The 72,089-nt window shown below is 34.5% G+C and overlaps 1 protein-coding gene across 1 annotated transcript; it reads left to right on the forward strand.

Moving 5' to 3' along the window:
- The first annotated feature begins 8,941 nt into the window (after window positions 1-8,941).
- Window positions 8,942-13,849, forward strand: LOC123562451 (uncharacterized protein KIAA1958-like). Its single transcript, XM_053520933.1, has 4 exons — window positions 8,942-9,298; window positions 9,367-9,674; window positions 11,365-11,613; window positions 13,597-13,849. Exons 1-4 carry the CDS (start codon window positions 8,942-8,944, stop codon window positions 13,847-13,849), a joined length of 1,167 nt encoding a protein of 388 aa, XP_053376908.1.
- Window positions 13,850-72,089: the final 58,240 nt, after the last annotated feature.

Genomic DNA, 72,089 nt, shown 5'->3' on the forward strand with positions numbered 1-72,089 from the left:
GCTGATTTACCACCTTTTTTCTACTGAGCCTGGCAGCCTGCTGAAATTCTCTCAAAAATATTAATTCAAATCCTCCTTTAATATTTAAAACAAGCATTGTCACAAATAAATACAAATTAGGTTAGAAAAAAGTTTGTTTCCGGTATCTTGACCTATCCTATATTTCTTGCCGGACCCTAATTCTTTTTCATTGCCTCGGAAGTATTTTTTTTTTCAAATGTTTTAACAAAAAGTTGAAAAACTGCACTTTTTATGCTTTAAACATGGTCAGTGATGTTAGAAATCAACTGACTCAGGTATAAATTAGCAGGAGCTAAGGGTGTAACGATATATCAAAATTAATTGTATCATGATACATCAGTTTGGCGATATGCGTATCGTATCATAAGCCTGTTTCACAATGCAGAAACGATATCTAAAGTGAAAACTAGAAATACTGAATGATATCTTTCATACAATCAGTGTTGAAGATAGTAACTAAAGAAATGTATCACTTATTACTGTAACAGTTTCTTAAATTTTAAAGCAAAATTTCAAGTACTTTCCAAGAGTAGAGACATTGATTATTTTTCATTTTGTCACATGAATGCTTACTTACGGTACTCAATTCGTATCCCGATATGTACCGTATCGTTGCATCTGTATCACGATACATATTGTATCTTGAGACTGGCATATTGTTACACCCGTAGCAGGGGCCTAGTAGCCCATGGTTCCTAGATTTTGGGCTGGGTCCCTAAATTGTTGGAGAAAATGCCCATATACATTGTACCTAATGTTAATTATTTATTTTTGACAGTCTGGGCCCCTAAATACAAATAGCTAGTTTATATCCCTGTTACTGATGCTCTAAAGGAATAACCCCCTTAATCGTACTTTTTGTAAACAAAAATAGTTTCTGAAAGGTCCCATTTAATAATAAAATAAAAAAAAATATTACCAACCTACCTACCTATTTTTCTTTAGCATGTTACTGGAAACAATTTTTTTTAGGCCTTACAGTACATGTATACCTAAATTGTAGTCATACAGGGTATCTTAAATACTATATGATTTTTAAGACGGGAAAGTGTGCAGATTGGAAATTATACACTATTTTTGAAAGTGAAAGTACCATGTATTTGAATGGGACTAAAATTACATTTTCATTTTTTTATTATATGGGTGCGTAATCTCTCTATAAATCTATATCTACATCTACGGAAATACTCCCAACATTCAACAATCAATTTCTGATCATAACTGGGAGGTCCGGGCAGTTGTTAAAAACTAGGGAAATCTTCGAATAAATCAAATAAATATTGCACAAAATATGCAATAAGCTGCTGTCACTCTTCCAGAAAAAACCTGAAAAATGTGTTAGTGTCATAATCTAGGACATTGAATTTAATACCCTATAAATCTCTATCACTTAAATTTTATGTCAAAAGCACAATTCATTTGTCATTCATACACATACGTGTGTCCAAAACACAATTTTCGTCTTTTAATCAAAACTAACAGAAAAGTAGTGGTTGTTATTTATCATCAGGAAGTATGTACCAGAAGACAGCGAGTCAAAATTTATCAAGAGGTCTCAAATCGCCCATTATCTGGACTATCATTGGACCGATGAAATGCCCCCTTGTGCAGGACATTGGAATATGTTTAAACATAGTTCGCTTTAATAATTGGAAAAACCTTGAACAGCGCCACCTGCCGAGTGTAACATATGTACATGTGTAGTAAATTCGCGCCATAAGTCACATGGTCTATTTTTTAAACTTTTCCGTCTTCAAAAACTTCAAATTTATACTCATAAAAATTAAAAAACATACATCAAAATGTTACTCTGACTGCAACTCACCTCTATAAACCTATACAAAATCCATGCTATTTATTTTTCCAATATTAAACTAGGTCATCACTTTGGGTGACTTGCTAGGACTTTGGTTTATTCTACAATTTAGATCCACGCAAGTGAATATTCAACTGGCACTAAAAATGCATTACATATCTAACAAATTATCGCTAAGATGTCCAAGGAATTTGCCCAATCTGTTTTAACACAGTATTCCAGAAAACTTAAAGCGTGTATGTTTTGTCATTGGACTAGCCTTAAGTTAAGCTGGCTACCAGAATGACTTGTTTTATGAAATCAAAAACCACAGGTTAAAAGATATCTTCCAGTTATAACATGCATAGAAAAAACAAATAGGACAATTTCAAACAGATCGCTCACTAATTTTTTCATATTTTCGTAAAATTCTGAGTGATCCATATTGGCAGAAAAATGCAAAATATCTTTCATTTATCCATGCAAAATTAAGGAAAATAGGTTTAAACATGTGGTTTTGATTTAAATTGCAATTAAAACAGATTTCAGATACCCAGTCTGTAAATTTATAGACTGTAAAATCATTTACATTTATTAAATGTCTGTATATTAACTGAATGTCTGCGAAACAGGTCTAGGATTTCTTCGTTTTAAAATATATACAGTACATATATGGACAATCCATGGATTCAAAGATTATTCAATCTATAATTTAATTTTACAGAACATACGAAATCCTAGACCTGTTAATTTATCTATCTTTTTAGACAAGCTTACTGTCGCTGAGTTGCTGCTTTTTAATTTCTGACATTTGCAGCCAGTTTGTGACCGTCACAAATTATATAAAACAAACTGTGTATGTCGGATTATTTCGACTATCTATCTCTTTACAGTATACTGCCTCGCGCCTCTTGTTATCAGGAAGTATGTACAAGAGAAAATTCTCTCCAAGACACCGAGTCAAAAGTTCTGACGCGGTCTCAAATTGATAAATTAAAATGCCTAATGTTTCAGTAACTGCAGGACATTTGGATATGTTTATAAATAGTTTCATTTAATAATTGGAAAAACCTTTCACAGCACCACCTACCAAAAGTAGCATATGTACATGTATGTGTAGTAAATTCGCGCCAAAAGTCACGTGGTATATTGTTTACACTATTCCGTCTTCAAAAACTTCACATTTATACGCATTAAAAATGTTACTTTGACTGCAACTCACTTCTATAATTCTATTAAAATGCGTTACTAAGCAAAAAGTCTTCTAAAGCATGCTATTTATTATGTTTCCTATTGATAGTGTAAGTAGGTCATCACTTAGGTGACACGCTATGAGTCTGGTTTATTCTAAAATTTAGAACAACGCATGTGAATTGGCACTCAAAATGCATTGTTATCAAAAACAAAATTGTTGGTAACAACTTCCCTTGTTCTTGACAAAATCCACTTCAAAATATTTTAATAAAAAAAGACGTTACACTGACTACACTTAAATGTACAGCAAGAATGACATAATTTTCACTGCGCATGCGCGAATGGCCCTGTGCGAATAACTTGAAAGGCTGAAAATGATCAAATCCGATTCAATATAATGCAAATTCTGCAAATATTGCAAAATATAAACCAGAAGGAACAGAATCAAATAATATCAAGTCCATTATTGTTGCGATTACACATTAGAATATTCACTTTCTGAGTGTCAAACGAAAATTTAACAGAATATATGACTCAAAGGGAAAAAATTGTCAACACCGAATCCATGGCACATTCTTAAACCACCTCTATATGCTCGGCCCTGATGGGCCGTGCAATAAAAAGAAAATTATGAGTCATGTATGTTCTAATAGAGACTTTTCCTGCTACATTTGCTTACTGTAAAATCAAATGCTGTAACACGGTAGTAATAAAACTAAAATTGAATTTTACTTCACAAAATTCAATGTTCCCTCGCATTTATTTTACCAAAATATCAAGTATGCATCTTCGATGAATTTAAACAAAAACTAGCTGTAACCTTGACCTCAGTGGCCGCCCAAAGTGAAAACTTGTGTTCAATGACCTGTCCGCCATTACGCGACTAAGCATTGGCTCCTTTAGTACTGTTTAGGCCTAATAGGATAGTGAACAATGTAAACATTTTCCAGGAGCATAAAGATCACGGTCCCACATGAGGCAATCAAATAAAGTGTGATGTTAAAACGACAGGACCTTGATGCCAGTGCCTCGGAATACCATTTTCATGCTCTACTGACTGTGCAACCGCGTCGCTGTTCCGTACTGTGACTTTGCAAAAAAAAAAAAAAAGATTCGCGGTTCAAAGTAATGCAAATCAATTTGCAAAACGGGTACTTGACTGATTTTCGTTATCCAACTCATGCCCAGTAACTATGTTTTTCATAAGGGAAACAAATTTCTATCTTAGCAATGAACAAAAACAGAGACCTACAAAAGCAGTAACAACATAGCTATCGGTAACACCAATGGACGCTCGTTTTTCAGTCACGGAGGTTATGTTAAGAAGAAATCTGGTCAGCAAGAGTTATGGTTCTTTAACACTCTCATTGTTTGTTTGTTTGGGGTTTAACGCCGTTTTTCAACAGCATTGAGTGAGTGAGTGAGTTCGGTTTTACGGCGAATCGACACAAAATGGTCATATAGACCTTTTCACACAGAGCTATTTGCTTAGCAACGGTAAACAATTTTCGCGCATGCGCACTCTACGTAGGGCAAAAAGACATGACTGTACAATATAAATTACGTTAGAGATATATTGTATTTTGATCTATTTGATCAATAATGAGTTTGTTTTATAGTAAATATCCACCGAAAGACAAAGGAAAATATATGTAGATATTTGTAAACCCACAGCTTTAACTAATTTGCATTATTATTGATGATTTTGGATTAATGGACTATTCATTCGGCAATTTTGATCTCGACAAATTTAGGTTAAGAAAAATGAAAAAAATAAGAAAAAATAGATATGTCCACGAATTTATAAAGTAATAACAAAGATTTTGTTTTATTTCCTAACGTGATCTCCCATAACTTAACACGTGATGCAATTAGCGTATATGATATTTGAAATATAATTAAAAGTCGAAGTTGAAAATAAAATGTTCAATTAATAAAGTTCAGCCTTTGGTTTTGTATCCAATTATACTCTAACGGGGATCTATTCATTCAGTATTTAAAAAAAAAATCATCATCTTAAAATTGTTGTTTTATATCAGGTAATTTCCTTCATTGTGTAGTTACAGTCCTTGATTTGATTAATATCTTACGAATTTAGATTTTTGTAACTACACTTTCATCGTTTTAAAAGGAAATGTCCATTAAAGTTCCAAAGTATATTCTTATAGATTTTGAAATACTAGATATCACGTGAAATGTTTATTTTTTGATTCACAAAACAGCTCCGCCACGTGATATAATTAATATGAGTGCGTTTTTAATGGCATTGATGACCGAAGGCATTAATATATATCACACCAAAGCCATCTTATTTGCTTCAGTTACTTTTATGGTCCGCTCTAATTAGGGGGCACTCTCGAATAAATTTACGGTCTTGATTACCCAGGTGACCTAAGTTTTAACATGTCAATTGCATAATAGTTACGCAATGATTTCCGGTATATCACTTAAAACAGCAACTTCAGTGGCATGGAGCCGCGACCCCAAAGTATGTAGATGTCATTTAAGGCGGAGAAATATATATATAACAACTATTAGAAGCTGTGGGAAAAATAGATATAATAAAAAATATGAATTTTTTAAATGTAAGGAACAAGTTTTATATTTGTATGATGTGTGGAAGACTGGAAATGCTTGTTCTTTTCTGACGGAAATAAGAATAAAGCAGGGTTTTCAGGTAAGATATGATTAATTAACATACATGTCTTTAATCAAAGTATACTGTATAATAAATTACTTTTCTGAAATTGTATTTATAATGGCAAAACAATTCGTAATATAATGATAATTTTATGTAGGTTTTCTTATCGTTGAGAGTTCTTTTGCCACACGTAAAGAGCGCATGCGCGTTAAAATCAAGTTAGCGTAGCAACCAATAACTTCTGTAAAACATCTGTACCGCCGAGAAGAAGTCATATTGCAAACGCCAACTGTAAAGCATAAACATTGATGTAAAAATGCAAAAGCATACCTAAAAACATCCATGTAAAAATGTAAAGAACACTATGAATAATGTAAAACATATCTAAAACATCCATGTAAAAATGTATCAGTTATTTAAAAATGTATATACATGTGTGATAAAATATCAGCTGCAAACATAATAATTTTGCAAGATGTGAATAAAAATATGAAATGTTAGATTTTGATATATTCCTATCTGCTTTAAAAAACGATAAAATATTTCCGACTGAAATGATTTCAAATAACTCATTCAAAGATTGAACGTCATAATACGTACTGCTTTGTGTAGTAAAGTCCACACAGTCGATTAAAATATGTTTAATAGTTAGCGGTGTTTGACATGGTACACATTCGGGTTGATCTTCTCTATTCAAAAGATAAGAATGAGTCAAACGGGTATGACCTATTCGACAGCGAGAAACATCTCGAGCTTTTATTATATTTGACCGGCTTATCATAGTAGGTTGTCCCCCTTGAATATTATCCGATAATCAATATTGGTTTCCCTGTTGATATTACTTTGAGCAATAGATTATATAGGAAATTTATTTTCAGTGATTAATTTCAAATATTTGTTTTGGCTTGTGAATATTTTACCAGATATGACAGTAAACTTCAATTTCTTCTCTTCAATTAAATGTGAAAATATTTATTCTTACTGAACATTTCTTGCTTCCAATTTTGTTTTAAAAGTATCACCATCGCTTATATTGAATATATATGGAGAAAAACACTAAACTTTTCAATTTCTTTTACTTTAGAGGCAAATAAATCATATTTTCCAAAGCATGACAATTTATTATCACATATGTAGGTATTCTTGACTTGATAAACAATACAATAATATAATTATAAGTGTAATAGGGTAAAGTCTTCTTGCTTCCATTTAACTTCAAAGTGTATCAAGAAATAAAAAACTTGTGGATTTCTTAATGTTCTGATGTAACTTAAACCGTGTTAATTTACGAAACTGCATATACCAACAACTGACGTACGATTCAATATAGTCTTTTGAAATAATAACATTCATAATTGTCTAATTAGTCAAAAAAAAAAAAAAATGAAAAGAACAGTATAGAACAGAGCTTTCATTTTTCACCAACCTGTTTATGAAGGTAATACGAATCGACATAAATTATATAATTTCCGACTGAAAGCTAAATATCTTTTGAATATTGAAACATTCGACGACAGGAGAAAAACTACTTCAAAGAATAAGTTTCTTATGAAATAGTGTAATTTGCAAGTTAGGCGCTCATTGAAAGCTGGTGAGAGGGGGAGAGAATGTGTACATTTATTTAAACAAAAGACACAGCATGGTTTCCACGATGTGCAAAAAAGGGTGAAATTGACAGACGCGCAATATTATCTCTATTTTAGAAATGTAATCCAAGCTTGAGAAAAAAAATCGGCATGCTTTCCATGAGTTTGCACGGTAGGATTATCTCTTTAGTACGACCTACATTTTTTGTCACGCTTTTGTTCGTGGAAAGCATGCAAAATAGCCACCTTTACAGCTAAAGACTTTAGTTTTCACGATACATTTGATTTCATGATTGAATTGTATAGCATATCTGAATGGCATATTTGATTTATGTATCACTGATTATACAAGTAACTTAGACACTATAAATAAGTAGACAGTGTGAATCAGAGCTAATTATTTAAAAAATGAGTTCGGATCTGTATGATACACATACACCAATGCTGATCAGAAAAATCAGAAACTTGATTCATAATTAAATAGAATCTTTCTTTCTTTGATTTCTATGGAATACCCTGGATCAAGGCCAGTTAATAAAACATGTGTGTGCGTGTTTTAGTAACATGTATGTTTTTTTAAGTTTGTTAGATTGCTCGGGTTTTTCTTTGCCATTGCCTGTCAAATACAGTATTGCTTAGTTTATTACTTTATTTCATCATGTTTTAAAATGTAAACATCTGGGCATGGAAGTTGAACAAAAGTACCGTTATATGGACAAGAACAATCAGACAAAATGGGAATACATGTATCTTCGTACAAGTTTCGTTTTTCTCGAGGAAAACTATTATACATGTGTTTGTGGGAAAGCTCGTTTATGAAATAACTCATTCTCGCATACCAGAGGTCTACCGTGGTTCCCTCGGGATTTTGACGAACATCTGATGGATGAGAATGGAAATAACTCGGATATAAATGTTTAGCGGGTTTCAAAGTTTCAAAAGAAAAGAAATTTATTTAAATGTTTTCATTTTCTGTAACATGACAACACGAATTTCGCAATATCATAAGCTAACGTAATGGTTCTTACAGAAATGTTTTATATCTTTACAAGAGTAATATTTCTATATGAATCTATTAAACAACATGATTTTTGTCAAAAACTGGCTACATGTTTTGTTGCTTTCTATGGAGTAACATGCGAGCTTAATTTCCGTGTACTACCTAAAGCAAAATTTTAGATCGATGCAAAATCCATGACCAAAAATTTTTGACTTGGGTCATGAATGACACGACTTTAGCTAAGGAAAGGGAGGCAATCCAATTTAAAGGGAATTGCTTTAACACAGTCAATAATTAAGGGAAAGAATTCTTGTAAATTCTCGTTAAAAGCTGACCATGGAACAACTTCCTCCCTGCAGATCTGTTCCCTTGGTGCCATTCCCCTAGAGTAGGTTTGATATGAAGTTTATTGAATGAAGCATTGTTCCATGACGATTTCCATTTAGATAAAATTTATTTCATGCTTTTCAGTGGTTTACTGAAATATAATGGTAGATTATATCCTGGTAAACCCACAGTGAAATTTATCAAAATATAATTTTCACTGTGCCGGACTACTTTCTTCCCCCAATTGGACACCTCTCTATGTACATGTATATACATGAGGTGACAGGTTGGTTGTAGTAGCTTCCCTTTGTTTACATGTTTGTAACAACAACAACAACACCTGTCAAATCTGACGTCTGCTTTAGTATACAATCAAGATGTCTGTAGAAGAACTGGATCCAGAGGTCTTGAATGACATTTTCACAAATTTCTTTGACCAGGAGGAATATGGAGACTTTCAGGTTGCAGACAGGAACTTTAGACAAGTAGATGCTGACCAGTTTCTTAAAGAAAATGAAAATAAAAATACCCAAAAGAAGACAGAGAGTGACATGAAGTTATTCTTCTCTTTTCTGATGTCAAAAAATGAAATGAGAAAACCAGAATACATTCCCCCATATCAGCTTAATTCATTACTGTGTGAATTTATCTTGGGTGTTACCAAGAAAGATGGCAGGGAATATGAGCCTACAACTTTGCGGGGCTTTATAAGCTCTGTTGACAGATATCTAAAAGCAAGTGACAGCAATGTTGCCATATTCAAGGACAGAGAATTTTCCAAAACACGAGCTGTCCTTTCAAGAAAACAGCAACAGCTGAAAGGCCAGGACTTGGCAATAAGCCGAGAGCTGCAGAAACCATGACAGAGTCTATCATTGACCAGATGCATGAAGCCAGGACACTAGGTGACTACACTCCAAGGTCTTTGTTACACTCCATGTGGTTTGTATGCACAAACCATTTTGGAATGCGGACAGGCAAAGAATGCCGTGATCTCTGCTGGGGAGATATTCATCTTAGAATGGACGAAACTTCTGGTGGGGAGTATCTTATATATGACCAAGAGAGACAAACCAAAACCAGATCTGGTTCAAATCCTCGGGACATTAGGTACGTTTCAATTGCATTTTTATTTAATGGCTTTATTACACTCCCGCAACGTCGAACATGTGATAAATAGCGGATATTACATGAGTGTCTTTTCATATTGAATTTATTAAACTCGTTGAATAAAATGATAAAATGCGAGGCTCTGCCGAGCATTTTATCAATTTTATTCAACGAGTTTAATAAATTAAATGTCGAAAGACACAAATGTAATATTCTTTTCATCACATGTTAGCTATTCATGTCGAAACATCAAAAATTCAACTTTCTTTTACTATACAAATAAGTCAATTTGTCCAGCGTCTCCTATACTGTAAACGACGTCGACGTCAAAGCGTTATTACACTAGTGTATTATCATTTTTATTTAATGGCTTTATTACACTCCCGCAAAGTCGAACATGTGATAAAGTAATTTAATTCATATACAGTAGATCTACCATAATTTTTGTGTTGTTTTTTTTCAGTGTCACTGAATGAGCACTAAAATTAGTAATTTCAAAATTTGTGTCACAAATTGAAATATCTCATTCTTCCACTGATATTTCTTTTCGGTTTATTTCATGCACAAAATGCTTTAAATATTTTGTATTTTTGATACCATCTTAAAATATCTTTAAATTGCACAAGCTTTCCTTGTGAAAATGTGAAATCTGTGAAATAAAAAAAAAATATATGTGAAATCTGATATTACAGGAGTGTCTTTTCATATTGAATTTATTAAACAAGTTGAATAAAATAATAAAATGCGAGGCTCTGCAGAGCATTTTATCAATTTTACTCATCGAGTTTAAAGGCACTGACCTCCAGATTTGGATAAATAATATTTTTTCTTTCAAATTGAACTTTGGTCATATTACGAACATTAGAATATGAGTTTTTGTTTCTAAAATAATTTAAAAATCCTATTCAAGAAAAAAGATGACCGTCTCGGCAATCGAACCCCGGACAACCACGGCAATAAAGACATTTTCCCGTCTTCGTAACCAATAAAGCTATTGGGGAATTAGTGAGTTATGATTTCAAAATACAGATTTTTATAATTGAGACAGTTTACCTGGAGTAATGCGTTACAAACGCATTTCGATTTTCATCGTAAAAAGTAGAAAAAACAGCAAATTCTAATGTGTTTCCGTAACATGATATAGTTTGTCAGTAATTAAGTTTTAACCCTTCTTAAGAAATATAGCATTTATTTCCAGATATCTAAAAAATCTTTTAGTAGACTAGTAGAATGATCTGGAGGCCAGTCCCTTTAATAAACTCAATGTGGAAAGTCACAAATGTCATATTCTTTTTTCCCCACATGATAACCTTCCCTGGCGAAACATCAAAAATTCTACTTTCTTTTACTAGATTATATGAATAAGTCAATTTGACTAACGTCTCCTATACTATAAACAACGTCCACGCGTTTACTGAAATATAATGGTAGATTATTTGTAATGATAACGATAAACAACAAAACAGCTATCCAAACTGGGATTCGAACCCAGGCCTACTGCTACTTAGTAACAGCCGTCCTTCCGCTGGACTATTTGGATGCACAACTGTTGTATGTTGCTACAATCACCATTACGATTTAGAGTTTTAGACTTGCATTTTTTCTGTAAAATGTCTGTCAAAAGGTTAGAGACTGTAATAAAGATAAATGTTTTTAATGATGTATAACAGTGTAAATTTCATTACTTCAGAGGTACAAAACCCAAAGCCTATGCCACTGCTGACGCCCAGAGAGATCCTGTACATCTGTACAAGCTGTACAGCCAGAAACGACCGGACGAAATGTGCAAACCTGACAGCCCATTCTTCCTTACACCAAATGATAAACCACAGAGATGCTGGTTCAAAAAAACCCCACTTGGAATAAATAAACTTTACAACATTATGAGAGACATGAAGGCTGAAGCAGGAATTGAAAATCCCAGAATAACGCCTTACAGGTGTGCATATTATACATCTATATTCTTATTTTATGCTTTTCCATGGTTTATCTAGATATAATAAATGAACAGCTGAAAATATCCTGATATAGCAACGTTTTATAAGCCTGATTTTATAGCCGATATTGTTCTGAGTTCCAAACTGAAAATTTTTCCCCCCATTTTTCTGCAAACATTTTCAATTCAGAGCTTTAAAACGACAGTTTTACTGGAATGTCAAGTACGTAAATTATAAGCCGTCATATGGATACTAAAACTTTTTCCGACAATCAAAAAAATTCAAATCTGACATCTATTGATCTTTTCTTTCCTTTTCAAATTCATTTCTGAAAAAAAGAAACACCCTAAAACTGTAAAATATCTACTTTTGAAATACCCTTACCAAAGTCATACCTGCATAAATTCAGTATATTTAAAGTAGTTTGATAACAAGAATCTTCAAGTACTTATCAGACTGTAAGCCCAGGCCTCCAATAATTTTTCATGCAATTAGTGTTTCAATTCTTTGTTTTTTCACAACCAAATTCAATCAGTATTAGTTTTGCATCGCAAACATTTAATCTTCTTAGTTAGTTTTTTTTTTTTTTTTTTGCTGGAGGGAGTGCATCTATCATTTTTTGTCCGTTTCAATGACTTTAGTAATTTTTCTGTTACGTTTTAGTATTTCGCTATTCATCATGGGCTATTTCCAACCAGAATCAATGACATTTGTTATGATGTCCGGTACAATTCCACCTGCGATTTCTTCATTAAGATTTTTTCCGTTCTTGTCATAAAATTAACCATAGAAGGACATGCACTGTCAGTTTGATGCTTTGCTCATCCTCGCTTTCTTACTGCCGACGTCATATTCGCAATTTCTTAGAAGGTGATATCATTCTAGCAAGCTAATAAATGGCACGATTAAGATTTTATCGCTGACTTGAATTAGCCGTGAAATTAAGAAAATTTTAGTAATAAGTTCCCAAACATGGTTTATCGTAGAATAACCCGTGTTTTCTGTGTTCTTATGCGTACATGTAAGAATGTATCAAGAAGGCCGTATTATTTTAAATACTGTTTCGCATAAGAACGAAAAACTCGTGTTATTCTACGATAAATCACACTTGGGAACTTGTTATTTCGATTCTAACACTACATACTAGTATCAACAGTGTAAGAAAAAACTACTTTTTACAACCGTGCTATGCACCTGGATCGGTAACGTCACTGCACGCGAGTGGTTTATTTAAGAAATAATATATCTCATCGGTGATTTGTCGCTGAATAAATCACTGTTTGGAGTTCAGATGCGAAGGAATTATATCACGAGGGCGGAGCCCGAGTTGTATAATACTACGCAGCTGAACGACAAACACTGATTTATTCAAGAGCAAATCACTAAATGAGATGTATTATTTTGATTCTAACACGTTACCAAGGACGGGACACCTGCACTTTACCAGTACGCACATTAAATAAACACTCCCCATTTATTCTTATGGGGCTACTGCCCCCACACCCCCGTTTTTCTGTTTTCTTTAATGAATAGATTATTGTTACAATTTATTTAAATGATTGTAACGAGCACATCCTACCTTTTACAATCCTAGCAAAAAGTGCGTACCAGTAAAGCGCATTCTAGCCCCAAGGACTTTAAAGTACATCTTTGCCGGCATTCATTAATTATTTGCCCGTTTTCAATCGGTTTCTTTCTAGCGCGCTGCTACGCCGTTTGACGCAATAATTGTGACGTCAGAACAGTGAATTGTTGTTTGATAATTCACTGATTCCAGCCTTCTTTGTTTAATAGTAAAATGAATCGGATCGTGTTAGAATGCAGAATGAGAATAACCCGAGAGCCCTCCCATGTCAGCCAACTTAGAAAAACGAACTTATGCTGCATACTTATTCTAAAGAAAATGCACTTGTACAAAATAATTTATGCCTTCAAATAATTTCATAGGTCAATGATATGAAAATTCCATTCATTTTTTTTTTCAGCTCCAGAAAACATCTGGTTCAAACTCTAAACGATGCTGGGGTCCCTGCCAACCAAATCATGCAAATTTCTGGTCACAAGAATGTGAATTCTATAAACAACTACAGTAAAATCAACAACGACCAGTCGAGAAATATTTCTAAAATACTGTCGAATCAGAGAAATGAAACCAACCTTCAAACTCAAGGAAGTGGTGCTGCCAGTGCTCCGGAGCGAATTCCAGACAGTTCCCCCCCAAGACTATTCCCTCTCTGACAATTCCCCCCCTGACGATTCCCCCCAAACTGGGGGGGGAATTGTCACTTTATTTAATTTATATTATTTTTTCTTTATACTGATGTAAAAATATCTTTTTTTTACTAATTTTGTTCTAAGGTGACCTTTTTATTATTCTACATGAAAAAATTATTATTCTTTGACCTGGTAACTAACAGTTCATTGGATAATTATATTTATATCCTTTATTCTATTATCTATATTTTGTAGTTAGACATTGTGAAAATATTCTTAGGACGGGCGTCGGAAGGTGTTTGATATTGGGGCCGCAAAAGGTGGGGTAGGTACTGGAGGGAGATACCTCCTCCCATAATGGGGGTACGGGGAGGCTCCCTGAAAAATTTTTGTTCTGGTACATTTTAGGGGTATTGACTCCAGTATTTTCTTACCATTTACATAATGTTACAAAATTAAGAAATGATTTAAAAAGTTTTTCATGATGAAAACATGTGAAATCAGAGAATACGTACCTCATCATAGTGAAGCCAAGCACTGAACATTGAATGAGCACTGTTCAGGATTTTTTATTCCAAAAGTGCGTTTTGGAAATTTGAAATTTAGTGGTTGGTTAGGAGTATCCATTATGAGTATTATAAAAGATATGACGTAAGTTAAACTTCACTTCTTATTTTGTTTGAAATATCAATTTTTGAGTAAAAATAATTTATGCAATTAATTCCTTACATATTAGCGGTGTGATAAATCTTAATACTTAATTACCTCTTCCATAAAAAAAACATGACAATTAATTTTCTACATTAATTCCTTTAGATCTTAGCGGCAGGGTATATTATGTGGCATCATTTTTAAGTGTATTGACTCTATATTGTGTTGCTTCTTTAATAAACTTAGCTATCTTAAGAAGCAGCTTAGCATTTTTCGAAGACATTGAATTATTATTATTTTTCTGAATAGTGGGCCATTGTGTATTACCAAGGTTCTTCTTTCTAATATCTGTATATTGAGTGTAGGACAAAATCCCCTGCAGATTTTTTTGCACTTATTTAAGAACAAAATTCAGCCAAAAGACTCAAAAAGAGATTTATGTTAACTGTGCCATTGGTTAACTGTATCCATTATTTTAACTAATGTAGATATTTTCAGGACACAAATATCGCATAAAATATGACAAGGCCGTCGTGGACGGTCCAGCCGGTCCGGCCATGGCCGGACCACTTTTTTGGCCGAGCATGACTTCGGCTGTAATCATCCAGACCAGTTTTTCGCATTAAATTTCATCTTTTGATTAAAAGTGTCGAAATATTTCCTTGTTTATGCAATTACCCACCAAGAGCGGTATCCGTCATGATTGCCCTCAGGTGTGAAAACAACTTCGGCATTTTTCATCTCAAACTTATCAACCCTGCTTGACTGGATTAATCATAACTAAACAATTATCTGATGGATCTTTAATCCGATATGATTTAAAAGAAGATTTCTTTTATAATCTACAATAAAACATTGAAATCAGCATGAACAGTAACACCACGTGAAATATGTAATGTTTATAACAAAACTTACAAAAAGCTTATTTCTTCAGATTATTTGGTTATTACCTTCAGTAACAATTATTTATCTTAAATAATGCAAGCATACATATCAAATATAATAAATACATCAACATTTATAGCAATCTGCTAATGTTGGATAGTTGTCCTTGAAAAATATCATGAAATGGACTGAAAATCTTAACAGAAAGTGCTTCCAAGATGCAAGAAAAACGCAACTTCTGGTATCCCAAATCTTAAAATATTCTCGGGGATGAACCCCCGAATCCCTCATACAAAAAAGACAGGGTAGGGGTGGGGATCCACCTCTCGTGCTCTTCCCCGCTCTCCTGCCTTCGGCACTCACGGGACACCATTTGGTTATTGTTTTAAGATACGATTTTCTATCTTAGATAATTGTTTTTGATCCAAAAAATACCGAAATACATCTCAGCTATAAAACAATACATCAACATTTATAGAATTAGCTAAATTTAGTCTAATGTTGGATAGTCATCCTTGAAAAATATCATGAAATTGACTGAAATCTTAACAGAAACTGCTTTCGAGATGCAAGAAAAACGCACTTACTGGCATCCCAAATCTTAAATTTTTTTTTAGGGGGAGAACCCCCGAACCCCCCTAAGAGAGAGGTGGGGAGGTGGGGGGGATAGGGTAGAAGGGGAAATCTTTCTCTCGTGGTCTTCCCCCCTCTCCTGCCTTCAGCACTCACGGGACACCGAAGCCGAAGGCCGGACCACTTATCCGAAGCCGGCGACGGCCCTGTATGAGAACGCCAGAAAATATTGCCAAAGATTAATGAGTGCCAGGTCAGTACTTACGGACAATTATAACTCACAGGACCACTGCATCTGCTTTATTTGATTTTATTTATATGTAGAATATGATCAATACTTCCATCTTATAGAAGGATTATTTACACATGAAACAGGAAATAGTACTTGTATAAAATAAATCTCAAACCTTTTTGGAATATTTTATTCCAGAAAAAAACCTTAAAATGTATAATAATTAAGGGATACATACAAACAAATCATTGTTCCTTTGACTTCTCAATTCGATTGAAAGGTGCTGATTACCAGAATCGCGTAATAACATTATTGCAATAAACAAATTTAATCAAAATGGTAACCAGTCAATCTTTCACACCTCTTGATTGAATTACCAGCTGTAAAACAGTAAACAAAGCTGACATTGATCAATCAATTATGATATTGTTGTTGTTACATTTTAATTGTGTTCTATGTGTTAGGATTATGATATTTATAAACAATATAACAATTTGTCCATGTATAATGACAATTATCAGTATTACTAACTTTGTGTGATACTTTTGATGAAGCACTTGATGGAAATTGTGATAAACCAAAATTAGATAATGCCAATCAACTTCTTCTTGTAAGAAATTTATCAAAACCTGTATTGTAAGGATATAGTACTTTTTATCCAGAGAAAATACTATTACTCCATGCTTTCTGGAATGAAAGCAAACCAACACATGTAACATCCTTAATAAATTTCATGGTGAATTCCAAGGACGTTTCAACTTGTAAAATTGTATTGATATTTCATCATTTTTTTAATTCATGTTTGCAGCTTCGTTTTTTATCAAGTTTTTCATATTAATGTTTAAAGTGGTATTATTGGCTTTTATTAACATAACTGTAATCTTTTTAGTTTTCCCCAATTAATATGATTAAGATAGTTTTATTGTCCAACATCGGGAAACTCGGAAAACATGAAAGAACATTATGGTTAGATTATCTCTCATGTAATTAGATATTTGATTCAATTTTTATTCTAGTATAGTAATATATAAACTACTTACATAAAAATAGAAAGAATGTAAAATAATTATGTATATAAAACACTAATGAAAATGCTATAAACTAGCTAGCTATTATCCAAAGTACATGTAGTACAACTTCAAATAGAAATAAGCATTATTTTGACGATCAGACAACCTTATCAAATGTAAATATTTCTTACTTCTTTTTATATATGTCGTAGCATAAAGGTTAATTCTCTATAGATAAATACAAAAATTAACTTAATTGCTTTAAGTGTATTTAAGTTCTAAGCACTTTTATGATTTCCACGTTCCCAAAAATGCCACATTTTCACATAGAAAAATATGCTATTTTGACGATCAGATTACCTTACTAAATGTAAATATTTTCTTTTTTTTTTACATACATCTTTGCATAGAGGTTCCATTATAGGTACCGTTAACAAATAAATAAATTGCTTTAAAAATAATTAAGTTCTCAGCCATGGCTACTTATCCAAAATGCTACTACTTCACATAAAAAAATTCCTTATTTTGGGTACCAAATTAATGCATCAAATATAAGTTTTTCTATTTATTTTTAAATATACAGTATTGGAGTATAGGATTTTTCCATATTAAATAAACTTTACAACCCTTTAAACATATTATAATATGGAGAGGGGGAACTGTCACCCTTACATAACATTGTGGGGGGAATTGTCTGGGAGTGAATTGTCTTGGGGGGGAATTGTCTTGAGGGGGAATCATCTTGGGGGGGAATAGTCTGACAACCCTCCGGAGCCATGGACTGGGCCTTTCGGATCCAATCGCTCTCGCAGTCTTTTTGCAAGCAGCACTTTCCACGGACCTGTGACTTTCAATTTCCACAGTACATCTGTATCGGAAACACTGTCACAAATGTCCACAGTTAACGTAGGCCGAAGTAATGCAACTGCTGAAGAGTCCGTTTCCAACATGCTCGATTCGCCAGTTGCCACTGCCAGACCATTCAAACGAATAAGAATGATTCCAGAAAGTGACAGTGACTAACTGTAACACTCACGACACGAGAGTTTACATATAAGTCCATTTAAAATCCCACTGTTACACTGTTCGTATTGTTTCTCCAGTTATTTGTTCTAACTGTTTACCGATTGACTGAAGTAAAACAAAATGGCGGACTCGAATTTTGACAAGCGCAAGTGCGCGTATCTGCGCGTATGAATTTCACACATTGTTTGTTTAAATATATCTGAAGTTACATGAATAAAATTTTTGAAGTACCAAATATATTATTTATATCCCTTACAAATAAATTAATCTCCTTTCTTCTGTTAGACAAAACACAACCTGGACCAAATTTGTAGAACTATTTGGGACGCATAACACAGCGCTGACAGTCGTAAACAGTGGGGCTCCCTGCGGGGGAATTTTTAAAAAGTAAAACGATTTTATAAAAGAAACCACTGAATAAGCATGAAATAAACAGAAAATTTGTTTGTTTCGGTGAAAGATCGAAATTTATTTCATCTCGTGAACATCACATGTTAATATTTTCACTCGTGGCTTCGCCACTCGTGAAAATATTCATGTGATGTTCACTCGATGAAATAAATTTTCGATCTTACACCGAAACAAACAAATATCCTCTATGTATTTGTTTATATTGGGCCTAAAATCGGTATGTGGTAATTTCGAATTAGATTGTGATAACAAAAGGGATTTCTTTGCTGCAATATCAGCATCCTCGTTTCCATGAATACCAACAAAATATGATAGACTTTTTTAAAGATAGTTAATGAAACCCGAGAAGAATATTTTGAATGAATGGATTTTCCATATTTCGGTTCTGAATCTACTGTAAAACAGGAAGCGAGTCGGAAAAGATAATACATTTTTCTTCACTATTTTTTTATATAAAATTTAGAGCTAAATCGATAGCTTTGGCCTCGGCTGAAAATTGTTGCATTATTTGGCAGACGTAATTTTGATTGATGAAGGAGGCTGACAGCAGCACAGCCAACCTTTGATTCATCTTTTGAACCGTCTGTGTAAATTGCAAAATAGTCCGTGTAAGTTGATTTGATTTCATGATATTTGGACTTGAATATTTCAGCACTGATCTCTATGAATATGTAAAGTATGAAGTCAAAAGTATTCATGTTATGCCCCGGACAAGGTTTTTAAAAAGGGAGATAATTCAAAAATGGGATTACCAAGAGTTATGGCTCCTTTTCACTGCACTTCCTCTATTAGCTCTATCCCTGTATAAAGCTACAACTTGGTATCTTAAATACTTCTTGACTTATCCTCCGGACAAGAAGTGTGACGGACGGACATACAGACGGGTGGACGGACGGAAAAGGAGGTGACTCTATGCTCGCCCCCCCCCCCCCCCTCTTTCGGGGAGCATAACAAACAGACAAGTGGGATCGATTTACGTCATCAGCATTTTGTTAAGGACGTTTGAAATAGCCTTCTTTCATTCTTATTATGAGCGAGAACTTTTAAGCATGTACTTTCACATCAAATAGTTCTCAAATACCTAATAAAATACATGAAAATAAGAACAAAGATTTAAACGTTATTTCCAGGTTCTCTGAATACATACAACGAACAGCAATGTACGTATTGATGTGCAAATATCGGATGTGTACACATAAAACATAGACAAAGTGAAACGGATAAAACATGTAATAGGGCACCACCCCATAAGTTTCATTGAGTCACTGATCAAACAAAAATCCTATGCGACAAGTCACCCTTGCTGGTCAGAACTCACAGTCCTCTCCAAGCTCAAAACAAAACGTGCACATTATCATAGCAAATTTTGCACACAAAAAAAGAATTATACATAATGATTTCAGAATTGATTTCCACATAAATATTAGTTTTCGTGATTTTGGTTGGCGGCATTGCATTTTGCAGGCTATCATAGGATGAAAATAAACTGACACCCTAAAGGGAAATGATCATTATTTCTTCTGTGATTTCGAATAAGCCCACAATTAATTCAGGATCGGGAAGGTGGTGGGTTTTGATGGTTGTTACTCATCTGTTGTTTTCATCTTTTTTAGTCGATAAACTACTTTCTCAGAGTTCAATCTTTGGTAACAATGTTATTTCACGGAAATTTGTCTTATAAAACGATTAAATGGGAAGGTCATGCGGCGTGAAGAATGATACAGGGCTGAGGAAAAGAACAAAATGTAGGAAACACTGTCAGAAAACTTCATTTGTGCCAAAAGCATTTACAGTTATGCAGGCTATGCAATCATATTTTCGATGTAAGCAAATAACTTGTCTACGCAATATAATTACATTAAAACAAGCGCAATGTACTGGATACGAGTTAGCTCTTTTTATTACAAGCATTTATAAATGATGCAGTCAGTACAAACTATACTATCTTGGCGTTCATAACACTTAACAAGTACAAACGTTGCTACAAGATGCAGCAAAAGGAAACTCCGCGCCAAACAAAGCAGTGTATGTAGTACTGATAGAACAGGGGATGATATTTTGTCTTTGTTGCAGACCCTAGGCAAACAGACATTCTGATGGGGTTTCATGAATGTTGGAGAAAAAACATTGTCTTTATAGTGTGAGCAGGATTTTTATTGTTGTATTTAGTGACCTAAATATTGACTAATCATGACCCATATGCGAAATTGACTTTTTTTTTTTTTTTTTGTCTATGGAATCAGAAAGGTCTAATACGTATCAGTTGTTCAAGATGGAATGAAATGTATTGTATACACAAGGTTGTGCTTAAATACTAACAACTCGGATAATACTACTTCGTTTCTAGATTTACATCTCTCTGTTTACGACAATTTCATACATACCAAAATTTATGACAAAAGGGATGATTTTAATTTTAGTGTTGTAAATTTCCAACATTTGGATGGAGACGTACCCCAGGCTACATCTTATGGGGTATATATTTCTCAGTTAATTCGGTTTGCAAGAGCATGTAGTCATGTTGAAGATTTCAATGAACGTAACTTATTTATTACAAATAAGCTTCTTCAACAGGGCTACCGTTATTATAAATTAGAAAAATGATTTTCTAAATTTTACTATCGTAATTCAGATTTGGTTTTAAAATACAATAGCAATTTAAAATCACTTCTGCGGGAAGGTATATCAAAACCCGCTTTTTATGGGGATGTGGTTTACAAACTTGGTAAGATTTTGAGTCATGGCAATTTTCCAATTGTATTTAGTAAAGTAATTAAACGTTTTATGAAAAGAGGTTATGACCCAACTGTTTTGAGACACACCGCATGTTTGGTGTTCAACCCTTTTACAGTTGGACGCTACGCTTTCCTCTTTTATTGTGTCTGACGGATCAGGTGGAGGACTCTATGATTAGTAGTTCTTAAATCCCACCAGGATTGAGCTATTTTGATTTCCGTCTTCTGACCTGTTCCGTCGGGCCCTTAAGGGTGTTTCCCTTGTTGCTCTGTCTTCTGCAAAGCCATTGAGTACATACGTTTTAGGTTCTTAAGGACTGCATTTTTATATTATATCTACAAGGGCATCTTTGTGTTTTACATTACATATCTTCTGTTTCCTTTACGTATGTTAGGGTTTCACCTGGCGGGGATTACTTTTATTTAAACTGTCTTGTGACTTTGGAACATGGTGGGGGTAAGAGTGAGGTTAGGTGCTCCATAAACGGGTTTAAGCTCCCCAGTGGTGGTTTTGCCACTGACCGTTCCAAGGCGGTGCCCCACTGTGTTCCTGTATTTGTTTGTTTTGTCCTTTGTGTTCATGTTTGTGTATGGTGTGCAAGAGTTGTTCGTGTGTGTCTTTGGGGAGGCTGCGTTTTTTGAACGTAGCTTTCCTGTTGGATATTCTTCCTTGTTTTTTAAACTCAGACTAACGTAGTTGTTCATCCGGAGTGACTGAGTTTCAAACTTCTCTCAGATGTTATCAAGACCATTATTCTGATAAATGTCTAATCAGAAATGTGGGCTCTATATGATACTTTTAAGTTAAAAAATTAGGAAAGACTAAGTTGTACAATGAATGAAACACAACAAACATCATTTTATCCCGCCTAGGGGCTTGAAACTCACAGTTTAGTAGGACCAAAAAAAATTATAACACAAGTATTACGTTGTTGTATTTACTTATATGGTATTGTTGTTGTTTTCTTCACCTCCTTCTTTGGAGAACAACTTCTGGATACGCAGCAATGAATACTGACTAAACAGTTCGCTACTATAAACGCCTTTACCACTTTATACAGCCATATACTGATCAACTAGTATTTTTGGAAAGACAAACGGTCAATGTTGTGCAATCAGCCACCTCTCAAGAAAGACCATTGTTCTAATATTATACTGCCAAAGAACCTATATTGAGATAACAGAGCAAGGATACTTTAAAATGCAGGTCACCTTGGTTCAAAGGCCAGTTTCTTTGCCTTATTGTTAGGTGACATTTGTAAAAGGTTTGACTATAATTACGCATATCAAACATCAAACACATAAATGCTTAACTTAAAAAAATAATCAAAGTAGATCTATTAAACTAAAATTCTAATATGCTTTTCTCTGTTAAAACACACTTACGCTACAATGACGTCACGTTAACGTGCGGTAACGTCAGTGTTTTTGTTGCGACCAAGAAAGAACGCTTCTATATTTTATCTACTGTTTTAGATTAAGGGCATATTAGACTCGAAATAATTTATAGCAAAATCGTGTTTTAACACTAATTATACACTCGGGCGGTAATACGTCGTACAAATAATTTCACTCGGACTGCGCCCTCGTGAAATTATTGCGCCCAACGCATAACCGCCCATCGTGCATAAATACTGTTAAACACTCTTTTGCTATATAAATTATTACTTAGAAATAAGACACTGTTTATGGATGTTTGTGTTCCAAACGTACGTACTGTGTAATAAGGTTGTTGTTGATTACCGAAAGAGTAAATGTAGTATGTTTAAACAAAATAATATCCCTATGAGTAATATGTGCATTTTCCACTCAGATTTCAAATATGATGTGTTAATTAAATGCTGATGATATTAGTAATAACTATGAGGTTAAATATTCTAGTTGATAATAACACACAATATAAGTTCGATCGCGTGTTTTGAGCCGTGACTAATTTATGCAGGACAGTTGATTCGCCAAAGAAGGCTCCCTAGGAACATAATTTATGTAATACATAGTAAAGCGATACAAGTTATCGATGAACGTAATCGAATGCATGGCCCAAATGATATGGCGATGGCTTAACAAACTTGTTTTCCGAGGTTCGGGCCTTGGTAAGTTCATACTTTTTGATTTTTTTAATCTTTTGTTTCAGTAAACATTGCACGAGAAAGTTGTGCAGTTCATTGAATCGATTAGTTAATTATGTGCTAGCTAGTCAAAAATACTTACCTGTTAGTCTTAGTTACCTTGTAATGGCTTCAACACGTTACAAATATAGTGATGATTAAAAATATAGAAACAATGAAAACATAAGTCAAACATTATGATTATAATATATAAAATGGGTTTCAAAAAGAGTCTTCAAAGATTCTTGACTAAAATAAAATAAAAGTAATGTATACTAGAGAAAAACTACGGCAGTAATATGGGCTTGAACTCGCACCTCACGGTTTATAATCATTGTAAACGCTCTACCAACTGCACCAGCTATATAATCAAGTTCATTGAAAACAAAACATACATATCACACTAGGTTATAACACACTAAATAGTTGTTGTTCTTTATTCTATATAAAATTGACCTATTTCCAATGACCGCAGCACACATCAGGACCCATTTTAAATTTCTGTAACTTACATTTTCTTGAAGAATATTGTCAGTGCTAACTAAAAATCAAAAGAAAAGTGGGGGGGGGGGGGGGGGGGGGGGGTGTTTTGATGCAAGAAAAATAATTTCAGTCAAACACACAAACTGCAAAATCAGCTAAAAAATGAGACCCCAAATTATACTGGTGGTGTATGATCTAAGTTTCCATGAAAAATTTTGTCATGGTGTTATTTCATGATCAAAATGCTATCTTCATGTCAAGCATAGATCTGTCATGTGATTTTACCAAAAAAAATGCAAAGAAAATAAGGAAAATAGCTCTACACAGCGAAAAAACTGAGGACTATTTGTATCCGCCATTATGCGACTACCATTTTTTTTCGCGCCATTTTTCTATTTAGTGTCTGTATGCCTATAAGAAAAACTTTTTTCTCTGACAGTGTGCCAATTTCATTTGAAATGTACAAGAAACCCAAATGCATGAAGAAATACAAGGTTTTAGCTTGATATCAACTGTTTCCAAGTTTTTATGGCATTTTCAGTACCATAAGACAAAGCGTCCGATTTTGTCAAAAATAGCTGTCGCGACATAATGTTGAAGCAGTTACCCTAAATTCAGCCTTGTTTTGCCCTGTTTTGACATTTTCTACTCTGGTCTGCATGCAAATTACACATTTAAACTGTTTAATATCTTCACTTTTACCTCTGATGGACAGAAAATAGCAGTCAGTAGCCTATAAATATGCAGTTTTTGAAAAAAATACACCCAAAACAGTGAAAATGTGATATTTTTGGGTTTTATCCTCATTTTCAACAAAATTGCAATTAATTTGTCATTTTCTATCAAATTCTAATCAAACTAGCCCATTTTCACCATTATCTGGCCAGATTTCATTTTTTACCAATGTCATCTTATAGGTTATAACACACTAAATAGTTGTTGTTCTTTATTCTATATAAAATTGACCTATTTCCAATGACCGCAGCACACATCAGGACCCATTTTAAATTTCTGTAACTTACATTTTCTTGAAGAATATTGTCAGTGCTAACTAAAAATCAAAAGAAAAGTGGGGGTCATGTTTGATGCAAGAAAAATAATTTCAGTCAAACACACAAACTGCAAAATCAGCTAAAAAATGAGACCCCAAATTATACTGGTGGTGTATGATCTAAGTTTCCATGAAAAATTTTGTCATGGTGTTATTTCATGATCAAAATGCTATCTTCATGTCAAGCATAGATCTGTCATGTGATTTTACCAAAAAAAAATGCAAAGAAAATAAGGAAAATAGCTCTACACAGCGAAAAAACTGAGGACTATTTGTATCCGCCATTATGCGACTACCATTTTTTTCGCGCCATTTTTCTATTTAGTGTCTGTATGCCACTAATGGGAATTGATTGAAACTTAATACAATTGTTCACTGTCATGATCTGACATTCGGTGCACATGTTCCATAACTCTGCTTTGCATTTTTACAAAATTATGCGCCTTTTTTTAACTTAGCAGTGTTTTGGTTAAGTTTTTGTATATAAGCTGGTATCTTAGTACCCACTTATGGGAATGGATTGAAACTTCACACAGTTGTACATTGTCATGAGCTGATATGCATTGTACAGGTTCCGTAACCTTGTTTTGCAGTTTTACAAAATTATGCCCCCTTTTTTACTTTAATATTCATTCATTTGACAAGGCTGTCGAATAGTCGAGCATTGCTGTCATCCGATCGCTCTGGTTAACTTTATTTGGTCACAGATAGATTCAAAATTTCCGTACAGCATTTCCCTACAGCATCTATCTGCAGCTAGTCACAGATGGATTCGCAGTTTCCTCATGCTTTTTAATTTTATGTAAGTAACCTTTTAAGTTATACCAACATATAAGGATTTTAATAGTTTTTTAGTCGGTGACTTAGTCATCTTACTAAATATTAGGTTTTAGAATTAGTAAATGTCTCTTATATTTCTGTATAGAAAGGCATACGTATTTTTAAAATTTTGCAATATTGTTATGTTTTATTATACGATACATATGAAGAGACATAAATAAACTATTTGACTTGACTTGACTTGACTATCAACTTACTCTGTAGAGATTTTTCAGCCAGATATGGATCGAATACCGATTTAACCCAATTTAAAAAGTGTGTCATTCCGTCACGGCTCAAAACACGCGGTGGAACTATACATTACTAACATTCAATTGTTGTTAAATAACGCATTTTAATGTTACAAAATATATACCCCTTTCCGTTTTACGTCTGTTAAGTTTAATAACGGAAATACCATGTAGACTATCTTATCGCAATACGTATGTATGTATGTTTAAGTTTAATTTTATTATGATTTATTTTATTTTATTTAGATTTTATACCAGTAAATCAATACAAAAACACACAGGTCTCCTTGATCTTATTTCTTCCTGATAATTTTCATTTTCTAACTATGATAATTATATTTAACAAAGATCCAATCTAACATAAATAATAGATACAGTTTTTCAAATAAATAATTCAGATAATTTATTGCTTCATTACCTCCCTTTATTCTTTTTTTTAATAAGAGTTTTCTTGTGGAAACCTATAACTTTCTATAAGTAGTGCATGTTTTTAAAAACCTGCTCCAGTCCTACCTTTTAACCTTAAATTGTCATTGAAAAAGCATGAAAATCCTGAATGAACAGTGACGCCTGTCAAAATAGAGTCTATTTTATATAAAATGCTATATAAAATAGAGTTGCATGTGGTTTTGGGTGCTAAAGTGCGGCGCGTGGCTGTTAACCTATTGTAATCATGGGTTACATACACACAATAGAATTTGAATGGCCGTGGAGCAGGGCTTTAAGTAGAAAGTATGTACCCATATTGTGACGAGTCTACGTCGATTGTATTGTTTACGTAAACGTCACATCCGTGATACCATATAACGTTACTTATGTATTTGTTAGCCCGAATAATTGCAAGTTATGTAATCTAAGAATTGTGTAATGTGACTTGATAAAGGCCATGGGCCGAAGCGTTGTCGCAATTAGTGATAGTAAAAAGTATGATAAAAAATACCCATGTAATTAAATAAACTAATTTACTTATATACAGTACCAATAAAGATAAGACAATAAAAAGTTTAAAAATTAGCATAAATTAACTTTAAAAAGCAATAATCCGGAATTTCGTTAGAATAAAAGCTCTATACCTCCTATCATAGATAATTAATGTGGCAAAAAACAATATCAACAATGTAATAAATCAATATTTAAAATAAAAATAAGGTAAAATTATTACACACGAAAAAGGAAACCTTCTTTCTGGCGCATTCATCAAACTGAACGAAAGGAATTTCCAAAGTGATATCCGACACAAAGTGCTTACTTTTCTGCACTTTGCTTTCTTTCCTGCTTCTTTATTCTTGTGAAACTTATTTTTCTCGTTTGTGTTGTTAAATCTGATTCCATTTATATTGACCAGAGCAGACATTTAAATAAAAAACATGAAATTTTGCAAATTGAAAGGAAAAGATATTCATTTACGACATACTTTGCCCACTGCACTCAAATAAAGCCATCACAAATACTCCGCGCCTGAGGGCGCGGAGAATAATTTGATTTTAAATTGCGTTGGAATACAATAAGAATCGATGACATATGAGTTCGTGATGAAACTCGACCTTGTAATGGATTAAATGCCATATCCGAAATCTTATTAAGAGATGAAGGAATGATAGCGGTATAACAGAAGTACTCAATGAAGACTTACAGAAAAAGAAAACGAACACTGCTGAGCTTTTCGACAACTTTCAAAAATCGCTTTGTTTTACATTTACACATGAAGTATTCAAAACCTCGAGTGAGGCTCAAACCCACATCGGTGAGGGGCAAGTGATTTGAAGTCAGCGACCTTAACCACTCGCCCACGGAGCCCCCCTCGAAAGGATTTACATTATTACTGACTTCGCACTTCCAGTGAAATTGTGATATAGATTTAAACCGTTTACTCCGTTTTTACGCATGATTGATTTCAAAATTAAACACTACAGAAACGAAATACGATTGTGTTTTATTGGTTATAAGAAATATTGCTTTGAATATTCAAAATCGTCACATAGTATTGCTTTTTAAGGTACATAGATAGCTGTAATTTGAAATAAGATGCTGCACTGCAACGGGAATTACGACGAAAAATTTGTAACACATGTTTAGAAAGCAAAGAAGGAAACCTAATATACAAAGTCAGCCCTTAAGAATAAAAAACAGTAGGAAAACAAATATTACAAGTATGTACATAAAACAGATAACCAAACCAATACTTCGCACACCTGTGACTGTCGCTATAATATCGATTGGTGTGGTTATGAACATTTCAATAAAAATCTGTAAAAAGATGAAGTCTATATATTATATATATTTTTAGAAAAGCAAAATGAATTGGATGCTGTTTATAATTTCATTTTACTGCCACCCCCATGAGGTTGTTTTTTTAGCATGTATATAAATCCACTGAATATTTTATTACTTCGTTTAAAAACGAAAAACAAATTAGTTGCTTGAATAACTCCTCCAATTGCTGAAAATACAGCGTAATTAATTGCGCGCAAGTAAATTTGGACGAAACACGTCATCAGTTTAATTATTTTAAGACAGTAATACCCTAAAACCATCCTACATTTGTAAAGCTTATTTCGCAAAATTACCAAAGGCATACTGCAGGCTATTGAAATTATGCGTCAGGCTCCTCATGTGATATAAAATAGCATGATAGTAGCATTTACCATTAAACAAGCATCAAAGCCGTCCCTAACTCAAAGACCTTAGAAATTACAGGCATAAAATACCAGAATATCAGTTACAAGGGTTTGCATAACTTCTTTGTTAAGACGACATTTATTACCTAATTCATACTTGTCACGCGATTCTCTTCAAAGAGAATTCAATTTAAATTTGTCTCAAGGTGTGACTCAGACAGTAGTTATATTTCTTCCTGAACAGGGAAAAAGAAACACAAACAAATTCTGTGTGCTTAATAATGATGTAACTGAATAACGTAGCATATAATTATTAGGTTTCATATGCAGATATGACACTAGGAAGACATTATATTTCTTCATACAGCCAGAAAAATGTGATGTAATAGGATAACACTTTACTGCCATTAACGTATCAAATACAAAATCTTTCGCGTGATTTAGATATTATAAATGAAACAAACATGCATATTTTCATTAAAAAAGGCAAAATTGACGTCACGAAGACAAAGTATTTGGCGCCATACAGACTCACAATACAAACTCACGTATTTTAACACTGCCAGTAAATCACAGTTACGCGATGTTGTCATGTCGACCTACTTAATTGGCGCCATACATGTACCATGAAATAATGCTTATATTTTCTGGTCCTTCGGGAGCATTGATTTCAACTCATTTAGATTTGAAGATTGAATACTGCTTAAGCCGGTGCTAGAGGGCGTGGGCAGTGTTGCATTTTTCATTACTGCTCATGAACAGACTCAATCAAATCGAGTCTGCAATTTTCACTGTTTGAATTGTTCTCGGTGCTTCCGAGGGATCTACTTTTCAGATTTTATTCTCTATTTTGTCCACTTTGTTTGCATAAAAGACTTATCAAAATCGAAATAAAAAATAGCACGAATTTGTTTTAATGTATCGTAACGCTCCGAATCAGTTATACCCCGCATGTAACAATAATTCACCAGGGCAACGACCTCGTGAAATTCGGCCAATTCGTTTTACATTTGCGGCGTGCACAAATTTACCGACGGCAACTGGTTAGGCATTCGTTTGACTGCCCGGCAATGCCCGAGTCTATCCGGCATACGCCGCTGTTCACCCGTCTTGCGAGATATGCCAAGAGGCAAATCATATATTTACGCGGTATAAGTTCGGATACAAAATTTGGTAAATATCCGTAATGACAGATATTACCACCGGATAAAATACCGCCGGACAAAAATCGCTAATTTATTTGGAACAGGTCACAAAGGAAAATCAATTGGAGATATGTTACTTTTTACTTGCAGCTCATGTGGCCGGTGTAATCCGGATTAGCCTATATATTTAGCATGATTCCGCTTTACAGTATCTCTTAATTTAAGGTAGCTCTGCACGTTTGATAAACCGGAAGTGATGGCGTACCGTTATTTACCCGGAAAACGTAGAATAAAGCCTGGATTCGGCGTGCGGAAATGAAAATCATTTTATGAATCAATGACAGCCTGTGAGTAAATTTATTAAAATGACACTGGTACTATATTTCTAAAGTCAAAATAAGATATTAAAACATATGGCACGTTAAATAATTCAAAATAATGTCTCAAAATTAGCGTGGAATATTCGGTGCACTTTAATCATGGTTAAATATCTCAAAAATAAGCACACGGACCTAAATGTTTTATTTCACCACATTATAGGCCATTTGTTTATTAAAACTGTGCGAAGTTTCATCAAAATCTACATTGTAGAAAAACTATTCGCGAAAATGTTATAAAAGTTATGATTTTCCCATAGACTCCCATTATGAAAATTGCGTGAGGTCCAAATTTTTATGCCCCCGGCATCTACTGATGCGGGAGGCATATAGTGATCGTCCTGTCCGTCCGTCCGTCCGTACGAGGTTAACCAAATGGGACTATTTCGTTTAGCATCAATACCCCTTACTAGAATGACTTGATACTAATGCAGATGTAACCTGTGACCATTCATCATCTTCAGACATCACCTGACCTCAGTTTGACCTTGACCTTGACCTCATTTTGGACTTAGGTTGCTTTATATGGGCCATCTCTTGGTTAACCAAATGGGACCGTTTCGTCTAGCATCAATACCACTTACAAGAATGAATTGATACTAATACAGGTGTAACTTGTGACCATTCCTCATCTTCACACATCACCTGACCTCAGTTTGACCTTGACCTCATTTTAGACTTAGGTTGCTTTATATGGGCCATCTCTTGGTTAACCAAATGGGACCTTGTCGTCTAGCATCAATACCGCTTACAAGAATGAATTGATACTAATACAGATGTAACCTGTGACCATTCCTCATCTTCAAACATCGCCTGACCTCAGTTGACCTTGACCTCGTCTTGGACTTGGGTTGCTTTGTATCGACAAGGATGCCACCGGGGGCATCAAGCGTTTATTGAACGCAGCTCCTTGTTCAAATTAGACTAGACGCTCTATCCTTTTTATTTGCCAATTGTTCTATGTACATTCTAAAGTTTTGAAAAATCGGAGTTTAATCAAATTCTACATTGTAGAAAAAATTTCGATCCAAACGTGCAGAGCCACCTTAACCAGACACTGTACCACTGTTCAGATATCAGATGTGCAGGAACTGAACCACAAGGGCAATCACTTGTGCGCTACTATTTTTTTCTCGTTTCCCCCATTTTCCTCTAAGCTGTTTACATATACACCAGGAGGTTTGATGTATTGCCTTCTGTGTTACTATGACGTTTGTCACGAAACCCGCATGATTGTCTAAAGCTGCTTTTGATGTTACAAGCCAAACGTAAATCGCTGGAATATCCGTGCCGTATTGTCCATAAAGAACATTTTCACTTTAATTATTTTTTTTTTTGGATTTAACGTCGCACCGACACATGATAGGTCATATAGCGACTTTCCAGCTTTAATGGTGGAGGAAGAACCCAGGTGCCCCTCCGTGCATTATTTCATCACGAGCGGGCACCCGGGTAGAACCACCGACCTTCCGTAAGCCAGCTGGATGGCTTCCTCACATGAAGAATTCAACGCCCTGAGTGAGACTCGAACCCACATCGATGAGGGGCAAGTGATTTGAAGTCAGCGACCTTAACCACTCGGCCACGGAGGCCCCTTCACTTTAATTTAAACTACAGTTATTCAGTTACATGTAAATATTATTTATTGAATTCTAGAACATTCTTATTTTGTCCGTTTCTTGTGGCTTGATCAGAATAACACACAAGAAGCACTAACATTTTAGGCCTAACTATAATAAAGGAACCAGCGTGGGAGCCATCTGGCCTGGTCGCGTACTGGCGGACAGGTTTTAGAACACGATTGTTTTTCACTTGGCATGGCCAGGGGTCTAAATTTAAAGCTGATTTCTGTTCAAATTTTATTGTGGGTGTATTTTTGACATTTTGGTAGAAAAATTGGGAGAGGAGGTTGTATTTGGTGAAGTGAAACTCAATTTTAGTATGAGTAGTACTTTAGGTCACAGCAGTGTGATTTTGATGTGGTTTTACCGTAAGCAAATGTGACAAGAGAAATCTCTCTTAGATGATACATGACCCATACTTTTCTCTTCATTTTGTCAGTTTTATCATAAATCTTTAAAATGAAGAAAAGATTTGTTCTCTAAAATGGGTCTAACTATGTTTGGTAGCTCATTAAAAAAGAATATATAGAGAATATTTTTTATGCTAGTTTGACCTAACATAGAGCGATAGGTGTTGCTAACTGAATAAGTGTCCAGTATGCAATTGTTACAGAGGTATGACGAAGCTAGGCTGTTGTGGGGAGTTAGTGTCAATAAATCAATTTAAAAACTAAAATTCAAATGGATTCTAAACTAAGATTCGAAATGAAACCCAAGAAAGACCTTTCTGTGCTTATACGAATCTTACACATTTACCTCCTATGCGACCAGTGCAGACCAAAATCAGCCTGCTCATCTGCACTGTTTGCTATCCAGTCATTAACACCCTTATAAATGGTACTGACCTATTTGAAAGATAGATACGCCTTTTTATAAATTTTGCAGGATGAAGGTAAAAATCTTCCACGAAAATACCCACGTGACTTTTGAGTACGTGCAGACGTCTCACACCACTGGAATAAATGAAAACAACATCATTACTACAGTACATCACGCAAAGAAATCATAAAATAAATGCGACTTACTTGCACTTAATACACTATTCATGTTATATGACATGCAGACGTTGTATGTCTTTACATTAATGCATTTAATTTATCATACAAACTGAGAGAGTGACGTTTCGTGTCTAATTGGTGTTTTAGCTGTTTTGGTAGAAAGTAATTAATACGTCATTTAAGTTTGATTTTAAGCGGCACGTCATTTTACATTTTATTCGTATAAAATAATTGAGCTAATTCCAAAAAAAAAACAAAAAAAAAACAAGGCACCGAAAGCTTGTTTCCATGCCAAAATGTGTTGACCTACAGTGAAACCGAACGTGCTTAATATTGCGATGTTATTGCCACAACACGTGTTTACAGCTTTACAAATGCATGAAATATTTGTTTCTCTTCAACCGTTAACACCTTTTATTGATACGATTGTAGATACATATCAATCCTTGCAATGGCCTACCTGTGCAATTGGACGCTGTATCCAGTAATATTGTAACAATAATACAGTATGAAATTCATGTTCCCTGCAAATTATTTAAGCCCCACTATACTGCTGAAATATAAACAGTTAATATTCTTGAATTATACAGCTGTTTTTATTATTTTCAGGGTGTCGTCGAACTGTGGAATAAACGCGTGTTTATAGAGTGATTCTAGCGCTATTAAACCATATTTTCTGTTTTTTTTATCTGTTTCCTTTGTATATGTTACATTTTAACCATGACCAAATGCATACATAGGCTGCTCCAGAGTTTCGTTTCGAGGGGAAGGGGACAGTCTTAATATGCTTCTGTTCATGTTTGATCCTTCTATTTGTTTTAAAGCGCAAAACAGTTTCCATCAAATATAGCAAATTCACAGTATTTGTTATGATTTAGATGCTTTGTTTTTACATTTGTATTTCCTTTCGATGTACATTTCCTCTCGTAATTTGAAGACACCAAAATGTGTCGTTGTCATTATCTGTGTACACATTTGATGACAAGAAAGTACAAACATTGGTGGTTACAACTTCGAATTATTATGCCAAAACATAAACAATTAAAACTAAGTTAACTCAGATTGATTTATAATTGCAATTTAAAATGATCTGGGTAAAGTAAGTCGTTTTTTTTTTTGGATAGATGTCAACATTGATGTTACACGATTATAGAAGGAAATCATTTTAGACTGGCTCACCGCAATTTGCGCTAGAAAGTGAAATCTAACGCCGTAAAATGAGTAGATTGGTCTGAATTCTAGTTTGAAAGCCAACACTATGGAGAGGTCTTGATAGACCTCTCCAATATTCCAATAAAAGTCAGGTTCGCAGAAGCGTCTTCAGATCACTATGACATTTTAAAATTCTGAATACTACAGAAAACATTAAAAAATCCTGGGTGAATATCATATACATGTTGTATGTCACATTCAAATAGGTTTTGTTCATCACAAGCCAACAAGTAAAATAAGTTTTCTGTACTTTACAGCCACGCAAGTTAACTTAAGTTTTCTATTGTCCTCTAAGACGAAATTTACTGTTCGTTTAAAATAAAAAAAAGGGTTTAATACTGTTGTTATACATGTTGGAAACCGTTATTAACAAAACAAATATAGAGATATATATTAACTATTCTTTGCTCGCAGTATTCAAAGATATGTATATGAATTGAATCACGTTAAAATGTATTTCGTTCAGTTCAATAAACTTATTGTTTAACTGGCGGGTTCGTTTGCCCCATTCGGAAGATCTGTCGGAATAAGAAGAGTTCTTCTCATGGAGCTTCTGTGTCTTCCACCCGATAGTCGGAGATGTAATGATCAAAACAAGGTGGCAATTCGACATAATAATTATATACCTTACAAACTGAGTTATAAACTAGAACAAATAAAATGTTTGGACTTTCTTTTTCAAATAGCACATTAACAATAAAAATCTCTGAAAAAAATACATTTAAAAAAGAATGATATATTTTTTTCACTTCCGGCAGTTCGATTGAGAATTTCTTCTAAACTTTTCTAAAGCTTCTCGGAAGCTAATATCTTGGGCTCAAACGAACGGGGCAGTTGACAAACAAGCCTATCAGGTGAGATTCTCGCATAAATGGTAAGTTGCTAATTTGGCAGCTTTCACCAGGGCCAAGTTCAGTGTACAATTATTGCAATGGTAGCTTTTGAACATTTTTAAATGAGATTCAGTATTAACTAGGAAGTGCTTGGGGCCCCTAATAAGTCACAGTGACCTGCAGCAGGGAAACTCGTCTATAGCACAACCTATGATATAACCAGAGACAATAACTAGATAACAATTGTTATCTATGTGTCTGATATAACTTTAAAAGGAGCAAACTGGACCTCTCCTAGGTTTCTTTTTTAAAAGAAGCCTACTTGTTTATACACTTTTCAATATCCAGTGCAAAGGAAATTTTCTGAATTTTCGTGGTTAGATTATACAAAGTAAAAAGGTCATAGCCCGGCTACTCGAGACGCACTTCATGTTTAACAAACTTCCAGTGTATTTAAGATGGCTGTGCTACACTCTACTAGTCAGGTCAACTTATTCAATGTATTTTAGATGGCTGATCTACGAGCTAGGTATTTTTTTATTTCTTAAAATGGTTGATTTATTATCTGCTAGTCAGATCAACCATTTCAAATTGTTTTAGGTTGTTGATCTTCCAGTTAAGTCAAGTCAAATTTTAATATATCAAATGTACGGTCTTCGACTTCGAGAGAGGCAAACAATTTGCATTGTTTTAGCTGCTAGATGATTGATCTACGAGCTAGACGTACGGTATACAAGTGAGGCAAACAAGTATCATTATTTCAGATGGAAGATGGTTGATCTGCGATCTACGAAGCAGCCCTACCAATTTTCAGGGCATTTTAGATGGTTGTTATTTTCAGTATTTTAATAATAACGTTAACGTCACGTCGACATTTTCTTTGGCGCTACACTAAGAAAAAGTTCGCCCTAATTTCATCCACCTTTTAAATTAAAGACATACATGTATTAAAATTGAAATAATATTTAGAAAAACTGTTTTAATATTTCAATTCCAGCAGCCGGAAAATAGCATTCAACGCGTCTATAACGTATTTAATAGGGGATGAAAACCCCCGAGACGGTAACGTCCGTATATAAATATTCGTCTTTATTGTTTGCATATACTGAGGCAATTTTTTCGATGTTTTCAGGTTCCGGTTTATGTACTGGTATGAAGGTATTAAATGCCTCCGCTACTATTTTCTATATAAAATTAACAACTTATAACATATTTTTATCAAGATTTGTAGCCTTTCACTTCCTGCGAGACTACCCTTGTCTTAAAGGTCTGCCTTTAGGCAATCAAAATATACCAGAAAAATATGGGGTTGACCATAAGGCAGTGAAACCATGGGGGGTTGACCATAATGCAGTGAAACCATGGTCACGTGACTGAGACACGTGATGAAAACGCTAATATGGCGTAGGTAGACATCAGGAAATACCTACTTTCACTTTCATTTTACAAGGCAGTTTCCAATCAACTTTTGAAGCATATAACGTAGCTTAAAATCATCTGCGGACATTCCTTTTTACAATCAAGCATCAATAAAGCTTATATCTGGCATGAAAATGGCCTTTACTAGGCAGGAAAATTGCACTATATATTGATATGGACTACATTCCACGGAGCCATATCCGGCTAATTGCCCCCTTCATGCCTACACACCACAGACTGGTTGTCTGCATGAACATCCGAGCACCCCAAATCAGTCACAGAAATTCGTAAACCACGCCAACATGATTCTTTTACTTCTTTTCGTAGTGAAAACTGTACATACAACTGAAAAACTCTTTTAAAACAGTAAGTTTCTCTAAAGGCCGTCAAGTTTCTGCGTGGAGTGCAAACAAACAAACAAACAAAAATTCTAAAGCCAGTTCGAGAACGCGGTGAATGACGTCACCGTCACGGCTTCCCGTAAATTTTGCAATGTACGATATTCGCTGTAAGAAGTATGATGACACGAAATGTAAACTTCACTGTTTACTTAGAGCGAAGTTTCACTTTGGTTTGAGTGCTGAATATTTCTTTGTAAGTGGATATAAAAGATAAATCCCCATGCTAGGCGGTGCCTTAATTCATATTAGGCCGACGATGTATTCGTGTACATTACAGCCCCGCAAGTTGCCAAATAAGAAATTAACTTCGATCATTTATGTCATAAATCAGACAAAATCAATATTAATGTAATATAAATAAGTTATTTTAGTATCACCCACATCTTCCAAACCCTTCAAACCATTATTGTTTTAGCGGCAGCCGACCAGACGCATTTAAATCTAGAAACAAAAATTATGTTCCTTTTTTCTGTAAGAATACTCAGTTGATTGCCGATAACGCGTCTTCATAACATCCTATTTGATAGCAGCCGGTTAATTCCAACAATTTGAAAGATACATTAGTTCAACAGGGGAAGTAAACAAATCATAACTGATTCGAAAAGGTGCTCCCATCAATTCTTATACAGATCTAAATAATCTTACAATCTAAAATTCGAATTCATATGACAATTAAAACTCTATGCGCAGTGAAAGACTGCAGTCACGTAATGTTTTAGTTTGATGTTCAATAAGAAATGACAGAATTATTTTTATTAGGTCTAGCAATTATTAAAATCTTATGAATATTTATGTTAGCTTTTTTTGGCTGAAACGACAAACTGCGTTTGAAATCGGATAGAAAATAGTTATATGTTTTAGGTTTTTAAATGGCTTTTAGATATGAATCTCAGCCAAATCTGGCACACAAGGAAGAAAGGTTCTGCACGTCCTCGCAAAAGGCTAAGACGTTACGGACAGGCATGCACATACAAACAGACTGACTGAGCATTAGTTCTGATGGGACGCCTATACGACAATTGTGAACTTACGGCGTTGGCGGGTCAGCGAAGCGCCAAACACGTCAGAACGACAAATACTTGACATACCTTGTTGTCATTCTGGCCTACCTGACGTTTGAAGAGCGCCAATACGCCAACATACCAAACCTAAAAAGAAGCGCACCGATACGAAAAATAAGGCATTTGTCCTATTGGCAGGGGTGCCTAAATGTTAACAAAACTTTCCTGTTGGACTGTCGTCGGGATGCCTCACGAAAACCAAAAAAATACTTGACTTGGTGTGCTGAGTGCAAAATTTGTACTATTGCAGTGATTTTTTTTGGCGTTTTGCCGTTGGCGCCCTGATTCGTACCAATACACTAAAACATGATAGCAGAAATCAGCCACCAAAATAGCCCAATTTTGCGTCACGACAATTGATACTAGCTTTACAAGAATTACACTGCAATTGCTAGATCGACAATTCAAAAATCTACGAGAGACGTATTTTATATAAATAGTACCCAATCTTTGACTTATCAATTCATATCTATTCAGGTTCACGCCTTTAATAAGGGCAGACATTAAAAACCAATGATAAATATCAATCATGGAATGCCACGTTCCAAAAACGCAGCCTCCCCAAAACGAAACTCACACCACGCAAACGTGCACATCGCCGACACACTCACTCACAGGACAAAACGAACAAATAAAGGAACACAGCGGGGCACCGCCTTGGAACGGTCAGTGGTAAAAACATCACTGCAGAACTAAAACCGGTTTATGGTGCGCACCCAACCTCACTCTTACCCCCAACATGTTCCAAAATCACGGGACAGTGTAAATAAAAGTAATCTCCGCCAGTTGAATCTTTAATGCACGCGATGGAAACAAAAGGCATGGCATGTAAAATACAAAAATGTATAACTGTATAACTATATATAAAGCAAACCTTAGAGAACCAAAAACGTATGTACTCAATGAAAATATTGTTTACAGCAACACGTATTCTGCTGTTTCTAGTCAAGAGATACTCTTCTGTTGCTGGTCATGAGAAGGATCGTCTAATTTATATCAAGCATTCGTTGCATCCATGGAGATACACAGCCTCTGTAAATACATGTATCTTAAAAAGGGAGAATATATCTGAATAATAATGAACATAAAGTAAATAATGGTGACGAAACAAATGAACAGAATGCAGTAATATTAAACAAATAAAGTCTTGAAAATAATTATTTCTTAACACATTCTAATAACATATGTTGTACCTCAAAATCTGAAATACTACAGCACCGAAAGAAACACTATTAAGGGCCTAACGACGGAGGAAATAATACAATACGTAACTGGGAGTAAGTATCGTTAATAATGGAATGTTACCTTGGAAAACATATGTTACCCCCTATATAATTTTAAAACAAATTAGTTATTAGATGGCATGTTTATCTTCATATTTTAGAAACAGATATTACGTTATGAATAAATAGTGCAATTTTAGGGCAAAATCAGACCTACAGTGCTACTTTATATGAAACGTTTTCTTTACCTTTATAACTAAAATTGAAGTTTGTAAAGGTAATATTTAGAAAATCAGGGACTTATTGTAATCAAATATAGATGTCAATTAAGACCAAAAACATGATCGATCCCCAGTTATATACGCTTAAACTATTACCAGAATAGTTTCAATGAAGCATCAAAGTTTTCAGACCAGTAAATTTAACAGTGTGTTTACATTTAAGGAGACGCATATTGCTACATTCACAGTTCATACAGAAATGCGGAAGGGGTGCATATTCAAGAAATCGATGGTGGGAAAATAAAAAACATATTCCTAAACAGATATAATACTGATGGACACCTGTAATATTCAGTATTTTGTGGATAAGGATGCGGTACTATGAAAGTAATAGGAAAACAGAGGTCTTTGTGAAAGTACATTCAACACAAAATATCACGCTTTAGTATAAGGAAAAAAACAGGTTTCTTACAATAACAGTGTTTCAAATAATGTTGAAGGGATGAAATTTTCTTTCTAACACACCAGGTTTGCTCAAACATGTAAAAATTTAACGCCACGTTATTTCAGCTCGGGATGGACGCCATATTTCTCATTGATAAAAAATGTAAACAAAAAAATCGGAGTGGGATTAGCATTGCAAGGGCATAACATGACATTCTACACAATGAATACCTTAGATCAGATTTCTAAAATGCTACACAGGTCAGGCGGGTTAAATGCATAATGTCGATCACTTGAAATTCATCTTGAAAAGGTGATTAATTTTCCCACGACTTCTCGGCGATTCACTGCAAATGTATTACTGCGCCGGACGAAAGGTAACTCTAATAAACAACGGGAGACAACTTAGGTGTCAGCACGTGTACGATTTAAAAAAAAACATGCCGATGATTACAATTTCTTATCAAATAATGAATCCTATTCAGATATTCGTCTTTAATATTAGAAAATTATTATTAATTTCTGTGGACATTTATCAAAAAATATTACTGACAGTGGACTACTTTGCGCATCAAACTGGTTTCCGCTTCAGTTGTGAGACACTTCCGTTATACTTTTTGACAACAATATCAAAACACAAAATGAATCAATAAAGTCACTTATAAACCGATTGCTACTTAAATCAGTGTAAGTATATTGTTGTTACAACGTTATACATGTTCGTTACGTTATGAGATAAAGTTTATCTTGAACAGCATAATCCATTAAGTATAGGATAGACAACGAGTGCCGTTGTCTACGGGATATATATAGTGGACGCAACTTGACCCCGATGGTTGACCTTTGTATTATAATACATAATGAGGCACAACCTATTATTGAAAAGGAGTGTACGTAAAACACGAACTGCATGAGAAAGTGGAAATATGAATTTGTGTAATTATAAATTAGTGTATTGGAAAGTTTTAAGTTTTAACTGATCAAATGTAAGTATACATACTTTGATACTGCACTGTAAACAAACTAATTTCATATAAATATACATGGCTACCCTAATCGCCCTTTATTTCTACAATGAAATAACCGATATGAATAATCAGCCGAAGGTCGCGGTCAAGTTGCGACTACTATACAACGAGCAAAGCGAGTTGTATATATCCCGTAGACAACGGCACGAGTTGTCTATCCGACTTAGACCACGTGACATAAAAACTGCAATTATTGAAAACTGTCCCATGCGTTCTATAGTAGGATTAACGTGTTTTTATAAGAGTGATATTATCTTTGTACCGTTATTTGTCAGTAGGGCATATGAAAGAATGCAGGTTATTTTGTATAAATTCAGTTTTACTCAAATACCGGATTTACTAAAATTTGACGTTCATTAACACTTTGAGTCATTTGCAATCGCAAATGCTAAACAGTTAAATATGGATTTCTCAAAAGTACTCAAAATTGAACTGCTGAACAATTAGTTTTTGTGAGGAGTTTGCATGTTGGCGAAACACGATGACAGATACGTTGATTCAAGAAGATAGCCAGTTTCCGAAACTACAAAAAAAGGCTGACAGCAAATCGGAGGTAAACATGTTGGATAAAAAAGATACTGTTGTTTGAAGTAATCTGATTTTTTTTTAAGGTAACTTGACATGAACAACCAAGATGGAGTCACGAAATTAGGGTTGGTCACATTATTTACCCCTATAGACAATATGCTGCTATAGAGGTCTAAAGATGCATTTTAATCATTTAACACACACATAAACAATTGTAAAAATGCATTTAATTTATAAAATTATAAAATCAAATGTTCTGAAACTCACCATGAAAACTAGTCAATTTTTGTGCGCATTTTGCGGTAAAGTTATTTATCCAAACTGAAAATAATTTATATCATCATATGTTTGAATATGTCCTTCAGATGCTCCACCTATGAACAAAAGAACTTATCCTCTGAGTTTTATGCTATTTGCTCTGGAATTTCATCAATAAATTATAAATTTCAATATTTTGTTGCAAATAATTCAGTAACAAGGGGCCATGCAATTCCAAAAATGTGTTTATTGTAAAACTCACCCGGTCCTATGAATGGAAAATGTACCTAAACATAGCTGATTTTGGGTATATTACATTATGTTTTATGACCCTTTCATGTTCAAATGAAGAAATCCTTACCTAAACTGTCTCTGTATTTTTTTGGGAGGCAACAGAAAATCAAGAAAATGTACTTTATCAATTATATTAAACATACATTAATTTAGTATGGCCTAAGATCCACGCTTTCCATGAGATTTCCATGCAAGTCAGTAAAGTTTTGACATTGAGGGTTATTCAAACAGTAGCAAACACATTTGAACTAGGACATAGATTGAAAAGATTGAAAACGTTTTACAAAATTTAAATACAAAGTAGAATTACTAAGAAATGAACACTTCACTCAAAACCCTTAATATGTGAGGATGTAAAGTCTCAGAAATAAGGACAAAGTAAACTTACATGTACTTTGAATCTTTTTAACGACCCTCGTACTGCAGGCAGGTTTCAACTTTTTAGGGTGTAAAATATAGAAATTTATAATTTACTGATGAAATTCCAGAACGAATAGCATAAAACCCAGAGGATAAGTTCTTTTGTTCATAGGTGGAGCACCTGAAGGACACATTCAAAGATATGAGGATATAAATTATTTTCAGTTTGGATACATAACTTTTCCACAAAAAGCGCACAAAAATTGACTAGATTTCATGGTGAGTTTCAGAACATTTGATTATATATTTTAATAAATTAAATGCATTTTACAAGTGTTTATGTGTGTGTTTAATGATTAAACTGCATCTATAGACCCCTGTAGCAGCATATCGTCCTATAAGAGTAAATAATGTGACCAACCCTAATTTCGTGACGCCATCTTGGTTTTCCCTGTCAAGTTACCTTAAGTATGGACTAGTGCTTACTGGTAATATACATAATCACATACAAATTATCAGATTCTATTAGAAATCACTTTTCAACAATCGGTATAAAGTGACAAAATAATTATGGTTATATTCATTTTTTGTTCTTATAAAACAGGAACCAGTGTCGGGTTTATTTATTTTGTTTATCAGGATATAGTTAGTGCGTAGATGCTGATGGGACTACGAACACTTTTTACTATATCGTGCCTTTCTTGTAAGAATGATGTAGTTGTTCTACTTTCTAACAGGGCTCAGTTGTTCGAAACTTTAACGGGCTGTTAGTTTAGTTTAGTTTAGTTTACACTTATTTGTTTTAGCTCGATTGTGTTGAAAGCTTTAAGCTTATTGTACCCACTCTCGAGTCCGTTTGCTGAGAAAACCAGAACTGGTGTCATATGACAAGTCATGGTGCTCGAACCCACGACCCCTGCATTAAGCTATTGAACTAACCGCCTGTTAAATTTCTATTCAAGATACTAGTCTTGGTGGGTGGGAAACACTAGTATGATGTTTTAATTTTACTGTAAAGATGATTTAGTGTTTATAATCCATAACAAATACATTTGTTTTTCTAAGTTTTCTAAACTGTCGAAATATACTAATAAAGTTAATCGACCGTTAGCTCAGTCGCCTGTTAAAGTTTCGAACAACTGGATCCAGTTGTTTGCAAATGTAAGAATCGTGCTGACATGCCTGTTTTATAACAAGTGAACATAAAAAGTTACAACTGTTGGAAACGTTTCACTGAATGTGTAAATTACGTATTTACCCAGTTGGTTCTACACTACAAATATGGAGTTTCTTGTAATTCAAGTATAGTTATTCCAGTCTTGTATTTCAGTCATGTGAACCCTTTTATTGGTATCCAATAACATGGGGTCATTTTTACGATATTAATATTTAGACGTTGTCAACTGACGTTGTTTACCTCCAAGTCAATCTTATTGTTTTATCCCATTGATAACTGGTGATTGCAAGGTCATTCAACTCCGGTGTTAGCCTGTATTGTTAAGGTTTCGATGGAGGCCTTGAGAAACAAAAATCAAACAACACCAAATCATAGAAAGAAAGAGTTGTTTGACATGAAAATTGAACAGCATGTAAAAGATGTATATTACTTTACGAAACAAGTGTCAGTATACTGATATAAACATTGAATTCCGGAAAAGGGCTGCCTAAAGGGGTTCCACTTCCGGACAGTTAAACGCCTTTAAAAACTCACCATTTTCAAAGAACAGTTACACATGTTCGTTTTGATGCATTTGCAATAGCGTGCGAGTGGTGAAATTTTGCATAACAAGTTGGAACACAGTTTTCAGCAATTGTTTATCTTTATTTCTTTACAAATGGCATTCATTTTCAAAGGGAGACAACTGTTCCCGATTATTTTAAGTACAAATGGCATTCATTTTCAAAGGGAAACAACTTTTTCCGATTATTTTAAGTAATCTTTGAGAAAAAGTTGTCTCCCTTTGAAAATGAATGCCATTTGTAAAGAAGAAAAGATAAACAATTGCTGAAAACTATGTTCCACCTTGTTACGTGAAATTTCACCACTCGCACGCTATTGGAAATGCATCAAAACAAACATGTGTAACAGTTCTTTGAAAATGATGAGCTTTTAAAGGCGTTTAACTGTCCGGAAGTGGAGCCCCTTTAGGCAGCCCTTTTCCGGAATTCAATGTTTATATCAGTATACTGACACTTGTTTCGTAAAGTAATATACATGTTTTACATGCTGTTCAATTTTCATGTCAAACAACTCTTTCTTTCTATGATTTGGTGTTGTTTGATTTTTGTTTCTCAAGGCCTCCATCGAAACCTTAATTTGTTAGATGGTAAATTGACACGAAATTCACGCGTTTTTTGCCCAAGTTTCCCCCGATATATATACAACGCTACTGCTGTATATGAAATATAGACGGGTACAAGTCTGCTTTGCGATTGGCTATTTACGGATTATTGTGGTCTTATTACGTTTAGATGATATTGCATTTACAACTTACTTGACCCCGTTTTTTTTACGTGAATGACAGCATTCTCGTGCAACTCGTGCAAACATAGTTATGAAAAGTATGGTGGAGAATTCAAGGACAAATTATAAATGACATTAAAGTGAGGATAACTGTATATTCGTCCAGTTTTGATCATTGACATTCCTGCTGTGTATTAGTAAGTTTTGTGAACAAGATTAGAATGTTACTTTTGCACATATACACATTGATTGGACCTCTCAACCAAATTCCATACCTTATTTTAGGGATTCTTAAGACAATACATTTTCAAAAGTTTGTTGAATGTGTTTTGATATTTAAGTGCATTGTAGTTCATGAATACCAAGTTAAAAATTAATAATGGCAACATTTCTAGGCCCTTATTGTAAGCCACTAGACTTCTGTAACGATAAATGTTTAATGTATTAAGGGGAATATACTCTTTAAGTTTTGGAATGTGGCATTCCTTGACCACCGTATCTTTTCTTATGCACTACTTTGTAAACAAACTAAATAATGTGTTTTAGCTTACATATGCGAAATGAAAAGCAAGATAGTGAACTTATTTCACATTCTTTCTTTAAATTAGAATCTGTAGGACATTGATAAATGTTTGGACAAGGTAAAGCACTATTATTTTCGCACAAAAAAGTCTTAATTGTTGACTTTGAATGTACACAACAAGTCTTATGTAATTCAACAATAACTTTCTTGTTTCAGTTTTTCTCATTTTTATTTTAGTGAGCAATCCTTTGTGTACTTATAACAGTTGAAACAGTATCCATTTCTTGTACCAAAATCTTGTACTTTTTTGCAGGTAAATTTTATCATACCCCACCCACATTTTTCTAATTTCAAAGTATGCGTCCCCTTAAATGACCAGTGACAAAGGTTGTTCAAATATTTATTAGAGAGTGATATATATTCAACTATATGTAGACCACATGTGATTACAGGATTAACCGTTTTATTGATACACATAAAGAAACAGCATGCACCCTATATCTTAATAATAGAAAATCCTTACATACAGGTGAATGACCTTTGTGAGGAAGGTCAGTTTTGAATTAATCACCAGAGTGTAGAATTTGACATTATTGTATCCATATTTAAATTCATTACACTTAAGCGCAATGACAATTAAAACTACAGTTCGTTTTTGTAAACATCATGTTTGTAAACATTAAAGATTGCGTTTTGTAACCTTAACTCCGGCTTCCATAATTTAGTGTTTCTAGTATAACGTGAGTTCAAGCTAGAACAAAACATAATCAGAAAGTAGGAAGGTCATTTTGTAATAGAGAAATTTTGGGTTGAAAACGTGTAAACACGTATGACCTAGTAATCGAACTGTACCGTCTTACCTGGGAAGAACCAGTACGGGCCTCTTATGTGGGTGGGGGACACTCAAGAGCAATATATAAATTTAAGCCCTGCATAAATTGCAGAACACAGGTATAACATCAACTTCAGTTAGACATTAAACCTTACGCTGAAAACGCAAGTATGCACTCAAAGATTTACGAGATGTACATGTATGCGGGATTTAATCTTTTCCAATAATACTCTAACATAAATACAGAAAACTCATTTATTGACTGAAGAAAAATATCCCCCGGAGTAGTAATGGTATCTGGAATTACTGCTATGTGAGAATTATCGTATAGGGATACCATCTAAAATTCTCATCCTGCTGATTATTACTAATTCCGACAACATAATGTAAATAAGAAATTCTAAAAGTATGCTGTTTTGATATCTGGACAAGTTGTTAGAAAATCCCAGACGTATAAACCTTTGAAAGTATGACTAAGTTAAAAAAAAAATACGCATTATTTTTTCGGCGACGCCGTCTAAATTCGTTTTCGTTACCTATGCCACGTGACTTCAGTTTGCAAATCAAATTGCTTGATAACGCATTATAGATAATTTATCAAAATGGAAGATTTATGCAACACTCTGCCTGATTGGACGAGAGTGTCAATTTCTTTCACTCTGTTGATTGTGCTACGCTGAGTGAAATGTAGACAAAGCGTTTATCCTAAACGACGCTGTTCACAGTTTTAAAGCTAACTTTGGCTCAGTATATTTAGCAAGAATATTGATATATCTCAAAATGATAAGTAAGTTTAATAATATGATAAAAACCTGTTCAAATACCAACATATATCAAATTAAAGAAAGAGCTCAATACGGTCTGCGTATCACATGAATAAGGGTATAAGAGTCTTTTATGTAGAGAAGTGCTTTTTAAAAGATTTTCCTTGTTACAATTGTCGTCTGTATATGAAAAGGTTTCTTGCTTTTGTGACTTATTCAGATTGCATATTAAAATGAGTACTTGTTTGCTTTGATATATTTGACTGATTTATTATATATGAATATTTTTTCTTTAGTATGGTATGCAAATATTGAACTCAGTTGAAATCTGTTTCATTATATATATGCTATATAATGACTGAATCTCATTACACTGAAATGAAGGTATGCTGCATACAGTTTATCTATGTGATATGACTACGGTCAAACTTTGTTTATGAAACAGAAATATTGAAATAATTACAAATGTATGTTTTGCTTGACCTTCACTTTTTTATAGGTGTGACGTCATTGTCCAAAGATTCATGAATAGCGAATATGCACTTGTTAAAGCGGGATCAGTTGGCCTATTTTAGAAATAAATAAAAATAATAAATAAAAAAATCCTTTAATTGATTTTTTCTCATGTATTCTAATCAAACTTGATTTGTAGCATTTTTATTAGGCCCGCAGCCAACTTTGTTCAGCTGGGACATTTGACCCCTTTTAGGGGCTGCTAGAGCTAAAACTAGAAATGCCTTTGACTTCATCTCAGTGTTGTAATATTTTCTGGTTCTTCGGGATCATTGATTTCAATTCATTTAGATTTGAAGATTGAATACCGCTTAAGCCGGTGCTAGTGGGCGTGGGCAGTGTTGCATTTTCCATTACTGCTCATGAACAGACTCAATCAAACCGAGTCTGCAATTTTGACTGTTTGCTTTGTTTTCGGTGCTTCCGAGGGATCTACTTTCCAGATTTTATTTATACAGTGTCTCATGAACAGCTTGTTGGATCTTTGTCATACCTGGTCTGGAGCATCATTATAAGGTCCTCTTCCAAATTTATTTATATAGGAACTTGGGCCCTATTAGGGACCACTATAGCTGAAAGTAGATATGCCTTTCTTCGCATTAACCACTAAAATGTAATGGATTTTTATCAAACTCGATGTGTAACAATATCGTAAGGTCTCCTGCTATTTTGTTACAAATGGGGATAGGGACCAATTTAGCTAAAAATATAAACACGTTTAATGACCTCTTCTCATGAACCGCGTCATGAATCTTCACCAAACTACTGCTGTAATTATTCGTCTAAGGATAAACGAAACAAAATTGCAACCCTACGAAACCTTTGCGAAAAATTAAAACAGAACCATTTAAATTGTTAAAGTGCGGTGTTTAGTTTTGCAATTTGAAAAATGTAAGATGAAAGATGAATGTTAGATGAAAAATTCATAAACTTCTTTCCTTATTACAATTCGCCGACTATCATTTTTAAAGATATTTCTTGTTTTAAAATCAATTTACAAAAATATATTAAATAAATATGCGCAAATTTTTGTTGTAAAAGATATCGTGTGTTTGCTGCAACACATTTCGGTCGCACGGGAAACTCCATTAACATGTGAACTATAGAAAATATGACAAGACTTTCATTGCCCTATACATTCTCAGAAAGAGAAGACAGTACAATACATTGGTCTAGTAATAATGTTAGACAAAATACGGAAAGGGACTGTAACCAATTACTTAGAATGTAATTGAATCTGAGAACGTATTGATATGTTGTAATATAACTTTCTTGAGATTTCTGAGAGACATAACCGAGAAACCGTAACAAAACTGGGAGAAATGCCAATTAAAGTAACGTCTTAAGTCATTTTGGACCTCTGCAAACCTTGTTTATGAAATAGAAGCAACTAATAAGTAATGGTATGACGCAATTCAAAATCGCTGTGTTACAATGTTTATTTAACCAAATTTAACACAGTCATGGATTTCAGTCAGAATTGTAATCAGTTATAAAATTATTTTAATGAAGTGTTCTTTCATTACAAAAAAGACAAATGTGCATAAAAACACGGACACATGTCTAGTCAGATAAACCTATACTACAACATTGATTTAATAACGACTTTAAATCGTACTTTGTGTGTGTATACAGGTTTATTTATAGTCGCCGCCGTTAACCCATATGGACGACTCCACCAGAAGACTGTTAGTAATGCCAGTGGGAGGATAGCGCATGATACACAAGACGCTCCAATTCCATAAGCTCTGGTTCTTTAGCGTGCCAAGTGTAAAGCATCCATAAACGGGACTCTTATCCCAATGTTAGTACTTTTAGATGGAAGAGCGGGGATTCGAACACGTACGGGACCGCATATAGTAATTTTTAGATGGAAGAGCGGGGGCTCGAACTCACGACCCCTGTTATGAGTCATACAGTGTTACCACTGGACCACTTCGTCCGCTCTTTGAAATCGTACGGGACCGCATAGTGCTTAAAACTACGGACTCTGTCAACATACCTTGTCAAATCGACTGAAAATATCTCAATATAATAACGAAACCGATTGGCTTATCACTTTTATATGTACAAAGCTGGTATAGCAAGAATAACATATAAATATATGAACTAACGGGATAGATGGCTTGGCTAGTGCGAAAATGTAGGACATAAAACAGTTACAACGCGAAGTAATCTAACTGCAGTTTAACTTTAAGCTGTTTTCTACAGAACAAATCGCTATCTGCATAGTCTGAAATCGAAAATAAAAGTAATGATGCTTGTTCCTTAACAATTATCGTTATTTTCCTGAAAATCAGAGCCAAAGAAACATATTACAGTGTACTGAACTTTTAACATATTATACGTGACAAAAACCAATTACTCAAACAAAATCAACTTAAAGACCATTTTGAAGCCTTTACCGTGAGATCTGACAGTACCATAATTGTGAATAATTACATATGCTGGAGTCTTCATAGTAATCTAGTACTCAAAAAGAAGACACGTTGTAGAAGTCATCAATATATCTTTCAGATTCTTGATATCTAATTCTCAATAACAAAGAATGTCAAAATTAAAAATTAATTGAATTCATTCAATTCATGTCTTAACATTTCTTAGAAAAGAAATATAGGTACTTCTATCTAAAGTGTTCATGGTTCTATGGTAAACAATTATGCGAGATCCAGTTTTGTCAGATATACTGACATAACTCTGTTATTGAATGAAGAAATAAGCATTCTCCCTAGGTCACTTTTAGAAGAGCACTCCTAAGTGGATAAAAGCCTAAACGCTGATCCTGTTGATTATAGTTAAAACTATCTAGTATTACATTAGTTGCTGACTCGGAAGATCACTGAGTTCATAGAAGTCAATAAAACGTGTAAAACAGTCCACATTAAATGACTGGGAAAGAAAATAAACCAGACACAGTGCTTTCTAATATTTATGAAGAAATGTTACTGCAGGGGAAAAGAGGCAAAAATTTTAAATACATATTGCCTACTTCAAACAGAGTTTGATGTTCAGACCTGTATCTGTTAATATAAATATCGATTCTAGCTTGTTTACGAATTCTTGAAAGCGTTCATCACGCTAGCTAATTTGAACTACATTTTCCAATTCTTGATGATTCCTCGCTTAATTGTAAATATATTCTGGTAAAATAATATTAAAACAATACATTCCAAATTATGTTAGAAAATTGTTGCAATGTTATAGCGTCATTAAGCTCATTCACAGGGTTGATATGATTAGTCTGGTATGAAAGCTCTGTTTCAAATATTCAGAACCATTTGTCAGATTATTACCTTAAATATTTTAGATGTATCCAATGTTTTGTCTCGGATATGTGTACATAGAAGCATATACATGCTTAAAGAACGCCTCTGTTGATAAAACACAGTTCTCGTATTCACAGCGCTGTTTAACGAGAATCGTATCTGAGTGGAGGAACAATCATAACGATTGAATGATTTGGCATCCTAGTACTAACCATTAACACTCATCATCATCGTATTACTGATATGGTTAAACAAAGAAAGAATATACTCAAAGATCTGTTAGCACCAACCAATATTTAACAAGAACTCTAACTTTTATCTATCTCGTGCTTTTGCTATCCAGTAGTATTGCGGTAGGTGAAAGGACGCGCAACAGCACGTGTTTAACATAAAGCAAATCGTCGTTCACAAAGTGAAGTACTGAAGATTTAGCACAGGCGATAACTTCAATAGTACTCGTATATTAAATGTACATAACTGTACATATAAAGGTTGAACACTGAGCTTTGTACACAACCTGTCCGTTTCATTTTATTTGTATTTCATCAAAAATCATATAGATCTAACTTTTGTTTGCAAAATCTATTTGAATTGGATATTATCATTCAGCTAGACAAAACCTGGGACTTAAAACATATTTATTTATTCCAAGATTTACGAGATATGGATACTTGTGGGAAATAATCATCCCAATACCGCTCTAACAAAAATACAGAAAACTCGATTATATTGACTGAAGGGGAAATCCTCCGCTGCTGCAACAATGTGATCTGAAACTGCCGTGTGAGAAGCATTATGATATGGATGTAGGAATAACTTCTGCAGAATCCCGAGGGATTGGTTGGTGCCCGAGATCACTAGAACGATGGTACAACGTTTTCCGAGGGAATCTGTTATGTTATAACATGAAATGAACATAACATACTAGGATTAAACAAGCAAAAAGAATAAGTATGTATAAATTGTCCATCAACGTAGAGAATATCAGCAAGGTTTTATCACGCTGACGTCATTTCCTTTTGTATTACGCGTTAATATGTGTTTGCCTTTACGGGGAACGTGCGTATGTAAAAAGGTATAAGCAAGAAACTGTTAACGTACTTTTACTCTCCTTAATATACCCTCAGAAAACGGCAAAAAGCAGGTTTATGCTAGAATACCATATAAAACTCCGATCCAGCTTATGTTACTAACAATACGGTAAAATGTTTTATTCGTATTTCATAAAATCGAGGGGTAAGTGCCAGAACCTGCTATGTGCATGTTTTTAAATTTTACAGGAGAGCGTTTTTTCCTTTATTCTTTTTAATAGTAGGGTATTTTGAGATATCAAAACTATGGTTTTATTTACTTTATCATTATTTAATTCATGATATATGTATTTTGTTGATATCATTAGTAAATTAGGTCAAATCCAAAAAAAAAATGTTTTGGCACAACTAAAAGGCCATTTTTTGCAAATATCAGAATAACTAAAACATTCCATTGAAAGATATCTGGTTTTGGCATGCACAATTCTGTTAAAATTTCCGAAACAATACTGAGCCAGAACATGCTATAAATTGATAGCTGGTGAAGATGTTACATGTCATAGTTTTTTACATTCTAAAAGCAATAGAATCTTCTAGCATATGCAAAGTTGACATAAATGTAAGTTTTTTTGGCATACAAATACATTCTATAAAAACATAGATTCTTATGGCATGATGCTTTCTTTGTCTTAGCTTAAAATTTTTCAAGTCACAAATAGCCTATATGTATATAGCTCCATTTAGCTCTTATTAGACTGTCTTATCATGTATTTAGAATCATCTACAACGTTTTAGTTAATGTGTTTATGTATTTCATAATACATTAATGTAATGTTATGAAATATAAACACTGCATTAATAGAGATATAATGTTTGATACAAATGTTTATGACTGTAATCTATGTAACTATCATTATTGTTACACACTTAAAAAGATAATAGGCAAGGGTAGATTTCTCGGAAGCACAGAGAACAATAACACAGCCCCAGAGCCACGCATTTACATAGCAGGCCCACAACAAAAAGAAGCTGTAATGGAAAAATATTTCAGACGGGTTGCTTCAAACATCCAACAAGTACATATTAATATAAGCTAAATATTGATAAAGGGGAAGGAAACGGTAAGGGGCGGAATTGGGTCGGGGGTAGGGGATGAATCCGAAGGGGGAAAGTTGAACAAGGAAAAATATACAAGGGAATGCCATGTTCTTTAAAAACAGTCGCACTACAACTTAAACCACAGTAACTCAGACACTCATGTACAAAAGACAAACACACAACGACGATCAACTGAATAACATAGAAAAACGAACAAGCAACGCATAAGAAAACAGTAGGGCACCATTATAGACTCAAAAGCTTACACATACACACAAGTAGGAAAAAAATCATGTACCACCTTGGGATTCGGCTGCCAAAATAAAGAGGAGCCACGAAAACTTACTAAAAGTAAAGGGGATGGGATGCAAAAAGTAGCGTAAATGCAAGGGAAAGGAGAGGGCTAAGTCTTAGAGTCTGCAATTTTCACTATTTGCCTTGTTCTCAGTGCTTCCGAGGGATCTACTTTCCATATTTTATTTACTTCACAACAGCGGGTGTTAAGTGCTGTGTGGCGGCCGTAAAAAGTCGCCCCGACTTCATCTCAGTGTTGTTATATTTTCTGGTCCTTCGGGATCATTGATTTCAACTCATTTAGATTTGAAGATTGAATACTGCTTAAGCCGGTGCTAGGGGGCGTGGGCAGAGTTGCTTTTTCCATTACTGCCCATGAACAGACTCAATCAAACCGAGTCTGCAATTTTCACTATTTGCCTTGTTCTCAGTGCTTCCGAGGGATCTACTTTCCAGATTTTATTAGAAACCACATTGTCAGTCACATTTAAAATATAGTGGTAAATTTATCTGACTCTCAGTGTTAAGGTACTAATGGAGTCATTGCTTGAATCTTGAACAGCATTTGGTTCTGGTAAACAATCTCTTGTACTGTTTTTACTGTTAATTAAGGCTGTGTAATACATGGAAATATTCAGGAATATTACCACTCTTGCATAGTTGCGATAGATACTTTTCTTTGCGGCAAAAATAGGAAGCTTTGAATGATACTTAATTGGCAACAGTATTTGCTTGTTGTCTTCTGGAGGGAAAAATTTTCAGTTTTTCAAATTCATTACCTATAACCTTTTTAAAACTCTTTTAGTTCACTGATACATATAAAAGGGAGGTTATATATAAAACCAAATATTAAACTTCTTATGTCAAAATATGTTGTTTTAAAAACTATTGTCCCTGATTGTTGGGTCTTAATATCTACTGATCACTACAGATATTGTTTTATAAAATTGTTTATAATTAAATTTTTACATCCTAAACTTATTAAAACTGTCTCAAAAACCTAAACAATGCTTAGAAAGACAGTTAAGTTTGCAAGCTTGCGCAACCTTTTTATGTTTACAAGGTTGCACGGGACTTGCAAATGTTTTTCAGTACATTGATATATGTGTGTGTAAGCTTGCAAGTTTGCGCAAGCTTACAATCTTGTTATGATTGTGCTTGTTTGCAAGATTGCGCAAGCTTCCAATCTTGTTATGATTGTGAGAGTTTGCAAGATTGCGCAAGCTTCCAATCTTGTTATGATTGTGCGGGTTTGCAAGATTGCGCAAGCTTGCAATCTTATTATGATTGTATAAACTTGCAAGGTCGCAATTAAGGTTCCAGTCGCAAGCATGCGCAACCTTAAAAGCTTGCAAGGTCTAAAATAGGTTGCAGGAAGCGCGCATATTACTTTGCGCAAGCTTAAATTATGTTTGCGATAGTTCCAATCGCAATCTTGCTGCATGTTTGTTAAGATCGCTATTGCAATCTTGTTGCGACCTTAATGCAAACTTAATTAAGCTTGCCATTTTGGTTTGGGTTCTTTCTTTGCTTAGGTTTGTCAAAAGCATTATTTTGTTCATAAATCATAATTCATTCTTGCTGTGCCATGTAAAACTGATTACATCTGTTGCACTGGTCCTTCTAAGGTACAACATTAATCTGTATCCTTCAAATAAAACTGGCTTTTTCAATTGTTTTTCCTCCAGATAGAGGTCATACATTTTTGGCAGTGTGAGATGCAAATCAAGGAACTTTCTCCTTTTCCCTTCTCGTACATAGTGTGAACTTATGGGTGGGAAAGATTCAGTATGCTTTTTCACTGCATCTACTCTACTTTGAGAAATTACGTTATAAGGGTTTGTTTTCCCCTCTAAGCACTTCCTGTAAAATGTCCGTCCTTTTTGTTCTTCAAGGTATGATCAATATAGTTATGCCTTACCTATTGAAGTTATGTTTAAAAAAAAAAGTCTTACAGACTGAATACCTCTATTTTCAATTTCGAAAGAAATTCTTCTCGACACCTGTTTTCATTTTGATTTGGCTTTGATATGTTTCAGTGTCTGTCTCTTCTGCAGCCCGCCCGCTTAGCTCAGTAGGTAAGAGCGTTGGTCTACGGATCTCGCGGTCGCGAGTTCGATCCTCGGGCGGGGCGTATGTTCTCCGTGACTATTTGATAAACGACATTGTGTCTGACATCATTAGTCCTCCACCTCTGATTCATGTGGGGAAGTTGGCAGTTACTTGCGGAGAACAGGTTTGTACTGGTACAGAATCCAGGAACACTGGTTAGGTTAACTGCCCGCCGTTACATGACTGAAATACTGTTGAAAAACGGCGTTAAACCCAAAACAAACAAACAAACTGTCTCTTCTGCAATTGACAAACATCTTTTTGTCTATCATAATTTGTCAATGACCAAACTGATTTAAAGAATTGCTGCCTTTGTTCTGATGTAACTTTTGTGTCACATTTTGTCTGCAGTTGTTACAGCCTACTGGCTCAACTAGTGGTGTTTGGCTTCCCATCTGCTGATTTATACTCTGCCCCTGACAGCCGGTAACTTTTATCCACATTGATTCCATGTTCCTGGTATTGCTTTTCCTTTTCTAGTATGGAACTCCTCAGGCATTATAAAAACTGCTTTTTTCTTGATGTAGCTCTTTTCTGTGGTGTTGATTTATCATTGGTGGTAGGTGTATATCTGTTTTTTCTATTAGTCAAATTGTTCACCTTGTAACGGCGAGGCAAAGTATATTTTAGAGTCTGGATTTTAAAGGTATCTTTCAAACTGATCCAAAATTCCAGAAAGGATGTATAGAAGTTACACTTACTTTTATCTGCAATGGCAACTCAATCACTATTGGTTGGTTTCATTGTGCTGACTGGCTCTTCAACATTATTTGTGTAGAATATAACATTGCGCTTTGTGTAATTAGCCAGTACAAATGGGAAAAGGTCTGCCAGTGACACGTTATCAAGCTACAGTTATTCCTTCATAATCTGAATAATGCCAGTTTAACACAAAGGCAATATACATTTCCATTCTTTCTTCAAGAGTGTCATAAATGTGAAGGATCTTTTCCAACCAGCTTATGAAAAGCAGTTACAATTAGTAAGGTTTGATTTTTCCTCTTCCAAGATCACTTGCTGACAGTAGTAAGTCTACTTCACTTTTATTAACTTCCACTCTTTTTTCTAAAACATTTAAACAGGATGAATGTTCAACATTCCAGTGCAAAATACAATATCTGTCACACACTCTAAACTTGATAGTCCGTTTTCATCAGCTAATTATTGAAAAAACAGTATAAGTCAACACTGCCAAATAAACCTATCGTGGAATGTCTGCTTCTTGACATGCAAATGACAAACAATCTTACTACCGGGCCTTCAACCAGAATCTTCTATCATAACATAGCACAATATGGCTGTTGCACTACTGTAAAATATCAGTAAGGTTTAGGTCCTATCTTTACATGACTTTTTTCTGGCTCAGTTGGGTTAATGTATAATATGTAGAAAACTGCTCTGCTAAAACGTGCTATCTTTACATATCATGTTATGGATTTTGAAAAATCATCCCAAAGCCTTAAAATGCAGTCTGCCAAAAGCAGCTGTTAGTATATAGATTGTTTTGGTTCATTTCAAATAAGATAAACTTACTTAGATAACATGCTATGGAATGAAAACTGGTTTTGGCATAACTTAATAACAGAGATTCTGCAATGACTGGTTTGATCCCAGTTAAATAACTTAGGAAAGAAATATGATATAATGACGCAAATTGGTGCAAAATGTGCAGCTTGAAAAACTCTTCCGGAAAATGCAAAAAAGTGAAAAACGTAAAATATGGTACACAGCACCTTCTGGCACTTACCCCTCGAAATATTACAGACCTGATTAACAAAGCTGAAAAAGTAACTGAAAAACCATCCTTATAGTTGGAAAGTGTAAGAACAAAATCACATTTCGTATACTTGGAATGTTGTTGGTACTTAGTACTGCTACAACGTGTACGTGTCCTCTGTGGACGGGTAGTTAAGGTCACTGACTTCGAATCACTTGTCTCTCACCAATGTATGTTCGATCCTCACTCGGGGCGTTGAATTTATCATATAAGGAAGTCATCCAGCTTAGGGAGTTTCTACCCAGATGCCCTCCCGCGATGAAAAAATGCACGGAGAGGCTACTGGGTTCTTCTTCAAGCATTAAAGCTGCAAAGTTGCCATATGACCTATAAATATGCCGGTGCGACGTTAAACCCATCGAAACAAATAATGTTACATGTTCTTTTTTTAAAGTTTTAATTTTAGACTAACGCGGTGCCTTAAAAAATGCATAATAATTCATAAACGATATTGCTGGTAAACAAGAAGAGAATATAAGAAATACAACAATATTCAAAACGCACGGTTGTTTTGAGTTATGTTATCCCATGGACGTCGATACAAATGCAATTTCTAAATTTATTTGGTACTGACTTTGAACAGGACTCTGCAACACAATTATTATATATCCCTTTGGACAGAAGAATCATTATTCAAATTAATTCCAAACATGATACTATTTCCTGTGGAAATAACGAGAGAAACAGATGCAATTTTTAGACTTAAATGTTTATCAAATTTTACGTGAGATGTGCACAACAAAAATGATTCAATTGTCCCCATTTTCGATAAAATGCTTTTTTTTGAAAAGAAGGAAAGACTTTCATTCAAAGAAAAAAAGAGGATGAAAAACATTCATTTACTTTATTTTGGATACTTTTAAACATCCATCCTTTAATACTGTAGCGAAAAGAATAGCATGGATACGAGGGATGTTCGAAATGAATTGCTTATTTCTATCTGGAGACTTCAAATTTCAAGTTAGCCCAAAAGGGCTCATTTCATGCCCTCGAAGTATTCCCCGTGGCTAGAAATGCAAAGTTTCAGCCGATGTATCCACTTCTTGAAGGCGTCACGGTACGCTGATTTGGGCACAGTAATAAGGTACTGATGAATGGCAGATCCAAGTGCCTGTCGGGACTAGTATTTCCGCCCAGCAAGGATTGATTTCAATTTCGGAAACAAAAATAAATCACATGGGGCAAGGTCTGGGGAATACGGGGGTGAGGCAAAACAGTTACTTTTTCTTTCTTCAAAAACGCCGTAACTATTGCGGAGGTATGAGCGGGGGCATTGTCACGTAGAAGACGGACATGTTTAAAACCAGTGGCAGGGCGTCGTTTCTGATAATACTTTTTCAGTTTCTTCAGTACTACGTCTTTGTAGTACTTTCCGGTGATGCTTTTGCCTTTTTTCACCGGCACTTTTATTGCGACTCCTTCACCAGAGAAGAAGATTGCATACAAAATCTTCTTTGCACTCAAAGAACGTTTGGCAATTATTGGGCGTTTGCTGTGTTTAGTGACCCAGATCTTACTGCTAACCTTTCTGACGGGCTCAAAATAATGGACCCAGGTTTCATCACCTGTGACGACATTGGCAAACTGCTTTTTGTCATATTTTGGAAACATTTGAAGCAGCTTTTTGGCCACTTTAACCCGTTGCCTCTTTTGCTCATCAGTCAACAGATGTGGCACCCATCTAGCAGAAATCTTTCTGACTTTCAAATGCTTCTTCAAAATAAGATGAACCGTTGATAGTGATATGCCTACCTTTCGTGCAATATCACGAACTGTAAATCTGGCATCTCCTTCAATGATTTCCTTTATTTTGGAAACGATTTCTTTACGAGATGCAGATTTTGGCCTACCTGATTTCGGTGCATTTTTGATGGACTCTACACCAGACTAAAATTTCTTTTTCCACCGCCGAACTGTCATAAGACACACAAGAAGGTCCATAAGCAGTAGAAAGTTCAGTCATCAGCTGCTTCAAAGAACAACCAAGTTTTGAGCGAGCTTTGATGTAAGCCCGTATTTCATCTTTCTTGTCGACGCTTCTACCAACCATTTTTACTACAGTGGTCAATGATTGCGTGTATTCAAATGGCAAATTTTATGTCTTACACTTAGTCTAACATAGACATTTATACACTGTTGTGTAGGTATTGAATAACCCTATACAGGTAGGTATTGGTTTTTATCGTGCCCCACGTGGATATCGAGCTAGAGGACAATAAGCAATTCATATCGAACACTCCTCGTATTAAAACTTGTACAACACATGACGGACTGCTGGAAGACGACGCACAAAATCAATTTCAAAGTTGAAAATATTCCGTGAAATTTTGAACAAACATCATTGTTTCGTAAACGAGATGCATGTCTATCCACGTTTACGTCTTTCGTAAAGCGCCCTTTCTGCTGCGAAGTGTGTGTACCTCGAAAACGTCTAGAGGGAAAAACATGCTTTCTATTAAAGTAAATCACACTACGAAATGTATTACTAAATAGATGTCGTCTTATTCCAAAAAAAAAAAAAAAAACAAAGACAAATATCAAACAGGGAATGCCACGCACCAAAAACTCAGCCTCCTCAAAACGAAACCCACAGCACACAGACGCGTGCACCACACACACACACACACACAGCCAACACATTAGGACAAAACGAACAAGGGAACACACACGCACGCACGCACGCACGCACGCACACACACACACACACACAAAGCCAACACATCAGGACAAAACGAACAAACAAAGGAACACAGTGGGGCACCGCCTTGGAACGGTCAATGGCAAAAACACCACTGGGGAGCTTAAACCGGTTTATGGTGCGCACCCAACCTCACTCTTACCCCCACCATGTTCCAAAGACACAGGACAGTGTAAATAAAAGTAATCCCCTCCAGGTGAATCTCTAACACACGTAATGGAAACAAAAAGGCATGGCATGTAAAACACAAAAATGCTCGTGTATAAATATATAAAAAGCAAACCTTAAAGGTCCATTACTAAGGGAAAGTGAGTTTGCAATTTTTTTCATAGCCAGTGCATAGACTTCTGCAAGACACTAAATAATGAAGATTGGCAGGTCAAAATTTACAGAAGGTCTTTGGAACTCAAACAAATGTATGTGTATTATGTTGAAATTTCAATGAATCGACAGAATGACCCCCCAGGTCTTTTTAACTTTCTTCATACTTCATAGAAAAATAATTGTACATATACTGCGATTTATTTCGAATTTCTACATACCAACTTTCATTTTCCAATAAAATGAAATAGTTTCTGTGCTTTTTAAAAGAAATTAAAATGTTCACTTTCCTTAGTATTGGACCTTTAAGAACCAAAAACGTATGTACTCAATGCCTTTTCAGAAGACAGAGCAACAAGAGAAACACCCTTAAGGGCTCGACGAAACAGGCCAGAAGACAAATATCAAAACAGTTCAGTCCTGGTAGGATTTATAAACTGCTTATCATAGAGTCCTCCCCCTCTTCCGTCAGACACAATCAAAGAGGGAAGCGTAGTGTCCAAGCCTTCTGGTTTTTAGTTTGAATGTTTCCTAGAATATATAGACTGATCATATTCTGATCAAATACGCTTGCCGGAAAGAATAAGCATCAGTGATTAAATCTTTTGATTTCAATTTCGCTGAGATCGAGGCAATCATCCAAGACTTTCTGACACGATATCAGAGAAATGTTTGATTGCTGAGAGTTGTTAATATTCGAGTTCCGTTCCACAGACTCAATCCAAATAGTAATTTCAGTCCTTAAATTCCGCAATCATTTAGTAAGCATATGCAAGAAGTGAAGTTACATATAACTACTTTCAATGTGTGAAATACATAAGCACCTTAAAAATGATATACATATGAGGACAGTTTTCAAGACTTGCAAAATGGGACATATAAGGTAAAAGCAAATTTAAATCTTGCTTTTTTTGTTCACAGAAGTCGTATCAGATACGCCAAATAATGCTGACAATACCACAGATTCCTATGTGTAGACAAAAACCAAAACAAAACAGCTGATTATTCTTCAGGAGTATTAAATCGGAAATAAAAAGTATTTGACAAATGAAAGTGTTTTTTGTTCTTGTTTGGTTTATCGCCAGGAAATATTCAATTTATATAACGTTAAGAGAAGTTATATCTGAACAGTATTAGAAGAAATATGATTCAAGCCACAGAGACAGCACCTTGGAAACGATATTTATCAGCACGCGCGCGTTATGTTTTCAAACTCATTATTGAGGATTCGCATACTCAAAGAGTTATACTTTCGTGTTTTACCCGCTGAATAGATGATCAGCGGGATAAAAGAAAAAATGCAGATTTCACAGAAACTGATAATAGTACAATAAATAACAGTTATTTACTCTTAAAAGCCAAGTGCTTCAATTCCGCTGCAGTGCTATTTATAGTATCACAGAACGACTTGCTACCTGAACAATCAAACTGAACTTAGTCTATTGATCCGTTTCAAAATATATTGTCTGATGTTTCGTGGTCATTGTTTTGGAAAACTGCTTGATTTGTTAACTTAAACTTGATTTCCTTCTGAGAAATACTGTAAGTGTATTAATATTAGCGGAGTACTAATTTTCGCGCTATTAGCGGGATCGGGTTTGCGCTAATTCATGTCTAGCGCTAATATTAGACTGAAATGAAAGGCTTTTCTAATAAAAAAGTAACGTTTATCGCATCGAAAATACCGTTACTACAATACAACAGAACACAGAGAAATACATATCTATTGTGGAAATATGACAATAACTGCATTCTTAACTGCTATTCTGCAGAAAGTTTTGAATAGAATGATTAAACTTGTTTATAATGAAGTCTTTTGTAAATATGTTCGCTATTTCTTCAGAATGTTTGTCCAGCCAGTAAATTATCACTTCTTCTCCCAGTGTATGCGTGATATTGGAGTAAAGGGATTCAACGTCGAAGGAAGCAATTATAGTGTTCGGATCTGTGTTTAGGTAGCTGTTTAAGGAAGTCAGTTGTATCTCTAAAAAAACTCTGCACATGTTTGATTAATGGTTTTAGAAGAAAATTCATTTCACTTAATCTGCTTGTCAGGCATGTTGGGCCAGCTATTATGGGTCGAAGTTTTAAATCACTTATTTCATTTGTAATAGTAACACAGGATGTATTATCAGGGTTTGACTCTCTACCATAATCGTCCTACGCATTGCCCTAGGTTAAAAAATGTCGACGCCACTGAGTGTGACATACATATATGTATTATAGGCTTATATAAAATCTTCTTTGAATAATAATAATAACTAGAGCCGTGATATTTGGCTTTGGATACAAGCGAAAGTTAATGCCTAGGTTCAGTAATGGCCACGCACTCCTGAGTGACAGGTAACTCTGTACTTGTACCATAACGTTATTATAGCATAAAACTGCCGTTCTGGTCACTTTTCGGGGTGTCATAACAAGAGAGAATACGTGTGTTAACGAGAGATTCCCGCGCTCACGTGCTGTTATAACACCTTTTTATATATACGCGTTCCGTGGCAAAGCATAAACGTATTACGGCCCAAAAACGGATAATTCAAATGGAAATGACGTTAACGTGAAAAAACTCAGATATTCCCGCGCATTTCATGGGAACTTAATGACGTTGAGGTAGAATTTATTCATTTACTGTGGTTTTTTTCGCGTTTAATACTGAAACAGTGTTAGCGCATGTTCATTTCGAGTTTTGTTATAACATCTTCAGAATCCTTCGGGATACGTTGGCAAAACGTAAACGTATCACGGTCCAAAAACGGATAATCCAAATGGAAATGATGTCAACGTGAAAAAAATCAGATATTCCCGTGCATTTCATGGAAATTCAATGACGTTGAGGTAGAATGTATTCATTTATTTTTTTTCTCGCGTTTTATGCTAGAATAGCGTTAGCGCATGTTCATTTCGTGTTATAACATCTTCAGAATCCCTCGGGATACGTCGGTACCCTCGCCCTATGGACTCGGGCACCAACCAATCCCTTGGGATTCTGCAGACGTTATAACACGAAAAAACATGCGTTATCCCTACTTACTAACACACTTCAAGCCTTTTACACAGGTTAGCGTTTTAGGGTCAATGGCCTCTTGTTTAAAAATTCAAGGAATAATTTTGACTTTACTTACGGAAATTTAATATGACTTAACACCATGAAAGATAAGTAAACATAACAAGTCCCATACCAGATTTTTAGCCCACCTGAACAACCCACTTGAACTTTGTTCAGGTTCAGCTGTTAGTATCATAAGGTTGATGGTACGGCGTCCGTTGTTCAGGGTCAACGGTTGACTTTAAAAAGCACTACTAGTCAGAACAAACAAATTTGGTCTGTAGCATCCTGGTATGGTCCTGACTCACATCTTTCGAATATCTGCTTGGTCCCTTTTAGGGACCGCTAAAGGTAAAAACATTTTAAACAACTTCATCACATGAAACGCTTAATAAATCTTTTATCTTGGTCTGTAGCATCACTGTCAGGTCGGCTCCAAAATTTGTTTATTACGGGCGCTTAGCACTAGAGCTAAAAATAAAAAGGCGATAAATAACTTCTCATGAGTGAGTGAGTTGGGTTTTACGGCGAATCGACAAAAAATAGTCATATATCGCCGAGAAGAAGCCATATTGCGAATGCCAACTGTAAATCATAAACATTTATGTAAAACTGTAAAACGTACCTAAAAACATCCATGTAAAAATGTAAAGCACACTGCATAATGTAAAGCATATCTAAAATCATCCAAGTAAAAATGTAAAGCATATCTTAAAGCTGTTATGTAAAATGTATATACGTATGTGTTTAAATATCAGCTGCAAACAATAATATTGCAAAAGATGTAAATAAAAGTATGAAATGTTAGATTTTTAGATAAATTCCTATCAGCTTTAAAAACGATAAAATATTTCATGAACTGTTTAATGAATCTTCATTAAACTGATCAGAAGTTTTATTATTAGGTCCTCTCATATTTCGTCGCTTTGCCCCTTTTGGGGCCACTAGAGCTAAAAAGGGAAATCCTTTAAACGACCTTTTTCATGAAGCATTTGTTGGGTCTATATCAAACTTAGACTGTAGCATCATTATAAGGTCCTCTTCCATTGCGTTCATATGCGGCACTTGGGCCAATTTAGGAGATATTAGAGCTACAAATAGACCTTTAAATTACATCTCATGAACCGATGGATAGGTCTTTGTCAGCCTTAATCTATGGCATTATTATAAGACCCTATCTCAATTTGTTAAATGACTTCAGTTGGTTTCTTTTAGGAGCTCCTAGGTCTAAAAGTATATATACATTTAAACAACTTCTTTCCATTGACAAGAACAGCTATTGAAATTTGGTGTGAACTATCATTATAAGATCCTCTCTAAAATTTCTTCAAATGTGGGTTCGCGGCCTCTTTTTGGGGCCGCTATAGGTAAAAATTGAAATACTATTTAAACAGCTTCTTCTTATGAACCGTTTGATGGAACTTCATCGAACTTGGTCTGTAGCATCATTGTAAGATCCTCTACCAAATTTATTCAGACGATGGCACTTGGCCCCTTAAAGGGGCCACTCGTTTATGCTAAATACCATTTTTACCATTCATAATTCTGTGTGTTATACATATATTCAAGATCAAACTGTCAAGGTTAGGTGGGCACCATAAGTCTACTATGGTCCTTTTATTATACAAAATTGTCCCCTTTTTGCAATTGTATTTAATTTTTCATATTTTCAGTATTGAGAATAATATCAATTTCACTGAATGGACTTTTAATCAAACAAAATAGGGTGTAATACGTAATTAACAGGAACTGAAAGACACATTTACTTTAAATCTGCCTTTGATAATAATAGACTAATCTGCCTTTTTGTACTCCTTTCCAATAATTTTAAGGCAGTTAACTTTAAAGTATAAGAGCTATAATAGCGAGTAAGATAAGGAACAAAAAATGGCAAAGATGTTCCCCTTTGTGAAGAAAGCACCAAATTTTGCAGGAAATTAAGGTATCCCAAATCCTACAAGAGGAGGAGACACGTTATATCTGCCCTGGAACCTCCTTTTAAATCAGTTTAAAAAAGGGAGGTAAAATGTCTTGAATTTTTTTCCCCTTTAAATTGAACTCTATCTATAAAGTAATGTTTCATATGACCTAAACATGGACATATTATTAGCATAGACAAACAACCATTTGGTATTGACAAATATACAAAGTTTACTACAAAATACTTATTTCTCAAGATACATACTAAAAAGGAAGGTTATCAGATTTTACTGTATGTTTAATTTCAGAACTGCGTGTGGAAAGATGTTTCTTATAAAGAAAGCATAAAAGTTTTTATATTTAAGTACTATAAAGTATTCTGGATCAGAAATAGATTACATACACGATCTGTCGGCTTGAATAGACCAAAACATGAGGCACCAAAGGGGAATTCATTACCTTAACCAATTATAACCCTTGACACAAAATTTATTCAATTACATTTTATACACATTCAATATACATAACTCGGGAAAATAATATGAGGTCATTAAACGGGAAATTGTTAAAAGTCACATTTTAAAGGCAAATTAATTTATTTCAATCGTTAAAATATCATATTACTGAACTAAACTTAAGTAAAGAAACAGAATTCATGGATATTATGTATAAAATATAAAGAAAAGTAAAAAATATTCACATGTTTAGGTCAACCTACATATCTGTATTTATTAGGGCAATAGATTTATATAAAAAGAGAGGCCCTTCAATGGATCATTTTAGTATGTTACATAACAGTATTATTATGACATAATCATGTTTTCAAATCTAATGACTCATCCAAAGACCCATTAAATAAAGAAACTGATAATTACACCCATTAAATAGATATCTAAGAATTGTATTAGGTTTCCCAGTACTTCTCTAATACATTTGTTTGACAAATTTATATTTCTTATACATGAATGTGTTATTTAGGCATTGTACCTAATTTAAAGAATATTTAAAAAATGGAATAAAAAAGTAAATATTGTCATATATGATGTCATGTCATGATACAACAACTTTTATTTTCAATGTTCTGTCATCAGTAATGGAATAATGTTCAAAAGATGATCAACAACAAATAGTCCTACCTGTGTAAAGGGAAGGTAACTGTGTAACTAAATATTGGTTACTTGAGACAGTACTAGTTATCTCCCTTATCAATTTGCATATAAAGTGTCAGAATTGACCCTAAATTGACCTATGGTCTGTTTCATGTAGCAATCAAAGAAAACACTGATGTTCTTAAATATTTATTCAATTCTGTTTATATGAAATATAATGATTTATATAATGTTTTATGAAAATAGTACAGGTATGTTAATGAAAGTGATAAGTATGTGGTATTGCACTTTGTTGACAGTAAAAATATGAATTATATAAAAATGGAAATTTTCATGAGATAAAGAACATAGCTACAATTGATTAAAAACATAAGATCATCAAAATTAAGCCAACCAATTTCTAGGAAAAGGCAACTTCATAGTAACAGAGAAAATCAAAAAGTACCGGAAAAGAGGTCAAATGTTGCCTTATAGTACTACTTCTTACTGTTTGAATAATGCCAGTTCAAATCAAAATACAACATTTTTAGAAACTTTTATGAAAGTTTTATGGAGGCTGCTAAAGACCAGTAGCCTGTAATGTGATATAAAATCTGAAATACAAAACGTCTGACTAGTACAGTGGTGACATCACTTTAGTGTTTCTAAAGTAACCGTGCCTCTATCAAAGTTGACAGGGAACTTAAGGAAATTAACCTGCAAAGTTTCGTGAAGACTAATCAATAATATATTGTCCAGACAAACAAATCAGGACAGGCACAGGTACACCATTTGGACAACTAAGTCTTCATTTCCGTAAACTGGAACAACAAAAAGTAATGACAATTTAAAATACTGAAAACATACTCATGACAAGTACAAAAGGGTCAACATTTCTGAGTCATAGAACTTTCTGATCTTATGATGCTTAATGAGGTAACATGTTACACAAAATATTGCTATGGTAAGAAAAGGGCAATAATTATGAAAAAAAACCAAATGCAGTTATGGAACTAGTGCATTTAATGTCAAATTATTACAGTTTGCAATTGTAAGAAGTTTGTTACATTTTTCACTAACAAAGTGGAAGGTGTTTTAGGTATTTTTATGACAAAGCATGTCTCCCACCTATGTATACCTTTAGCTGTGGCGGCTATTTTGTGCAGCAAAATGGAAAGTGTCGGTGATATGCAAAAATATACTTGGTACTGATCACTCCTGTGAAGTTTCATCAAAATCTGTTAAGAATTTTTAACCTGTGAAAGCCGACAAGATTTTTCTATTTTTAGCTCTGGCTGCAATTTAGTGCATCAAAACGAAACATGCAAGCGATAAGCACAACACTATGCTTGGTACTGATCAGTCCTGTGAAGTTTCATCAAAATCTGGCCAGCAGCTTGTCCTCTTAAAGCCAGACAGGCTTAATGCGGATAGACGAGAATGCATAATTAATACCTCTCCCCACCTTTAGATGAGACATAATTCCGAGATAAAAACTTATATACAACACTTTACAAAATCAGGATGCTAAAAAATGGATGTGCAATACCTCTACCTATTCTTCAGTGAAATGAAAAAGGACAAAACACAAGTAATATGGAGGAGTTGTGGGCCATGACACGTACGATAAACAATATAAACTTTGTCATACTAAAATGATATTGCAGTTATAATGGCCAATCACTTTTTAGATTTATGAAAGAAAAAAAAAACAATTTATGCCAACCTTAAACTTACAACTTTAAAAGCGAAAATTATCAAACGTTTTACTGTGGTATTGCATGGAATTAAATTTTGTCACCATACAAATAATTAATGATTTTAATAATACTGATCACTATGGTCTTAAGTTTGATTTGTGCACATACTGTGCTATAAACTGAGACAAAACAGTACTGATACACTACAAGCCACTTGAATGTGTCATCTGTTCGCTTGTACTCCTTTCTGAAATGAGGTAATTATAATATAATATTTCAATAACTTATAATAAATATATTATATTATTCTTTTCCTACAATTTGCAACAGTTTATTTTGAAAATTCATTTTATCTCAATTACATTTTGTTCTGACTACAGCTAAAATACATAGAACAGACTATAAGCTATTATAAGGTCAAAGGTCACTCTAAAAGGAAAAATCGGTAAACTTAGGCCCAGTTAATCAAAGATGCTTTAAATAAGCTGTCATTTCACACATTAATTTGCCATAGGATTATGTATCTACAAACAAAAAACAAGAAAAAAACAAATTAATAGAAAGAACATTTTTGGGCAATTTAAAAAGCGACAATGAAAGTGAAAGTAGAAAGTCAGTATTTTCTTATCGACTTTTCTTTCATAATTTCCATTTAAAGCGTAACAGTTTACTTTCATACCGTATTGAATAACCCATAAACATTATACTTACCGTTTAAATGCATGAAAAATCCTCATGGTACCCGTAAACTTATAATTTGTTGATAACCTCTCAGTTTTCGGCCGTTTTCACGTGAAAATACGAAACCGGTGTTGACATAAATGTTCTACTTCCGGCGGTATTTGATTGCGAAATCGGCTCTAGTACTATGCCTATGTTATTACACAGAAGTGTACATCGTAATGAAAGTCAAGTGTCTTAACTGATCAATCAAGATTCAACATAATTAAGCAATGCAAGGGCCACAGTTAAGGTATACAGACACTAAATAGAAAACTGGCGCGGAAAAAATCATGGTAGTCGCAAAATGGCACATTCAAAGAGTCCTCCTTCTTTGCTCAGTCTTGGCTTTTTTCCTTCCTTTATTACATTTTTTTTTTTTGCTGAAATCACATAACTTGTAAACTTGCTATCCTTGACATGTAGGAAGCATTTTCGCAATAATATGATAGCATGACAGATTTGTACCTAACCCTAGGTAACACAATTTGGAGTATCATTTTCAGCTGATATTGTAGTTGGTTTGTTTGACTGAAGTACATGACCCCTAATTTTCTTTTGATGTTTTTTTAAGCATTAAAAATATCCTTTAAGAAAATGTAAAAATGTAAGCTCCATACATTTAAAATGGGTCCTGCTCTGTGTTGTAGCTATTTGAAATTTGTCAATTTTGCCTAGAATAAAGAAGGTCAGCTATTAAGTATGTTCATACCTTAATGTCTCTACCTAAACATGGCTTCATGAACAGACTCAATCAAACCGAGTCTGCAATTTTCACTGTTTGCCTTGTTTTCGGTGCTTCCGAGGGATCTACTGTTCAGATTTTATTCATATATAAATGTTGGAAATGTGAACATCAGGTGATTTACTTGTTTTATGCTGTCTATTCCCTTTAGGAACTAGAATTTTATCTGGCATCATTTACTGTCTTACAGCTTGATACCTTTGTTTATAACATGACCATGTATTGTTCCAAAAGTTTTAAGTCACAACATGTGGTGCACTAACTGGTATGCGACATAGTACACATTTGTTTGCCGTAGATGCATAAAAACAAAACCACAAAGGGATAATGTTACGAGCAACCAACACTGATACACACTGTTATTTCCTATAGTAAAACAGTTTGCTAGTTGTTAGCTGTAGCTTCATTTGGCCGTTCCAAACATGCCGACTAATTTCGTAGTAAGCAGTCTTTATTTGCATAAAAACAAGGACAAACTTCTAACAGTAAAACACACATTAAAGAACGTAGACGTGAAGCTAACATTTTTAGCTCACCTGAGCACGAAGTGCTCAAAGGTGAGCTTTTGTGATCTTCGTCCGTCCGTCGCCGGCGCCGTCGTCAACAATTTGACTGTTAACACTCTAGAGGTCGCAATTATGGCCCAATCTTAATAAAACGTAATCAGAATGTTACTCTTAATAAAATCTTGGACGAGTTCGATATCGGGTCATCTATGGTCAAAAACTAGGTCACCAGGTCAAATGAAATGAAAAGCTTGTTAAGACTCTAGAGGTCACAATTTTAGCCCAATCTTAATGAAACTTGGTCAAAACGTTACACTCAATAAAATCTTGGAGGAGTTCGGTATTGGATCATCTGGGGTCAAAAACTAGGTCACCAGGTCAAATCAAAGGAAAAGCTTGTTAACACGCTAAAGGTCACAATTTTTGCCCAATCTTCATGAAAGTTGGTCAGAATTTTACATTTAATAAAATCTAAGACGAGTTTGCTATTGGGTTATCTGGGGTCAAAAACTAGGTGACCAGGTCAAATCAAAGGGAAAGCTTGTTAACACTGTAGAGGCCACATTTATGACTTATCTTCATGAAATTTCGTCAGAATTTTAATCTTGATGATCTTCAGGTCAGATTTAAATCTGGGTCAGGTGGGGTGAAAAAACTAGGTCAATAGAAGTTTATAAAGTGTATGTAATGTGGTTGTTTTTACTGTCTGTGCGGATTGGGGTATATTATGTTCTATTGATTGCAATGTAAAATCGTAGGTGTAGAAATTGCAAATGTCATGGTTGCTAAGTAGTTCCGTGCTGTCTGAGTCCTATATATTGCCCGAACAAACACACCTGCTCACAGCAAACTAACAATGTTAGTAAACAAGTCAGTTAATAACATACTGAATATTTAGGGAAAATCCTGTATTAAAAAGGATGTATGGTAATGATTGTATTATATTTTTTTATGTCACTTTAGATCCTGTCATAATTTTTGCATATCTATACTGCTTAAACTAATATAAACAAAACAATAAATAAAAGAACAAAAAAATGTTTGGACCATGTGCATAAATTCTTCATTATAACATACGCTATGCCATAAAAAGATCACACAGGGTTTTCAATGTGAGACTGTCATTTTCTTCTAGCAGCTAAGTCTACTAGAATCATTTTCCTGACTATAAGATCCTTTGTATCCATGAAAGCTAAGTTTCTTTCAAGCAAGCTACAGTTTGTTTTCCTGGGTATTGAGTTTTACTTCCAGGCTACTTTGTCCTGCCTGTTCCTCTGCTTCTGAGTACCAATGCCCTGACTATTGAGCAAAGTTTTTCTTATATTTTCAGGAGCATGCGTTTGAGTCTAGTCAGAAGTACAAGGAGGGAAAATTTATCATAGAGTTGGTCCACATGATCAAAGATAATGGGTGGGACTAGCGCAGGTTGGAGGTAAAGTCAACATAACAGTGAAGGAAGGCTTATGGGCACAAAACTGGACCTTTTTTTCATTTTGCAGAAAGAGAAATTACATTTAACATATTCCATTGATTCACAAAACCATAGTTACAGTCTAAGATTAAGTATTTGAATTTTTGTCTATACCAGAAATATGAAAACTCCCATTCATCAGATTAACAAGAAGGACTTACTGGGAGTTGGACTATTGATTTCAAGCGAAGATTTATTATTAGTATTCATTCACAGAAAGTTTCAAAAGAATTTCCACTACTATGTTAACTAGCAAAAGGTAATTCACCAAGAAGTTGAGAAGACGAGACGTCTGGATATACGAGGATAAGTAACTTCTGGAACCTCCCCCCCCCCTCCTTCCTGCCATGTTTAAATACAAAATAAATAATGGATCTTTGAACATACTTCCTGTATTCACTGTGAGAAAATATGGAACACATGTTCGTCTACTGGAAAAATATGGGACACATCTGTATCTACTGGGGAGAACACAGAATACACGTGTATTCATTTGAGAATTAATGAGTAGTTTACTAAATAGATGTAGTTACATTTTGAAAATGTTTGATCTTAGAAATTAGTTTATGATTTCAGTACATTGTATTACATTTCATTCAAAAATTAAAAGAAACAAAACAACTGTACTTGCAGTAAATATTGAACTGAGTAAAATTTGGAAGTGTTGTATACAAAACAGTAGGTTTGGTATGAAGAAAAAAAATAATAAAATAGGAAAACTGTGTGATACAGAGTGGTTGACTGGAAAGGAGCAGTGTTATAGATTATGTTGGAGCATGACTTAAGGGTACGTGGCATTCCCTGTTTGATATTTGTGTTTTTCACCTGGCGGGAGTTGCTTTTGTTTGCACTGTTTTGTGACTTTGGAACATGGTGAGGGTAAGAGTGAGGTTAGGTGCACCATAACCGGTTTAAGCTCTCCAGTGGTGGTTTTGCCACTGACCGTTCCAAGGCGGTGCCCCACTGTGTTCCTGTATTTGTTTGTTTTGTCCTTTTGTGTTCATGTTTGTGTATGGTGTGCAAGTTGTTCGTGTGTGTCTTTGGGGAGGCTGCGTTTTTTGAACGTGGCTTTCCCTGTTGGATATTCTTCCTTGTTTT

The sequence above is a fragment of the Mercenaria mercenaria genome, chromosome 13 (assembly GCF_021730395.1).
Source record: "Mercenaria mercenaria strain notata chromosome 13, MADL_Memer_1, whole genome shotgun sequence".
In the NCBI taxonomy this organism is placed as follows: domain Eukaryota; kingdom Metazoa; phylum Mollusca; class Bivalvia; order Venerida; family Veneridae; genus Mercenaria; species Mercenaria mercenaria.

Coding starts and splice junctions, on each gene's coding strand:
- LOC123562451 (XM_053520933.1), top strand. CDS start 8,942: ATGTCTGTAGAAGAACTGGATCCAGAGGTCTTGAATGACATTTTCACA. Junction 9,675..11,364: donor TCAAATCCTCGGGACATTAG/GTACGTTTCAAT, acceptor TCATTACTTCAG/AGGTACAAAACCCAAAGCCT. Junction 11,614..13,596: donor CCCAGAATAACGCCTTACAG/GTGTGCATATTA, acceptor TTTTTTTTTCAG/CTCCAGAAAACATCTGGTTC.